Consider the following 72,089-nt stretch of genomic DNA (forward strand, 5'->3'; position numbering starts at 1 on the left):
TCAACTTAGCTTTCTCTAGGAACGCATCAAAATTCAAAGGAACGGTAGCACGGGCCATTGATCTACAATAACATAGACATGCAAAATAACTATCAGGACTAAGTTGATGATAAATTAAAGTTCAATTAATCATACTACTCAAGAACTCACACTTAGACAGACATCCCTCTAGTCATCTAAATGATCACGTGATCCAAATCAACTAAACCATGTCCGATCATCACGTGAGATGGAGTAGTTTTCAATGGTGAACATCACTATGTTGATCATATCTACTATATGATTCACGTTCGACCTTTCGGTCTCAGTGTTCCGAGGCCATATCTACATATGCTAGGCTCGTCAAGTTTAACCGGAGTATTCTGCGTGCGCAAAACTGGCTTGCACCCGTTGTATGTGAATGTAGAGCTTATCACACCCGATCATCATGTGGTGTCTCGGCACAACGAACTGTAGCAACGGTGCATACTCAGGGAGAACACTTATACCTTGAAATTTAGTAAGGGATCATCTTATAATGATACCGCCATACTAGGCAAAATAAGATGCATAAAATATAAACATCACATGCAATCAAAATATGTGACATGATATGGCCATCATCATCTTGCGCTCATGATCTCCATCACCGAAGCATCATCATGATCTCCATCATCACCGGCGCGACACCTTGATCTCCATTGTAGCATTGTTGTCGTCTCGCCAACTATTGTTACTACGACTATCGCTACCACTTAATGATAAAGTAAAACAATTACATGGCGGTTGCATTTCATACAATAAAGCGACAACCATATGGCTCCTGCCAGTTGCCGATAACTTTGTTACAAAACATGATCATCTCATACAACAATCTATATCACATCATGCCTTGACCATATCATATCACAGCAAGCCCTGCAAAAACAAGTTAGACGTCCTCTACTTTGTTGTTGCAAGTTTTGCATGGCTGCTACGGGCTTCTAGCAAGAACCGTTCTTACCTACGCATCAAAACCACAACGATTTTTTGTCAAGTGCGTTGTTTTAACCTTCAACAAGGACCGGCCGTAGTTAAACTTGATTCAACTAAAGTTGGAGAAACAGACACCCGCCAGCCACCTATGTGCATAAGCACGTCGGTAGAACCAGTCTCATGAACGCGGTCATGTAATGTTGGTCCGAACCGCTTCATCCAACAATACCGCCGAATCAAAGTAAGACGTTGGTGGTAAGCAGTATGACTATTATCGCCCACAACTCTTTGTGTTCTACTCGTGCATATAACATCTATGCACAGACTTGGCTCGGATGCCACTGTTGGGGAACATGGTAATTTCAAAAAAAATCCTATGATCACGCAAGATCTATCTAGGTGATGTATAGCAATGAGAGGGGAGAGTGTGTCCATGTACCCTCGTAGACCGAAAGTGGAAGCGTTAAGTAACGCAGTTGATGTAGTCAAACGTCTTCACGATCCAACCGATCAAGTACCGAACGCACGACACCTACGCGATCTACACATGTTTAGCTCGGTGACGTCCCTCGAACTCTAGATCCAGATGAGGCCGAGGGAGAGTTCCCTCAGCACGATAGCATGGTGACGGTGATGATGAGGTTACCGGCGCAGGGCTTCGCCTAAGCACTACGACGATATGACTGATACGTCTCCAACGTATCTATAATTTTTTATTATTCCATGCTATTATATTACCTCTTTTGGATGTTTATGGGCTTTATTTTACACATTTATATCATTTTTGGGACTAACCTACTAACCGGAGGCCCAACCCATATTGTTGTTGGTTTTGCCTATTTCAGTATTTCAAAGAAAAGGAATATCAAATGGAGTCCAAATGGAATGAAACCTTCGGGACCGTGATTTTTTGGAACGAACGTGATCCGGAGAGTTTGGAGTGCAAGTCAAGAAGCAGCCGAGGCCCCCATGAGATAGGAGCCCCCCTGTAGGGCACGCTCCCCAGTCTCGTGGGCCCCTTGGGCAGCCACCGACGTACTTCTTCCTCCTATATATACCTACGTACCCCAAAAACATCCAGGAGCACCACGAAACACAATTTCCACCACCGTAACCTTCTGTATCCACGAGATCTCATCTTGTAGCCTTCGCCGGCACTCTGCCGGAGGGGGAATCGACCACGGAGGGCTTCTACATCAACATCCTTGCCCCTCCGATGAGTTGTGAGTAGTTTACCACAGACCTACGGGTCCATAGTTATTAGCTAGATGGCTTCTTCTCTCTTTTTGGATCTCAATACAATGTTCTCCCCCTCTCTTGTGGACATATATTCGATGTAAACTCTTTTTGCGGTGTGTTTGTCGAGATCCAATGAATTGTGGGTTTATGATCAAGTTTATCTATGAATAATATTTGAACTTTCTCTGAATTATTTTATGTATGATTGAGTTATCTTTGCAAGTCTCTTCGAATTATCAGTTTGGTTTGGCCTACTAGATTGATCTTTCTTGCCATGGGAGAAGTGCTTAGCTTTGGGTTCAATCTTGCGGTGTCCTTACCCAGTGACAGAAAGGGTTACAAGGCACGTATTGTATTGTTGCCATAGAGGATAACAAGATGGGGTTTATATCATATTGCATGAGTTTATCCCTCTATGTCATGTCATCTTGCTTAATGTGTTACTCTGTTCTTATGAACTTAATACTCTAGATGCAGGCAGGAGTCGGTCGATGTGTGGAGTAATAGTAGTAGATGCAGGCAGGAGTCGGTCTACTTGTTATGGACGTGATGCCTATATACATGATCATGCCTAGATAATCTCATAACTATGCGCTTTTCTATCAATTGCTCGATAGTAATTCTTTCACCCACCGTAATACTTATGCTATCTTGAGAGAAGCCTCTAGTGAAACCTATGGCCCCCGGGTCTATCTCTTATCATATTTGCTTTCAATCTACTTTTATTTGCATCTTTACTTTTTGCATCTATCTTATAAAATACCAAAAATATATTTATCTTATCTTACTATCTTTATTAGATCTACCTTTCGCAAGTGGCCATGAAGGGATTGACAACCCCTTTATTGCGTTGGTTGCGAGTTCTCAGTTTGTTTGTGTAGGTGCGTGGGACTTTTGAGGAGCCTCCTACTGGATTGATACCTTGGTTCTCAAAACTGAGGGAAATACTTATGCTACACTTGCTGCATCACCCTCTCCTCTTCGGGGAAAACCAGCGCAAGCTCAAGACATAGAAAGAAGGATTTCTGGCGCCATTGTCGGGGAGGTCTTCGCTCAAGTCAAGACATACCAAGTACCCATCACAAACCCATCTCCCTCGCATTTACATTATTTGCCATTTGCCTCTCGTTTTCCTCTCCCCCACTTCACCCTTGCCGTTTTATTCGCCCTCTTTTTCCCAATCTCCTCCTCTCTTTCCGCTTGCCTTTTTCTGTGTGCTTGTGTGCTTGTTTGACCTTATGGCTTTACCTAAGGGTCCTGACCACCTTCTCAGAAGGATGGATGAGATTGAATCAAATATTAGAAGCTTTATGAATTTGCAATTGTGCATAATAATTTCCTTAGAAAAGAGCTTAAGGAACAAAAAGGTTTTTGGGGTTTATGAACAAAGCGCTTGATGATATGAATAAATAATTTTATGGTGTTAATGCTCAAATTACCCATCTTGAAAATGATATAGCCAAAATTTCTGATAAGCAAGCCACCTTAGTCAATAAGATGGCCGCTAAACCAGAAAAGTTACATGAAAATAATGATGAAGATCTTAAAGTTATTGATGCGTCTCCTATTAGATCTATGTTTTGCAATATGAATTTTTATGATTATGGGATTGATGATGAATCAACTTTGCCTAGAAGGCATCCCAAGAATTCGGAGTCTTTAGATCTTGATGCTAAATTTGGTAAATGTGAGATTGGAAAGGTCACAACTTCAAATAACATTGAACCTACTATCTCGGATTTCAAGGAATTTGATTATGATAATTGTTCTTTAAAAGGTTGTATTTCCTTGTTGCAATTCGTTGTTAATTCTCCTCATGCTTATAGTCAAAACAAAGCTTTTACCAAACATATTGTTGATGCCTTGATGCAATATTTTGATGAAAAACTTAATTTGGAAGTTTATATACCTAGAAAACTTAATGATGAGTGGGAACCTACTATAAAGATTAGAATTAAAGATTATGAATGTTTTGCTTTGTGTGATTTGGGTGTTAGTGTTTCCACGATTCCGAAAACTTTATGCGATATTCTAGGTTTCCATGATCTTGACGATTGCTCTTTAAATTTGTACCTTGCGGATTCCACCATTAAAAAGCCTATGGGAAGGATCAATGATGTTCTTATTGTTGCAAATAGAAATTTGGTGCCCGTAGATTTTATCGTTCTTAATATAGATTGCAATCTTTCTTGCCCTATTATTCTTGGTAGACCTTTCCTTAGAACGATTGGTGCGATTATTGATATGAAGGAAGGGAATATTAGATTTCAATTTCCATTAAAGAAAGGCATGGAGCACTTTCCTGGAAAGAAAGTCAAATTACCTTATGAATCTATCATGCGGACTACTTATGAATCTAGTGCCAAAGATGGCACTCGTTAGATCTATCTTTGCTTTTATGCCTAGCTAGGGGTGTTAAACGATAGCGCTAGTTGAGAGGCAACCCAATTTTTCTTTATGTTTTTTGTTTTTGCTCCTGTTTAGTAATAAATCTTGCATCTACCTTCTGTTTAGATGTGTTTTTATCTTTTAATTAGTGTTTGTGCCAAGTAGAACCAATAGGATAACCTACGATGATAGTTGATTTGATTCTGCTGAAAAACAGAAACTTTGCACGCACGAATATAATTTTGTTATATCACAGGAATGTGCTTTTGCGTTGATTCTTTTTGCTGCTGTTCAATAGATAAATTGTCCAGGACTTCCTATTTTGGTAGGATTTTTAGAGTTCCAGAAGTTTGCGTTAGTTACAGATTGCTACAGACTTTTCTGTTTTTGACAGATTCTGTTTTTCGTGTGTTGTTTGCTTATTCCAATGCATCTATGGCTAGTAAAATAGTTTATAAACTATAAGGAAGTTGGAATACAGTAGGTTTAACACCAAAATAAATAAAGAATGAGTTCATTGCAGTACCTTATGTGGTGGTTTTGTTTTCTTTCACTAACGGAGCTTATAAGATTTCCTGTTGAGTTTTATGTTATGATGTTTTCAAGTTTTGGGTAAAGCCTTTATGGACTATGGAATAAAAGGTGGCAAGAGCCTAAGCTTGGGGATGCCCAAGGCACCCCAAGATATTCAAGAATAGCCAAAAGCCTAAGCTCGGGGATGCCCCGGGAAGGCATCCCCTCTTTCGTCTTTGTTCATTGGTAACTTTACTTGGAGCTATATTTTTATTCGCCACATGATATGTGTTTTGCTTGGAGCATCGTGTATTATATTAGCCTTTGTTTTTTAGCTTACCACAATCATCCTTGCTGTACACACCTTTTGGGAGAAGCCTATTTGATTAGAATTTGCTAGAATACTCTATGTGCTTCACTTATATCTTTTGAGTTTGATAGTTTTTGCTCTAGTACTTCACTTATATCTTTTAGAGCACGGTGGTGTCTTAATTTTGAAGAAATTACTAGTCTATCATGCTTCACTTATATTATTTTGAGAGTCTTTTAGAACAGCATGGTATTTGCTATGGTCATAAAGTTGGTCCTAGAATGATGAGCATCCAAGTTGGGTATAATAAAAACTATCATAGGAAGTGAATTGGATGCTATGATCAATTTGATACTTGATAATTGTTTTGAGATATGGAGGTAGTGATATTAAAGTCATGCTAGTTGGGTGATTATCAATTTAAAGAATGCTTGTGTTGAAGTTAGCAAATCCCGTAGCATGCACGTATGGTTAAAGTTGTGTAACAAATTTGAAACATGAAGTGTACCTGGCTTGTGCATCCTTATGAGTGGCGGTCGGGGACGAGCGATGGTCTTTTCCTACCAATCTATCCCCCTAGGAGCATGCATGTAGTACTTGATTTTTGATGACTTCTAAATTTTTGCAATAAGTATATGAGTTCTTTTGACTAATGTTGAGTCCATGGATTATACGCACTTTTACCTTTTCGCCTTTGCTAGCCTCTTCGGTACCATGCATTGCCCTTTCTCGCCTTGAGAGGTGGTGCAAACTTTGCCGGTGCATCCAAACCCCGTGATACGATACGCTCTATCACACATAAACCTCCTTATATCTTCCTCAAAACAGCCACCATACCTACCTATTATGGCATTTCCATAGCCATTCCGAGATATATTGCCATGCAACTTTCCACCGTTCCGTTCATCATCATCATGACATACATTACTTTTGTCATATTGCCATTGCATCATCATGTAGTTGACATCGTATTTGTGGAAAAGCCACCATGCATTATTTTTCATACATGTCACTCTTGATTCATTGCACCATCCCGGTACACCGCCGGAGGCATTCATATATAGTCATATCTTGTTCTAGTTTCGAGTTGTAATTTATATGTTGTGATCAATAGAAGTGTGATGATCATCATTATTAGAACACTGGCCAAAGAAAAAAAAGAAAAAAAGGAAAAAAAAAGAAGAAAGGCCAAAAGAAAAAAAAAGAAAGGCCCAAAAAAATATTAAAAAGAAGAAAAAGAAGAAAAAGAAAATAAAAAGGGCAATGTTACTATCTCTTTTTCCACACTTGTGCTTCAAAGTAGCACCTTGTTCTTCATGTAGTGAGTCTCATATATTGTGCTTCAAAGTAGCACCATGTTTTTCATATAGTGAGTCTCATAAGTTGTCTTTTTCATACTAGTGGGAATTTTTCATTATAGAACTTGGCTTGTATATTCCTACGATGGGCTTCCTCAAATGCCCTAGGTCTTCGTGAGCAAGCAAGTTGGATGCACACCCACTAGTTTTCTCTTGTTGAGCATTCATTTATAGCTCTAGTGCATCCATTGCATGGAAATCCCTACTCCTCATGTTGACATCAATTGATGGGCATCTCCATAGCCCGTTGATTATCCTTATCAATGTGAGACTTTCTCCTTTTTGTCTTCTCCACACAATCCCCATCATCATATTCTATTCCACCCATAGTGCTATATCCATGGCTCACGCTCATGTATTGCGTGAAGGTTGAAAAAGTTTGAGATTATTTAAGTATGAAACAATTGCTTGGCTTATCATCGGGGGTATAGAAGTTGGGAACATCTTTGTGTGACGAAAATGAAGCATAGCCTAACTATATGATTATGTAGGGATGAACTTTCTTTTGCCATGCTATTTTGAGAAGACATGATTACTTTGATTAGTATGCTTGAAGTGTTACTATTTCTTTTATCAATATGAACTTTTATTTTGAATCATTTGGATCTGAACATTCATGCCACAATAAAGAAAATTACATTGAGAATTATGTTAGGTAGCATTCCACATCAAAAATTTCTTTTTTATCATTTACCTACTCGAGGACGAGCAGGAATTAAGCTTGGGGATGCTTGATACGTCTCCAACGTATCTATAATTTTTTATTGTTCCATGCTATTATATTACCTCTTTTGGATGTTTATGGGCTTTATTTTACACCTTTATGTCATTTTGGGACTAACCTACTAACCAGAGGCCCAGCCCATATTGCTGTTTTTTTGCCTATTTCAGTATTTCGAAGAAAAGGAATATCAAACAGAGTCCAAATGGAATGAAACCTTCAGGAGCGTGATTTTTGGAACGAACGTGATCCGGAGAGCTTGGAGTGCAAGTCAAGAAGCAGACGAGGCCCCCACGAGATAGGAGGCCCCCCCTTGTAGGGCGCGCCCCCCTGTCTCGTGGGCCCCTCGGGTGGCCACCGGCGTACTTCTTCCTCCTATATATACCTACGTACCCCGAAAACATCCAGGAGCACCACAAAACACAATTTCCACCGCCGTAACCTTCTGTATCCGCGCGATCTCATCTTGGAGCCTTCGTCGGCACTCTGCCGGAGGGGGAATCGACCACGGAAGGCTTCTGCATCAACATCCTTGCCCCTCCGATGAGTTGTGAGTAGTTTACCACAGACCTACGGGTCCATAGTTATTAGCTAGATGGCTTCTTCTCTATTTTTGGATCTCAATACAATGTTCTCCCCCTCTCTTGTGGACATCTATTCGATGTAAACTCTTTTTGCGGTGTGTTTGTCGAGATATGATGAATTGTGGGTTTATGATCAAGTTTGTCTATGAATAATGTTTGAATCTTCCCTGAATTCTTTTATGTATTATTGAGTTATCTTTGCAAGTCTCTTCGAATTATGAGTTTCGTTTGTCCTACTAGATTGATCTTTCTTGCCATGGGAGAAGTGCTTAGCTTTGGGTTCAATCTTGCGGTGTCCTTACCCAGTGACAGAAAGGGTTGCAAGACACGTATTGTATTGTTGCCATCAAGGATAACAAGATGGGGTTTATATCATATTGCATGAGTTTATCCCTCTACATCATGTCATCTTGCTTAATGCGTTACTCTCTTCTTATGAACTTAATACTCTAGATGCAGGCAAGAGTCGGTCGATGTGTGGAGTAATAGTAGTAGATGCAGGCAGGAGTCGGTCTACTTGTTATGGACGTGATGCCTATATACATGATCATGCCTATATAGTCTCATAACTATGTGCTTTTCTATCAATTGCTCGACAGTAATTTGTTCACCATCGTAATACTTATGCTATCTTGAGAGAAGCCTCTAGTGAAACCTATGGCCCCCGGGTCTATCTATTATCATATTTGCTTTCAATCTACTTTTATTTGCATCTTTACTTTTTGCATCTATCTTATAAAATACCAAAAATATATTTATCTTATCTTACTATCTTTATTAGATCTCACTTTCGCAAGTGGCCGTGAAGGGATTGACAACCCCTTTATTGCGTTGGTTGCGAGTTCTCAGTTTGTTTGTGTAGGTGCGTGGGACTTTTGAGGAACCTCCTACTGGATTGATACCTTGGTTCTCAAAACTGAGGGAAATACTTACGCTACACTTGCTGCATCACCCTCTCCTCTTCGGGGAAAACCAACGCAAGCTCAAGACGTAGCAATGACCGAGGTGGAAAACTGTGGAGGGGGGCACCGCACACGGCTAAAGATCAACTTGTGTGTCTTTGGGCTGCCCCCCTCCCCCGTATGTAAAGGAGGGATGGAGGAGGAGGCCGGCCAGGGGAGGAGGCGCGCCATGCGGGGTCAATCGTACTCCAAGTAGGATTCGCCCCCCCCCCTTCCTATTCCAACAAGGAGAAGGGGGAGGAGGGGGAGGAGAGAAGGAAAGGGGGGCCGGGCCCCCTAGTCCAATTTGGTTTGGGCTAGGGGGGGCACGCGCCACACCTTGGCATGCCTCCTCTCTTCCACAACTTGTCCCTTGAGGCCCATTAACCCCCTGGGGGTTCCGGTAACCCCCCGGTACTCCCCAAAATACCTGATACACCTCGGAACTATTCCGGTGTCCGAATATAGTCTTCCAATATATCAATATTTCTGTCTCGGCCATTTAGAGACTCCTCGTCATGTCTGTGATCTCATCTGGGACTCCGAACAACCTTCGATACATCAAATGACATAAACTCATAATACCAATCGTCATCGAATGTTAAGCGTGCGACCCTACGGGTTCGAGAACTATGTAGGCATGACTGAGACACATCTCCGGTCAATAACCAATAGCGGAACCTAGATGCTCATATTGGTTCCTACATATTCTACGAAGATCTTTGTTAGTCAAACTGCATAACAACATACGTTGTTCCCTTTATCATCGGTATGTTACTTGCCCGAGATTCGATCGTCGGTATCATCATACCTAGTTCAATCTCGTTACTGGCAAGTCTCTTTACTCGTTCCATAATACTTCATCCCATAACTAACTCATTAGTCACAATGCTTGCAAGGCTTATAGTGATGAGTATTACTGAGAGGGCCCGGAGATACCTCTCCGAAACACGGAGTGACAAATCCTAATCTCGATTTTTGCCAACCCAACAAACACCTTCGGAGACACCTGTAGAGCATCTTTATAATCACCCATTTATGTTGTGACATTGGATAGCACACAAAGTGTTCCTCTGATATTCGGGAGTTGCATAATCTCATAGTCTGAGGAACTTGTATAAGTCATGAAGAAAGCAGTAGCAATGAAACTATAACGATCATAATGCTAAGCTAACGGATGGGTCATGTCCATCACATCATTATCCTAATGATGTGATCCCGTTCATCAAATGACAACACATGTCTATGGTTAGGAAACATAACCATCTTTGATTAACGAGCTAGTCAAGTAGAGGCATACTAGGGACAATATGTTTTGTCTATGTATTCACACATGTACTAAGTTTCTAGTTAATACAATTCTAGCAAGAATAATAAACATTTATCATGAAATGAGGAAATAAATAATAACTTTATTATTGCCTCTAGGGCATATTTCCTTCAGTAGAAAATTCCGTCCATCACCTGCATCCTGAAGATACCATGTTGGCGATGTTCTACTTCGTCGGGGACGTCAACTCCGCCAAAGATGCACTTGAGCCTGGCCACCATATCATTGGGATCGAGCTTGACACGGCCGCCGCCGGCAAAGATAAAGTCATAGGTTGGATGGCTCATATCTGAATCGCAGAAGTCCTCTGCCCATTCCTGGAGGGGCATCAGGATCTTGATGAGCACCGGTGATGGCGGCTCTTCGGGTAGGTCGTCGATCATGCCGCCTAGCAGCTTTGGATCTTTTGCACGGTGGATGGCAAACTGCTCATCACACTTCCTCTGCAATATGTCCATTGTGCGCCCAAGGAACGACACGGCTATATCGCCGCCGATGGGCCATGGTGCCTGCACCGGCCGATGAAGCTCTTGCTCCTCGACCTGCTCCGGCTCATTCTCCTCACCGAAGATGTAATGCGGGAAGGAGTCGATGTTGAAGCTTTGGTCCTTGCCTAGCATGCTTGGAATAACTAATGGTAGACGGATGTGGACTAGATCTGCGCATAGTGTCGCTACGGTGCGTTGATGCCTGGGTCATATGGAGCAAGCCACTAGTTGGTGGCGGGAAACCGATGAGGGAAGAGGCAGGAAGCATTCGCTTGGATTGCGGTACACATGTATAACGTCATTAATTTCTGCATTGGGCGTCTGTGTTGGTATAGGTACTACCTCCGTCGTGGTTTATTTTTCCCCTTCGTATTTTGTAGTACCAAAATTTGACCTTAGTTTTAACTAAGAATATATTAATGCATGTCATCAAAAATAATATTGTTGGATGGCTATTCCCTGCTATGTTCAACTACTATATGCAATAATTATGCATGCGCTTGCTTGCCGTTTAGGCGGCCGCGGCGCGCTCTACTCGCCGTTTAGGTGCTGGCGTGCCCTCTGGCCGCGTCACTCCGTGTGCTCTGCTCGTCGTTTAGGCACCAAGGTGCACTCGGGTCGCGTCCTTTCGCGCGCGCTCTGCCAGCTATTGGGCCCGGCGCACGATCACGTTGGGGAAGCTTTAGTTATTTGATCTCAGATTATGTTAATTAGTTATACCTTCATAGTCAGAGTCATACGACTCTGGAGATATAATTAATTAACCGAAACTATGATCTCCGATGCCCGTTCCCATCACACAACTCCATCCTGTCGTCGGCCGTTGGGGGTATGTTGGTATGTGTGGGTAACTAGCTAGCAAGTGGATCAGCAGCGAGTCACCGCCGGCGACCATTGTTGTGGTTATTTATACCTAGCAACTGGCTAGGGGGTTGGGGATTTTACATTTCACCCCTGTGGAGCGTGGGAAGCCTTCGCTGGAGCGTGGGAAGACTAAGTGGTGGAGCACACAACCCGACAACCATATGCGGTGTCACGTGTTAACACAAGGAAACGTATGTGTAACTTACTAATCATCAAAAGCAACCAGTTTGCATTTTTCAAAGTTTTTCTACACACAGGATCGCACAAGTAATAACTGTAGTAACCGTCTGTGTTATATTTTCTCATTGCAAACAGTTCATCCGAGTGGGCTATTTGTCGCATATCACACACATCTTGTTTATACAAATCATTTGTGTTCTGTTGGTTCATCAAAAACAGTTCATCTATGTGAACTGTATGCCGCATATCACACACATCTTGTTAAGTTGAACCGTTTATGCTGTGTTGCCTAATCGAAAACAGTTCATCCGAGAAAACTGTATGTCGTATATCGCACACACCTTGATCTTGCTAACCGTTTCTATTGTGTTCCCTAATCGCAAACAGTACATCGGAATGAACTGTATGACATATATCACACACACCTTGATATGGCTGCCCGTTTCTATTGTTCTGGATCATCGCAAACAGTTCATATGGATTAACTGTATGCCACGCATCACACACACAACTATAATCTGAATCGTGTTTGATGTCTCAGCCATTGCAAAAGTTTTGTATCATTTTATGGTTATTTTACAGCACCATTTGCGATTAATGCATCGCACACAGTTTCATCGAAGGGTCTCTGATTGTACTGTCACGTTTGGACGATCCTGCAATAGTGTAGATTGATTTATCTTGCAATGGGAGAGGTGCTTTGTAATGGGTTCGATCTTGCGGTGCTCAATCCTAGTGACCGAAGGGGACATGACATGTATTGTATCGTTGTTATTACGGAAAAAACATGGTGTTTATTTAGGCGTGAGTTTACTTTGTCTACATCATGTCATCTTGTTTAAGGTGTTAATCCATTCTTTATGAACTTAATACTCTAGATGCATGCTAGATACCGGTCGATGTGTGGAGCAATAGTAGTAGTGCAGAATCGTTTCGGTCTACTTGTCTCGGACGTGATGCCTATATACATGATCATTGCCTAGGATATTGTCATGATTATTTGCTTTTCTATCAATTGCCCAATAGTAATTTGTTTACCCCCACCGTATGATATTTTCAAGAGAGAAGCCTCTAGTGAAAACTATGGCCCCCAGGTCTACCTTTATAATATATTAAAAATCCTTAAAATACCTTGCTGCAATTTTAATTTATATATTTTATTTTGTATTTGTTCGATCTATCTATCTATCACCATACAATTTAATCTTGCAATTAACCGCCAAGGGATTGACAACCCCTTGTTTGCGTTGGGTGCAAGGATTTGTTATTTTGTGTGCAGGTCTTGTTAAAGAGTTGTTGCGTGATTCTCCTACTGGATTGATAACCTTCGTTTCATAACTGGAGGAAATACTTATCTCTATTGTACTGCATCATCCCCTCCTCTTCTGGAAAATCCCAACACAGCTCACAAGTAGCAGCCACGTGCACTACATGATGCCGGGGACTGCGCCACCACCGTGGTGTAGCCTCCCAGCTGGAGCTGTCCTCTGATGAAGGCGGAGTGGTTGAGCGACGACGACGGACCGGTGCCATTGGAGATTGTGGGAGAAGCAGACGAGATAAGCTACAGGGAGGGAGGGGGAAATGCGACGCAGGACTCGCCGGCCATGAGGGTTTATATAGCAGGCCGATAAGCATTGGGATTTGGGGGGATTTCACCGAGTCGAGCGGGAAGCTTGCACGGCTATGCGCGGGAACCTGCGCAGTTGCGTGGGAACGGGCTCATCGACGATTCATTAGCGCCACTTCGAGCCACCATTTGGCCAAAAGAACGCATGTGTGGTGCTCAAGCTTACGCTCGAAGCCATCTGCGGTAGCGGGGTGACAAGACGTGCGAGAGGAGGATAAAACGACACGTACACATACAGTTAATAAAAAAGTTTGTAATGTAATTACCTACTACCTCCGTCCTGGTTTATAAGTCCTCTTTGTATTTTTTGCCAAATTTTGGCTAGAGATTTAACTAATAAAATATGAATGCATGTCACCAAACATTATATCGTTGTATTCGTATTTGAACATATTTTTCAATTATATTATTTCATATAACATGCATTAACATTTTGTTAGTTAAATTTAAGGTCAAAATTAGGCACAGAATATAAAGGGCACTAATAAACCAGGATGGAGGTAGTAGCACACAGCCGCTCTCTACGCAGCATCGCGAACGATTGTTCTACCACCGTGTAATGTGGAACGCGATGTAGTTTCACATCATGCCGCGCTCACAACTTGTCACGCCCAATATGTGATACTATCCTAAAGAGACTAGAAGGTCCCACCAAGGATAGAACCGCATATTGAAACGCTTTTGCAAGGTGGATATCATTACATCAACATCACATAATAGATAGGGATACATACAAGAGGCATACAATGCCACACGAATACAACAATACATCATACATAAGATCATCATCCGACTACGGATGAAACACAAACAGAAACTCAAATGACATCCACCCTACTAGCCCAGGCTGCCGACCTGGAACCTATCCCCTGATCGAAGAAGAAGCAGAAGAAGAACTCCAAGACAAGCAAACATCACTCTCGCGTCATGATCATCGCATAACCTGCACCTGCAACTGTTGTTGTAGTAATCTGTGAGCCACGAAGACTCAGCAATCCATTACCATGGGTATCAAGACTAGCAAAGCTTAAAGGGAAAGGAAGGGGTAAAGTGGTGAGGCTGCAGCAGCGACTAAGCATATACGGTGGCTAACATACGCAAATAAGAGCGAGAAGAGAGCAAAGGAACGGTCGCGAAGCTAGCAATGATCAAGAAGTGATCCTGAACTCCTACTTACGTCAAGCATAACCCAAAACCGTGTTCACTTCCCGGACTCCGACGAAAAGAGATCATCACGGCTACACACGCGGTTGATGCGTTTTAATTTGGATCTGGTGTCAAGTTATCTACAACCGGACATTAACAAATTCCCATCTGCCGCATAACCGCGGGCACGGCTTTCGAAAGTTTAATACCCTGCAGGGGTGTCCCGACTTAGCCCATGATAAGCTCTCGCGATCAACGAAGGATATACCTTCTCCTAGGAAGACCTGATCAGACTCGGAATCCCGGTTTACAAGACATTTCGACAATGGTAAAACCAGACCGGCAAAGCCGCCCGAATGTGCCGACAAATCCTGATAGGAGCTGCACATATCTCGTTCTCAGGGCACATCGGATTGTCCAAACTTCCGGTAGGCCAGCCCAGAGTTGCCCTTGGTGACCACCGGCGGCTGACAGGTTGGACCAATACTCACGACGAGCACTGGCCCGGGGGGGATAAATAAAGATGACCCTCGGGCTCCGGAAACCCAAGGGAAAAAGGGCTAGGTGAGGCAAATGGTAAAACCAAGGTTGGGCCTTGCTGGAGGAGTTTTATTCAAAGCGAACTGTCAAGGGGGTCCCATAAATCACCCAACCGCGTAAGGAACGCAAAATCCGGGAACATAACACCGGTATGACGGAAACTAGGGCGGCAAGAGTGGAACAAAACACCAGGCATAAGTCTGAGTCTTCCACCCTTAAGTATATAGATGCATTAATTAAATAAGAGATATTGTGATATCCCAACACAATCTTGTCCACCATGGAGCAATCCTCAACCTCACCTGCAACTAACAACGCTATAAGAGGGCTAAGCAAAAGCGGTAACATAGCCAAGCAACGGTTTGCTAGGAAGGGTGTCAAAGGTTAGAGGTTCATGGCAATTTGGAAGGCTTGAAGAGTAAATGATAGGTAGCACAACATAGCGATAGAACGAAGCAACTAGCATAGCAATGATAGTAGTGAGATCTAGGGTAGCGGTCATCTTGCCTGAAATCCCGCTAGGAAGAAAAATGAGTCCATGAAGAAGATGAAGCCACGAAGATGAATCAAGCGTAGACGAACGAATCCTCACGATCGCAACGAAACGGGAACTATCAAGAAGAAGCACACGACATAGTAAACACACCACACATGAACAAGGCATGATGCTCAACCAATAATGATGCATGACAAAGCTACATGAAGCTACTCATGGCAAGAGATGATGCAAACAAGAGCAACACATCAAGGCAAGTATAAATGAGGCCGGAAACAACATATAACAATTCCGGTCAGTCCTCATATGCAAATTTCGAAATTGGTCCAGATCTGAATAACTCTTATGTTCAAGTTGTTAAACAGCAAGTTAAGATGCACCAAGATGATCGACACGAGATTCTAGTCAAGTTACATATAAAGTTCATTTAGTTTGGTGCTACGGCCTAGAAGATATGAGCAAAACAAGATAAACATGGCATTGATGCAAAATGCATACAAACATCAAGCAAACACCTCAAAACAAATATGCAACATGATAATATGAAACTAGATGCAAAATCAAGCAAGTTTCATATAGAGCACACTCAAAACGGAGCAACGGTTCAACACACACACATGAAACAAGTTTAAAGGACAAGCTGTCCAAAACAGCAACTAGGCATCTTGCAAGCATCAAAACAATATGTTACAGCATCTCAACATGAAAGAAAAAGACATGGAGATGATGTACAGGTAAAGCATGACAAAACATGAACACTGAGCTATCTCCAGAAATCACTAGAACATGCTCAAACACACATGGCAAGATTGCAAATAATAACAGTTTCAGACTTTGCAGAAATAACATCAGGTTGCAATGTTTAGAGCTATCAAACAACGTGCTACAGGAACTTATCATGGCAAACAAAGGCATGGAATGCTGCTACTAAATGCATAGAACAAAAGTCCTTTACTGACCATGAGCCAAAAAGGATCAGAAGATATGATGGCACCCATGTAAACATGGAAAGTTATATGACAGATTCATACATGGCAGGAACAACGATAAGTAGGCATGTTGGTGAGCTTGAACCACTCACCACAGAGCAATACATGGCATGGCAAGGCAACCAACAGTAAGAAGACATGTTTATGAAGCTAAGCATGGCAAGATCAAGTTCATAGGGTGCATGTATCACTAGCAAAGCTCATGGCAAAACTGCACTTAATGTTAACAGGCTGACAGCAACATTATTTAGCAACTTTGGAGCAAGATTACAACAAGCTACAGAAGGCTATAAATGCAACCAGGGGCATGGATGGATAGGGCATGACATGTATAACAAAACATCCTTAGTGAACATCTCCAGATTATGCATAGAATGACTTGTAGAAGCAGGTTTACATAGCATCTCAAAATAACAAATTCAGCCTAGCAAAACAGTAACAGCAAGTACACTACTTCACGAGCTCGATTCACTCAACACAAGTCATTTCATGACAAGATAAGCATAGCATCAGCAAGAAGACATGTTTATGAAACTAACCAGGCAAGAACAAGTTCATAGCATGCAAGGACCAACTACAACAACCTTGGCAAAATTGAATAACATGTAAACAATCTGCCAGGAAACATTTTATAGCAAAAGTAGAGCAAGAAAATGACATGCTAGACTACATGCAAACAGAGGCATGTATGGATATAGAATAACCATATGTTCAAATCATCCTTACTGAAGTATCTCAAAATATGCTTGGATCTCTCTTTAGCATCAAGTTTACATGGCATAAAAATAACAGCAGAACAGGGACTGAAATCAGCAACATCACGAAGCCTAGTTTGCATGCTTGTTCTAGTCACCACATTGATCAAAAAAATACATGGCATACACCCCTGTAAATATGGCATGATGTAGCACAAAACACATGTAGACATCAACCTCATAGGATGCACACATCAAACATGGCAAAAATGACAAATGAACATGTTCTGTTAACAGACAGCAGACAACATCATATAGCACTCTTGCAACGATGATTCGGGCATCTAGATGATCTCAAACAAGCATGTCACCATGGAACAAAATGTAGAGCATCTCACAACGAACATTTTTACATATTACACGCACAAAACGGAGCTAAATGCACAAAGTTATGACATGTTGAACAGGGCATGAAAATACTGCAGATATGGGGACTTTGCCATTTTTCTGAAAAAAAACAGTCGGGCGCCAGATTACTAGGGTGTGCTCAGGGCGGGATTTAGGCGGGTTGCTCACCTAGTGGGCTCGGCCCAGTCGGTGGAGAAGGCGGCTTGGCAGGGCGACTGGGCTGGGCCGCGGGGCCCACTCGCGCACGAGGCCAGCCCGAACGCGCTCGTCCTCCTCCTCCCGCTTGAGCAGGAGGGAGGCGGCCATGGCAAGGCGGCAGCGGCGCCGGTCAGCAGGGAGGCCAGGAGGGGCCCGGCGCAGGGAAAATGAACGGATCCGGCCGGCTTCTTGCCGGATCCGGTGGGGGCGGGGGACGGCGAAGCTTCCAGGGCAGCGGCGGCGGATCCTGGAGAGAGAGAGAGAGAGGGATCTGAGAGAGAGAGAAGAAGAGGAAGGAGGAGGGGCGGGGCGGCACTGGCCTGGGCGGAGAGCTCGCCGGCGGCGGGGCTCCGGTGGCCGGCGAAGTAGGCAGAGGCGTAGAGGAGCTCGGACGAGCGAGGCAGGGAGCTCGGGGCTGCGGGCTCACGCGCGGGGAGCGGCGGCGTGGGATTCGGGCCTGCGTGGGCCGGATCCAGGCTTCGATGGGCCCGTGGCGGTGGAGAGGCTTGGGGCAACGCGTGGAGGGCGCGGGTTGGAGGAGGCAGGTGGCTACGGCGGCGCTGACCGCTCAGGCGGCGCCAAGTGGCGATGGCTGGCTGGGCGGGCACGGATTCCGAGGAGGGGGCGGCGGCTGCAGGTAGAGGAAGGGCTAGGAGGTAGGTGGAGGCTAGGAAATGCCCAAAAATGGACTAGGGGTTGTTTATATAGGGTAGGTGGCTAGGGTTTGGGGGGTTTTGCTCCGATTCGGACCCTCCGATCACGATCGGATGACTCCGGACAGAGGGGGAACTAGGTAGGCTGCAGGTGGGGTTAGTGGGTTGTGTAGAGGGCCTCGGGCTGAGAAGAGAGGGGAAGAAGTGCGGCCCGCATGATTTTTGGAGACCGAAAACATCCGACGAATGTACCGGCAACGGTATCGCTACGTGTTTAACGGTTGGGCTATCAAACGAGCTTCGAATGCGACGAAACTTGACAGGCGCTCTGTCTATACTATAATAAGACCGCATGCCAAGTTTCAACCCATTCCGAGAACATTTTTATGCCACTTATAAAATAATATTTCGGAGGTGCCGCGGGCGAGTGCGAGTGTGTCCGGACTCGGAACGGACAACGGAGAGAACCGGGAGAACCCGAACGGATGCAAGTTTTGAAAAACATGCAAATGAAATGCAGATGATGACATGGCAAAATGCAACACGCAAGCAAACGACATGGCAACGACGGCGAATAACTGACAGACACCTGGCGCATCGAATCCGGGGCGTTACACAACTGTCAGCCGGCTTGTAGACGACCATTTCTTGCATGTTCGACTGCTCTATGTGTGTGGTTGCTCGCGGTTGAGGCGGCCACGGCGCGCTCCGCTCGCGTCCTGCCATGCGCGCTCTACTCTCGCGTCCCTATGCACGTGCTGCCAGCGTTTGGGCCCAACGCACGATCCCGTATGTTCATACTGACATCATGCATGCAATTGCATCGCTCACAGCACCACGATGCAGTTACCCGCTGCAAAAACTGACATGCGGACGTGCCGAGAATCCAGGCCGCCCAGCCCCCATTTATTAACACGGCCATTTACCTTAATCTCTCGTGCCCCATGACACAATAAGCACACCCACGATGAAACATATAGAGAGGATATCCAGCGGCTCCAATGGCGCTCCCAGTGGCTCCAATGGCGCTCCCAGTGGCTAACGATGACAAAGGGCAACAGTTCACCATGCCACACATAGTGGACACCCACGTGAGGGGGGAGGACCTATCGGTGGTGTACACGAATGAGCCGGTATCGATGGAGAGCTCCATCCAAACTATGGAGCAGTTGCTTGCTGAGGACAAATACCAAGTGGCTGGCTTCGACCTCGAGTTCACCGGCAGTCGTGTCGGGCATGATCAGAAGGTTGTCGTCGCCCAGTTGTGTGTGCGCCACATGTTTATCAACGGCCTCGATTATAGTTTCGCTACAGTGGACACCACCAACGCTCTAAAGGCGCTCGAGATTTCGGGCTTGGCCTGCCGGAATCTTGTGAACATCCGTGACCACTACAGGGTCTGGGGCAGCATGAAAAACAATCAGGACTCCCTAGTTGACCTCGCCTCAACCATCATCGACCCCTACTACATGAAGATGAAGGATGAGAGCAAGAAGGACAAGATTGGCTAGCATAGTGCCTGGGAGCAGAGACTGGATGAAGAATACTTCAAGTATGTGACCAAGGACGCGTACACAAGCTATGAGATGTACAGGTGGATCGTTAACATGAGGAAGTGCCTTCGTCCTGACCCAGACGAGGGATCGAGCCACAGAGCAGTGGCGGCAGCGTCACAAGAAGTAGATGATTAGATGATCGTTTCTCCTAGTTTAGAATGCATATAATTGTTTATTGAGGTGTGTGCGGATGATTGTATAGTTACTTATGTAATTGGATGTTTATTTTGGTTATATATGTTGTTCTTCTATAGACAGAGCAAATCACATCGCACATGGAGTAAACTATGGAACCCATCGGCGATGATTTCATCAATCGCTGACAATTGTATACCAGCAAGCGTTTGCCCACAACACACATGACTTATTAGCAGTAATCGTCTGTATTATTATCGGTCTTCGCACACATTTCTGATTACGGGCCTGTTTGCCGCGTATCACACACATCTTGTTCGGTTGAATCATTCATGTTGTCTTGGCTCATCCCAAACAGTTCATCCGAGTGAACTGTATGCCATATATCGCACACACCTTGATATGGCTGACCGTTTCTGTTGTGTTGCCTAATCACAAACAGTTCATCTGAGTGAACTGTATGTCATATATCGCACACACACCCATCTGGCTGACCATTTTTGTTGTTGTGCTCATCGCAAACAGTCTGTATGAACCACCCATATGCCACATATCACACACGCAACTCTGATCTGAATCATGTTTGATGTTTGTGCCATCGCAAACAGTTCGTATCATTTTTTACGGTTTTCCTACACCATCGTTTGCGATTAATGCATCGCCACAGTTTCGTCGAAGGGTCTCTGATTGTACTGTCGCGTTTGGACCATCCTACAGTAGTGAAAGCTCTCTCACAAATCTGAGCTATCACTTCACTAACCCTAACTAGAGGGAGGAGGTGGTCTATATATAGTCTAGGTGAAGTGGAGGGAGGGAGAGAGAGAGAGAGAGAGAGAGAGAGAGAGGTTACATGGCCTCTTGCCTGTGGTTGCGTTGCAGGAGCTGGATGTTCGGGGTCATGCCGAATGTCCAGCCCGACTTGGGGCATCGGATGTCCGGTTGGGTGGTGGCCCGAGTCAGCCTCTTCTCTGGACTCCTTTGTCCGGATATCCGGGGAGGCGCCCAATGTTCGGGGGTTGTCCGTATGTTCGATCACTGAAGCTCTTATGTTCCTCTTCTGCACAGGCGCCGGATGTCCGGCCCTGATCCGAATGTTCGGTCGTTGTAACTTCAGCATCTCCGTCTTCTTCTGTCGTCGCTTCCATGCTTCCTTCGCGGACGGTGTAGTTGTTTCTCGGTGCTTGCACTCCTCCTCGTCATCAGTGATTCTTCGATAACACCTATGCATGCACATGAGAGGAGTGTCATGTACTATACCATCCTCGAAGGGGTCAAGTGAGCACGGGTAAAGGAGTTGATTCACTATGTATGTGAAGTAGATGATGAACGTGTCACTTGCCGAACAGACTCTTGACATCATGATGTTCATAGGATGCTCTGCATCATGGTACCTCAGGCGGGCGGGGGAGCAAACGAAATTTATCCTAGGAAGTGCATCTGATCGAGTATATTTGAGAGAGTTGGGCTGCCTTTTTGGGATAACTCCTTAATATTTGCTCCTCTAAACGTATAAGGGTTCGGCTAGATGCGGTTAGTTGATTATTTTGCTCCACCAAAACATTTTAAGGGGTGGGCTAGAGATGCCCTAAGACATTCAATTTGCAGATTTAGTGGGCCGAAGCACACCTTAGAATTAGGTGATCCACTGGTTTTAGGGTTTTTTTGCGAAAATGATTCAGATCTATTATCAAAGTTCACCGGAATATAAAACATCTCAAACACAATAAAAATTACATCGAGATTCCGAGACCACCGAACGACCACTACCTTCAGAAGGACGAGCCGTTGAAGCGCCGATGTCGTCGTCCCCCTATTGATGACGGTTTGACCTTGTCGATAATAGCCGGGAAGTCTTCATGGACGTGCTCCTAAGAACCAGCGACATGGACCCGCAATCGCCGTCGTTGACTCCTTGAATAAATTTGAAGCATCTAACACTAAATCTCGTCACACGATGAGAAACATTAACCTCACGGCTCCAAGGAGATGCCGGGAATATACACTGGAGCTCCGTCGACTATGTCCGGATGGACAAACTCGGATCGAAGCCCGAAAGACAAACTTGAAAAAGAAGTGTCGACATCTACCCGCGAAAAGATAAAGTCTAATGACAGACACGGGTAATTCTCTCACTGGGCCAACCACTAGAATTAGTCAATGAAAAAGCATGCGCAAGTGTAGAGGGGAATTTTGCAAGCTAGGAGGAATAGAAAATCCTAACTAAGAGTGGCCCACCTGCGATGACTAAAACCCTAACCTAAATTACTAACTGAATCGAATGCACCAGGATTCCCCTTCCGTCACCGGCTGCCGGAGCAACGTGCAAAGGGGAGGCGAATCTATGGGCTCACCGACGAAGCATGGACGGGAGAGTTTTCCCTAACCGCCGCCAAGGTATAGGGGTGAGAAACAGAAACCCTAACGATGAGCATACACATTGAGGGCATCCACCGATTTAGTTGCCACGCACAAATCACAGAAGGAGTGATAAATGTTCCTCCGGTTCTTCTTGACCATGTATACCCTCACATTCAGCCGACCTCAACATGCAAGCCAAGAAATACTCTCCATTTTTTGGGAATGATGGTAGCCCAAAAAATCCAAAGAACAATCTATTTAAATCTATAAAAAATGTAACAGATGTTTGCTGAGATGGTACCCACTACTTTAAGGCGTCCCGAGGACACGCACATGGTCATGCTCGATGATCGTAGAAGGAGCGTTCTCCGTTGTCGCTCTCGCAACTCTTTTTTTGTAAAATAAAATGTTTTCCTTGAGCCTTGGGGATGTCCTATATCTGGGTTGGATGGAAAACCAAAGCAGGTGCTACGCCACCGAACTTTTAGCGGCGCAGAAGAAATAGACTAGATGGAGGGAAGTAGTTTGTTTTATGGAGAAATAAGGCGGTTTAAAATTAGAAATGCCAGAGCATCCCCATCCCCAGGCAATAATTGAGCAAGCAAAGCCTTTAATCACTCCCTGTAAACGTGTATCTATATATTAGGAGCCCACAGCAATTAACCCAAGGAAAGGGTACTGCTAATATAGAGGAGGTGGACAGGCCAGCCCCCCTCTGGCCTTGTTCTCTCCCCCCACATGCCCTGCCCAAGGTGATCATTCTTCCTTCAACCATCCATCAATCCATGGATGCTTTTAAGATTCAGCATGTGAATTGATTACTTGTCTGTTCATCATTCTCCTCCGATTTGGTTGGTTTTCTGCTTGTGAATTGATTCTGTCTCTCCTGGTTTTGCATTTGGTTCTTGATGAGATTCTTGGGTAGATGTTGTTTTTGGAGCCTGGAAAGAACGATGTGCATCCCTCCCGTCATTCGATTCGATGACAAAAACAAAAAAAAGGCAATCTCATGTGGTTAGCTAGCTTGTATTCTACGTGTGGAGAACATGAATCCATCAAAAGTTGGTGCTGCATTGGCTTCCGATTCTTCAGATTCTTGGCCATTCCTGATGTCGAGCTCTAATCTTCCCCTTCCTGATTCATTCATCAGTGCCAAATCCAAGAATTAGAGCTGCTCCATTGACGGGGGAGAGATCGACAGCAATGGGGGAGCTGGTGGTCGCCCGGAGGTACTGGTGCCACATGTGCGCCGCGGCGGTCAGCCCCGTGGCCGCGGACGCCGGGGTGGAGATCAAGTGCCCGTATTGCGGCAGCGGCTTCCTCGAGGAGATGGAGACCGCCCGCAGCAGCGTCGCCGCCGGCACCGCCCACGCCCACGCCAGCGGCACCTACCCTAGCGCCGACAACGCCATCTCCATCTGGGCCCCCATCATCGACAGCATGGTCGGCGACCCCGTCCGGCGCCGTCGCAGCAACCGCCGTACTGTGGACGCCGTGGCCGCCGCAGAGGACGAGCTGGACAACGTCGACTTCTCGCGACGCCGGCGGCGCGCCACCGCGTTCCTGCGGCTCCTGCAGGCGATCCGGGAGCGCCAGCTGCAGCGCCTTGAGTCCGCGGCCGCCCTCGGCAACGGTGGCGGCCTCGAGACAGAGCACTACAGCCCATTCGGGCGGAGCATCTTCGCGGCCGCCCCCCTCGGGGAGCACGGCATGGCGCTGGGGGACTACTTTCTTGGGCCCGGGCTGGACGCCCTGATGCAGCAGCTGGCCGAGAGCGACGCGGGACGGCAGGGCACGCCGCCGGCAAAGAAGGACGCCGTGGAGGCGCTGCCGACGGTGGAGGTGGTGGGTGGGTGCAACGAGGAGGACGCGGCCAGCTGCGCGGTGTGCCTGGAGGACTACGCGTCCGGCGAGCGCGCCCGGGAGCTGCCCTGCAGGCACAGGTTCCACTCGCAGTGCATTGTGCCGTGGCTGGAGATGCACAGCTCCTGCCCGGTCTGCCGGTTCCAGCTGCCGGCGGACGACGACCCAAAGAGCTCATGCGGCAGCGGCAGTGGGAGTAGCAGCAGCACCACCACCACCTACGTCACCTATGTCAGTGCTGAGGTGAACGACAATGTGGATGGTCATGGCAACGAGAGTGGAGTTGAGGCAGCGGGCAATGTGGCCGTGGAGCGCGAAGACGGCGATGTGGATGGTGAAGGAAACGTGAGCCGGCTGCCGGCGTCCATACAGTGGCTCAATAGCCTCTTCTCCCCGCAGGCTACATCACCATCGTCCACTTCCACTTCCGGCGGCAGCTCGCGGCACTTTGAGGACTAAATCTGCTCTGCTCCGTTTGGATTTCCGCCATTGCCATACCTACCACGCACGCAAGGGTTTGCTGCTGCGCTAAAACTTGGAGCTTTTCTCTCCGTCTCTTCTTCGTGTGAATCGGTCATTTGGGTGTAATTTAAAAAGAAAAAACAAGGGTTGTACAGTTTAAATTTGATACATTTTGTCAAATATATGACTGATGTTCATCAGTTTTCAAACTCTACACGACGGCAATCAATCCATCCTGTGTCACAAGTCACAAGTCTGGGCCCAATCGCTTATGTTAGAAATAAACAAACGCCTTTGTATCATCATCCTCGACCATTTTGAGATGAACTAGCAAGTAGCAAATGCAAGAAATATAACGCAAACAACAGGCAAACAGATGAAGTGAAGCAACTATCAGGTAGTTCAATCGTTGCATATAAGTAAGTTATAGTAGTAGTAGCAAAACAAGCTGCTGCGATAATAGTTTTGGTGGCTAAACCCTCTCATAAAGAGTAAACAGCCACAACTTGATAACACAAAGTTTTAACCAGGTTGCACTGCCGCAATCTTGGCAGCAAAAAACTGTGGGTATGCGTAGCCTCGCAAAAAGAAAGAAGGGAAAATCCCCGGGCAAAATGGTGTTGCATTGTCGCTTCGCTGCCACTAGCTTACACGGTCAAGAGCTTGATGACAGATGCATTCCCGATGCGGTGAAGGGCCACAATGGAGTCACCAGCGTTGCAAAGGCCCATCTCCTTGGCGTTCTTCATGGCAAACCTCAGTGCCTCTTCCGTGGCTTCGCTGTCAAACGCCTTGGCAGTGCCAGCACTGAGCATAGGGATCACGCCCCTCACGATGAGGCTTTGCCTGGCAGGCCCCTCGTCGCTGCAGATCCAGTCAAACTCGACCGTCTTGAGCTCAGGAACCACCACAGACAGTATCGGCATGGATGGCCTGTACTTGGCTACAAGCCTTGCAGTTGTTCCTCCCCTGGTCAGTACCAAGATAAGCGTCGCCTTGGCTGAGTTGGCTGTGCGGACAGCTGATGAGGCAAGGCTCTCCAATGGGCTCATGGGAATCGGGGCTGATGACATGATTGATTTAAAAACAGCAGAATAGTCCACGCATGACTCGGCCTGCAAGCAGATCTTGGCCATAGTTTGCACTGCCAGTTCTGGATAAGCCCCAGCCGCTGTCTCACCACTGAGCATCACACAGTCAGTGCCATCAAGAACTGCGTTGGCCACATCAGTTGCTTCCGCTCGAGTAGGCCGAGGAGACTTGATCATAGACTCCAACATCTGGGTTGCAGTCACAACTGGCTTGCCCTGAATGTTGCACTTGAAAATCATCACCTTCTGTGCATAAAAGATCTTCTCTACAGGAATTTCCATCCCCAAATCACCTCTTGCCACCATAAAAGCATCAGACTGTGCCAGGATATCGTCAAAGTTAGCTACTCCTTCCTGGTTCTCAACCTGCACATTCAAGTTAACTCTTAATGATCTGCTAGGTGGAAGTGCACGAGTGTAATACCCACAAAAAAAAGAGAGAGAATGGCGTACCTTTGACATCAGCATTATTGACTTGGCATGCTCCCCAAGTACCTTCCTGACCTCCACAAGATCTGAACCTTTGCGGACAAACGACAAAGCAATCATGTCAATCTTGTTCGGGACGCCCCATTGAAGGATATCCTCCCTGTCCTTTTCAGTGAGTGTTGGCAGATCAACAACGACCCCTGGAAGATTGACATTCTTCCTCTCACCAAGCATAGCAGTGTTCTCACAACAGCAGCGAACGAGACCTTGCTCTTTGTCACAATGAAGCACTGTAAGAGTGATGGTACCATCAGCGCATAATATGACACTGCCTGGCTTCAGATCAACTGCTAGCTTCTTATAGCTCATCGATATCATCTTGCCGTCCCCCTTTATGCTATAATCTGTGGAGATCACAATTTCTTGGCCCTTCCTCAACTGGATAGGCTTCCCATCTTTCAAAAATCCAGTACGGATCTCTGGACCCTGCCATGTCGAAAACCAACGAATATCTGATCAATAAGCTTTCTCAAGCAAACAAGTGTGCACAAAATGAGGTAAATGGTTCTCCATATGACACGTAAGAGATAAACAATCATTTCATCACTGACACACATCCAGGCCCATACACCACAAACAAGATCACTAGTACTCCCTCCGTAAAGAAATATAAGAGTGTTTAGATCACTATCTTGTATTTCTTTACAGAGGGAGAATTTAATTTCTGTGACCATCAAGCTGATCATGGAGACAGAAATTTGACATCCAGGTCTGTCATAGTTTGCTCTCAACACATGTGAGAATTTCAGACATATTGCAACTTTCTTCATCCAAACAAGGATTCCAAATGTTGCTACGATGATGCTAAGATTTTTTTCCAAATACATTACCCACCTTGATCAAAAACAGTAATGTGAACCAAGTGTGTGCCACAACAAACAGTTGAGCCTCATGTTATGTTGCTGGAATTCCATTACAATATGCTTTTCTTAGACAAAGAAACATATATACCAGAAAGCCGCTACAAATGTGAATGCGTTATGATATTGTTGAGAATATGGTTCAACTAATCCCAGTTCCCAGGTAATGTTTGTTCCAGATTATGTGTGTGCCAGTTAGGTTTAATCACTTTGTGGTCCAAATTTGCATTCACATTTGCTCCTAACTCTGTCTCTGCAGACAACTTCACCAATTGGGTATTTAAAATAAAATTCATAATAGATAGTTAGCTGATCACGCAAGAGAAGAAAATCTAGACTGTAATCACAGAATTCATAAACTTTGTTACATAGATACTACTTGGACATCTTTGTGTGCGTGATACACAAGAGAAGAAAATCTAGACTGTATTCACACAATTCATAAACTTCGTTGCAGCAGCAGCAGCAGCACAACAATTATCGGTAGATCAGAAACTTGATCGCGATAACCAAAAAAATACTGCTCTAAAAGCGTGGGCCATTACTAAAACATTACAAGGCCAAAACAAACAAGAGGAATAAAAGGAACTGCATATTACACGTTGGCTTCTTTTAACTGAGATATAGGTTAAAGTTTGACAAAATGATACTATAAACATTTTGGCAATTCAAACATATTAAGTTGGTAGCACAATATGAAAAAGCAATCGATTATCCATTGGCACTGTGACAAAAAAGAACAGAACAAAACATAACACACTAATATAGGCAGAAACTCTCTAGCATGAGGACCACAAGCCGACAAACTCGACAACAGCAAATTAGCGAATAAAAATCCAGCTAGGCTAGTATTGCTCCATCGAGCAAAATCCACGTGCAAATCTTGCTATATGTCAATGCAGCCATTTAATGGCTAGATTGTCTCATACCAGAAATATGTTCTGCCATCTGTCGCTTTAATTGCTGGCAAATTTACCATACTAGTAAAACAGCACTAACATGCACAAGCAGCGAAAAAGAAAGGGGATCACAGAAAATGTTCAAGAGTTTTCGCAAAAAATAAAATTCAAAAGAGCAAAGAAATAAATCAGAGATCACATCCAATAATAATAAGATAAAAGAACACAGTAATGACCACTGAAAGTTGCTAAGGACCTGAAGTAAGTCTGTGATGTCTTAAGATTTGTTTCAGATCATAGGTTCTGCCAGTACGGTTTAATCATTTCACCAACCAAATATGCTCATATTTGCTCCTAAAAAGTAGTTTACTGTGCTACTTCTGCAGACAACTCCTGCACCAGGACATTCTATCAAATAAAATGGATATCAGATGTTAAGTGATCATGCAAAGTAAATTACCCTCAGATGCGATAATTAGATACTATTTGGACATCTTTGCGTGGGTGACATAGAAGAGAAAAAGAATCTAAGGATTCTGATCACGTAATTCATAAAATTTGTTGCAACAGCAACATAATACTCCCTCCGTTCCTAAATAATTGTCTTTCTAGCCATCTCAAATGGACTACAACATACGGATGTATGTAGACATGTTTTAGAGTGTAGATTCACTCATTTTGCTCCGTATGAGTCACTTGTTGAAATCTCTAGAAAGACAATTATTTAGGAACGGAGGGAGTAGTTGTCAGTAGAATCACAAGAGCTGTAACCTGAAAAAAAAATACTGTTTCAGAAGCGTGAGCCGTTACTAAACCATTGCTAGGTCCAAACAAGAAGAAAAAAGGAGCTACATATATTACACTTTGGCTTCTTGTGTTAACTGAGCTGAAGGTTAAAGTACTCAAGATTATACTAGCATTTTGGCAGTTCATCCATATTTCAGTTGGTTGCCCGAGGTGAGAATAATACTAGCATTCTCCATTGGCAGCGTAGTCACAAACATTCCACAACAAACAAAACACAATAACGCATGAGGAACTTTGGTTGCACCCTGAGGACGACAGCCGACAAGGAGATGAAATCGACAGCGGCAAGCTAGCGAATCGAAATTCAGGGATACTGGTAGAGAGTATTAGTACTACATTGGCCCAATCGATAGCAAAGTTCGCATGCAAATCAAGCTAGATGACCAATGAAGGCAATTGATTGCTAGATCTTGGGATATCGAAAACATCGTGTACAATCTGTCTCTTTAATTGCCTGCAAATTTACCATGGTCGTAACAAAAGGTACTAACATGCAGAAGCAGCAGTCGAAAAAAAAATACCAAGGGAGCAAAAGAAATCAGAGATCGCGTCCACAAAGAAGATCAAGAAACACGAATGAGCAATGAATCCTGAAAATGGCTAAAAATAGCCAAATCGGCGGCATAAAAAAAGTAGTGTGTCCATCTACAAATTCCAATGAGAAAAACAAATTTTAATCGTTGGCATAAAAAGTATAGTACTAGAGAAAACACCCAACCAAGCCCACCCAGAGAGAAGAGCAGCAGCCTGGCTATTGCAAGTTCATCTACAAATTATAATCCGGGAAAAAATGATTTAACGGTGAACCAAAACCTAGACCAAGCATGAGCAGGCAAGAAAAGGAAACAAGCAAAAAAAAAAGGCGGGCACAGATCGGATCGGCGAAAGAAGGGGAGGGACCTTGGTGTCGAGCATGACGGCGCAGAGGATCCCGGTGCGGTCCATGGCGGCGTGCAGGTTGTCGAGCGTCTCCTGGTGGTAGTCGTGGGAGCCGTGGGAGAAGTTGAAGCGGGCGACGCACATGCCGGCGCGCAGCAGCTTCTCGATCATGTCGACGGAGCGGGAGGCCGGGCCGAGCGTGCAGACGATCTTGGTCTTGGGCCGGCGGCGCATGACGGCGAGGCCGTACTCCCCCGCCTGCGGCTGCGACAGCTCCCCGTTGGACACCATGGCTTGTTGTCGGTCGCCGGATCTGTGTGCGGCCGGGGAGGGGAGGGGAGGGGAGGGATGGGGATTCTTTGGGGACGCGAGGTGGTGGCGTGCTTCTTGCTCTCCAAGAATGGGACGGCTCGGTTAAATAAACGGAGCAGTCGGCGGATTGATTGAGGGGAATGGAATGGAAAGGAGGGAAAGTGTTTGCTTTGCTTTGCTGTGCTCTTCTTCTTGCTCTCCAAGCCCAAGCACGGGCGCGGGGTGACTAATAATGCGGCGGTGGTCTCCCTCCCTCTCTCTCCGCTCAAAAACCACTGCCAGCCAGGGCCCGCTGGCGGTTTTGTGCTGCTGAATCTGCGCCATCGAAACTATTGATGGTATAATAAATTACTCCCTCCGTCACGTTTTTCGACATCGGTGTAGTGTAAAAAAACGCCTTACATTATGAGACAGAGGGAGCATCATGGAAGCATCTGAGAATATATTCGGTTTTGGGCACCATATATAAACATCTTACTACTAGTAGGCCCTACATGAAATTGATTAGTGCTCGTATTTTTACCAAGAATTGAATAGAATAGAGAATGCCGAGCATGTTTTTTCTTAATTGGAAAAAATGCTGAAAGGCAAGCAAAATTTTGGCAACAAAACACAGCAAAGCTAACGCGGTCGTTTTCAAAATTTGGTGCAGCAACAGACATGTACGAAGAGCTTCAACCGAAACAGGTGAACGGACGAACGAGGAGGTGCAAAACCGAAACAGCACCTTGTCGGTTCATAACCGCCACGTAGCTACAAACATGTCCATAAAACAACGGCAGGTCAGGGGCTCCACCGTAACGGCGCTTGCCTTGCGACCTTCACCAAAAGCCAAACGCGAGATGGAATCAACTAAGCCACTCCACTCCCTCTGTGGTATGCATAATATATTGCACTATTTCGAGTCGGTGAGGGGAGAAAACTATCGAGTTTGTGACATAGTACACGATTTCTCTTGAAGCAATTACACTAGAGTCGCCGTATTGGTCTGCTCCTTATAATAACCTTCAGTATAGTAATTTTGAGCCAAATAATACTTCACCATAGTCGTCTTATGGTTGCGCACTGCCATAATTTATGGAGCTCGTAGCCTCCATAGTTTAAGGCTGCGGAGGTCAAGTATGGAGTTCCTCCAAAATCTAACCGCCAGCCTCGGAGGAATGTTTCTGCTTCTTTCCTCCTACGTGTGTTTTTGTGTCAAAGAGTGTTGAGAATGTTTGCAAACGGGTCAGCGCGTCCCAATTCCCGCAAACCGACACCAAACCTGAGGGAGGTTTACGGGTGTGGGGTCTGTGCCATGTACATGCCCGCTCGCTCGGCCGCACCCAAAGTCATCGTGGTGCCTCCCGCTCTAGAGCGATCGCCGCAATTCTTCATGCCAGTCCAGAGCGACGCAATTAGACGGCCTTGATGTCGGTCAGAGCGACGTGACCAAACGAGTGGGTGCGCTACTTTAATGCGAACACGACTACCGAGAAGCCTACTCCAGCCACTGCACCGCATTGAAGCGGCATCAATCATGAGCCCCCTCCCAGGGCCGGCCCTGGGGCATGGGCGGTGGGGCGGTGGCCCAGGGCCCAGGCGGGAGGGGGGCCCATGATGTAGTACATATACATACTAATGCCCAGCAAAAAAATGGTAAAAAAACGAGATGGGCTAGGGCGCGAGGCCCATGCGATCGATTACGAAGCGTTACGCTAGCGCCAGCCATCGGTATCGGCTGCTCATTTTCTTTTCCTTCGTCTGGAGTCTAGACGGTTGGTCTTTAATCTCTTCGTCCTACCTGCTTGTCGCTGTAGTAACTATGGGTATGTCAAGGAGTCTGGACGGTTAGTATTATTGTTGTCGATGGAGTCGGTTCGAATTTAGTTATTATTGTTGTCAATGGAGTCAGTTGAATTATTATAGTCAAATTTGGTTGAAATTTATATAGGGGCCCATGTCACCGAGTTCACCTAGGGACTTCCAAAACACAGGGCCGGCCCTGCCCCCTCCCGCGGTGCAACCGCGACGTCTGAATCGGACGCTGCATCAAGGAGGAGCTGGTTAGGCCGCACAGCACACTGAGCCGCTTCGATCGGCTAATGTCACCGCCATCTCGCTTATGGCGCGGCATGGAGAGACTCTCGTCATCACCGCCTCGTTGCTGCGAAGCAAGGGCCCTCCCCGGCGCTCGTGAACACGCGTGGGCGCCTCCTGCATTGCCTCTATCGCAACGACGTTACCACGTCGTCCAAGGAGGAGCGTCAGGAAACATTCACGACATTAGACGTCGCGCTAGACTGGTCCAGGATCAACATGGAGACGCCTACGTGGCATCGGCGGCGCCTCAGTGACCAGCTCGTTAAGATCGACTTGGCATGGCATGCATGCGTACGAAATATCTGGTACCTCGCGTAGTTCTTTTAGTTTTCTTTAATTGAATTTGTCTTTAAAATATGTGAATTTTTGTCTGATTTTGTTTAATTTACCTTTATAATGAGCACGGGCGTTTCGGATATGCGTTTAAATAAATGGATGACTTTCATATTCATGTTCAGAGACGCGTTGGACAGATAACGTGTCTGTCTTGCGGCACCACATTGGAGATGCCCTATCCGTAGCCCGTGCCACGTCTTCCTCTGTCAACGTCATCGTGAAGCCCAAGACAGGTGGCGCTCCTTGCCAGTTGTCACTACTCACAAGGCACCAGTTCTGTCTTGGCGGACACAGATAAGACAACTCTAGCAGACCCCGCATCCCGTCGGCCCGCAAAACGCGTTTGCAGTTCGGGGGGAACCGCTTTTGCGGGCTGGCTCGGACCGGTGCAGATGCAGACCCCCCCAAAGGACCCATATAAAAGGATATTCACGGAATATACTTTTTTACGGGTCGACTTTTGTGGGGTCTGTTCGAACACCGCCCCGTCGACTCGGAAACAGAAAACACCCAATTCTCGCATTTGACATAAGTTCCCACAAATAAGTTCAAATTCAAACAACATAACACAGTTTTACGCGCAAATAAAAGCCAAGTTCAGTACGAGAAACGCAAAAGAGGGTCTTGCAAAAGTTACGGCCATGTCTGGCATCATCTTGGTCGATCTTCACTCTCGTCATCGAGTCCACCTTGAAGTTCATCAGCACCACCGAATCCACCTCCGGCGCTTGTCCCAACTCCCGCACCGAAATCATCAACACTGGCACCATATGGAGCAGAGAAAACATCTCCGGAACTGTAACACGGACCGGTTGACGCGACCATTCTCCTCTTCAAGATTTCTCTCCTTACCATATCATGCCATGTTTTTGTGAGGTCGTCCATGTCATCGCGGTTCATTGACATGATCTTGTTCTCTTCGGCGAGCAACAAAGACAGGGATTTGTTTTCAATGGCGCGTGCTCTTCTCTCCTTAATGGCAGCTTTGCGGAGCCCCTCTTCTTTGAGCAATTGCCACTTTTCTTGCTTCTCTTTTGCCTTCTTCTCGGCCAACTCTTTCTTGATCTCCAATGACTTCAACAACATCAACTCGTTTGATTGCACCATGGCATCAATCTTCTCCCTCAAGCTCGATGCTTCTTGCTCTCTCTTCATCTTCTCCGTAGTCTTCTTGTCGCCATCGGGCTTTTCAAATTTCTTGGGCCATCATCATCCTCATCTTCATCCATGTTTATAAGCAAGCCTCTCTTCGGTGGAGATTCTTTGTCGATCAACTTCCACTGCTCGCACTTTTGGAGCAACTCCCAACGATACTCTAGTTTGAAGAATTCGCCTTCTGAAGCTTCCATGTCTTTGTATCTATGTTGGGCAATCTTGTCCTACACAATGTGAAGAACAAAGTGATGTAATCAATTCTCATGATGCAAATATGATTATGCACAACTTGTACAAAGGCAAAACAAACTCACATAGTCGGATTCCACGGTACCACTTGGAGGCGCATTGCGTACTTGCTCCAAGCAAGCTGCCCAACGGCTGCACATAGGCTTGATGTTCTCCCAACGGCCTTGAAACGACCGAAATGTGCGTGGAGTCCTATTGGGATACTTTGCCATGATGCGGAAGTACTGATCTTCGATCATTTGCCAATATCTCTTGGCGGTTTGAGAAGTACTTGTGCATGCATCAAGAGACACCGCACTCCATGCTTGGATCAAAGCTTGATCTTTCAAGATCGTGTAGTTCTTCGATTTTTGGCTTTTCCCGGTTTTTGATTGCGATTGCTCAAACGCTTCCGCTTCGATCTCGGCCAATTCGTCCTCACAGCCATGATCATCCACGCCGCCCTCCGATTCATTGTACTCGAATGCGAACGGGGCTTGATCAATGTCAACGGCATTGGTGTCCAACAAGTTCACAAACTCGGCAGTTCCATTATTTGAACCACCTCTATATTGAACGATAACAAGTCACGAGCTAGCAACAAATGGCGAAAACGAAAGGAAAGCACCATGACCGAAGACGCATACCTTCCGGCCATTTCGTCGAACACCTCGCTTGCGGGGGGAGCAGCGTCTTTGGACGGCATCGGCGGGGCACTTCTTTCTGGGATGGAGTTCGAGGATGAAGGAGGCGCCTTGTTTGTAGCCGGATTCCTCTTCCTCTTTGCCGGCCACGGCCTTGGTCACCTTCTCCGCCGTTGGCCGAGATCACGCAGCAGAGTTGGCGCCGGGAGCGCGAGCCTTGGTGGCGGGGGCTACCGGATTCCCGCCCTGCACGACCACATTGCCCTGCCGCTTGCGGGCAGGCGCGGCGCTAGCTTGAGCGACGGCGGGGCCAACATGGTCGGCGACGAGATCCGCCGGAGGGGAAGGGGCATGTGCGACCTCGACGGTGATGGGGGGCAGCTAAGAGTCGTCCATGGCGGCGAGGGACGACCGCGGAGGATGCACCGGAGCGTGCGGCGGCGGGGCGATGGTGGCGGAGGTGGGGGAGCGGGGAAGGGCGTGCGGAAATGTCCCTCCCGCCAAATCTCGCTGCGGATAGGGATTGAGCTCGGGTCGGCCTCCCAGCCCGTGAAAATAGAGGTTGGGGCAGGATGCGGGTTATAGTAACATAATGATGCTTCGATCTCGCTGCGGTATCTATCTATGTTACTATAACCCTCCCTATCTTCTTTAATTCTCTGCCACATCATTATGTTTGCTATTCCTAAGTGCATGACACCGGTTATGGTACTCCCACTATCTCCAGCCTAATGCGTCGCGATCGACCCAGAAACCGCGTTAATCTTAGATCGGCAGCACTAGCACACCGCAGTTTACATGTTCCGAGTCTCCCAGCGTACAACAATATGAACGGGCCCAAAAGGTTCTAGAGACCGTGCTCGATTCAGCGCGAGTTAAAAGCGAAAGACCATCATATTTATGGCTAGGTTTACAGAAACCCACTTGATCATTAACGTAATTTTAAAAACCATCACGTTAGTAACCTTTGCATAAAACATTGATCGGGTGGTGATTTGACCCGTTTGATCCAAGTGGGGCCAGAATGTAAGGAGTTGGCTTAGCAAAAAAAATACCCCTAGATCTAAAAATGCAATCAAACCCTCCCGCCATGTGGACAACCTCAAGCAGTCCAAATTCCCCGACGCCCTTGACCGCCGGCGCGCCGCTCCTCCCCCATCAGATACACCCCGATCGTCGCCAAACACCATTGCCAGCGTCGTCTTCATCGAGGGAGATGACGTGCACCTCGCCCCTGCCTAGCCGAGTTGCTGCCAACCACCTGGTCCTCCTCGAGCGCACGCCACAGCGTGGATCCAGGCAAACGGCGGCAGGGCACGACGGCTATCTCATCTGCTCCACTGGATCCATGACAAGGAGGGATAAAGCCGGGGACGACGAGGAAGCAGTGGCAGGGGGAGCGCCTCCTTACTCGCGGCCGAGGGGGCGTTCTCCAGCAGGATGCCTCTCCACCAGCGCCAACCTCACGGCAGCACGCGGGGTGGTGCTATAAAAACTGGGAGGAACCGTATGCTTCAAGCAGGGGCGTGTGCGTGTATATATATTGAGCACGGGTTACAAGGTTTGGTAGAATTTCCTAACTTGATCTCCACGTTAGGAATTAGGGGCAATCCGGCCTAATTACAGCAACCCAAACAACTCACGCACAGATGTTACTATTAAGTTTAAAACCCTCCCTCAATCACAACTTATCTAAGTTGAGATTGCGTCTGAATGCCTCCAGTTGTTGAACATAAAGTGGTTTGTGAACCATGCGCGACTTGATCACTGGTCGGTATAAATCTGATATTTAATAGCTTGTTAGCTACCCTATCACGAACAAAATGATAGTCTACCTCAATATGTTTTGTCCTAAAATGAAAAACTGGACTAACACATAAATAGGTAGCACAAAGATTGTCACACCATAGCGAAGCAGCCTTTGGATGACTTATCCCAAGTTCTGTTAATCATAAATCAGCAGCACAAGCACACCGCAGTTTACAACATGACGCGTCCATGGCGACATGTTCCGAGTTTTCCAGCATACAACCATATGAGCGGGCCCCAAAAAGTTCTAGAGGCCGAACCCACTTCAACGCAAGCTAAAAGCAAAAAAACATCACATTTACGGCTAGGTTTACAAAAAACCATTTGATCGTTAACATAATTTTAGAAGTCATCGTGTTTTTAGTAACTTTTAACAAAAAGCACTGGTCATATGATTTGGCCCATTTGATCACTTTTTGACAAGTGAGGCCAAAATGTAAGGAGTTGGCTTAGCAAAAAATTAACACACACCCCTAGTGAAAGTGCATTATATTGACTAGAGGGGGGTGAATAGGCGATTTTTTTGAATTCCTCACTGAGGAATTTGCTGGTGAGGAAATTCCTAAATGAAGAACTACTAGCAGCGGAATAAGTACTCAGAAGTAAACATAACATAATACAAGCATAGTTATCATGGCGAGATGAAGACAAACACAGAGTACAGAAAGCGTAAACATAGGATAACACAAGAAAGAAGACGGACAGACTGAAGAAATTGAACTGAGGAAATTGAGAAAGTCTTCAGCCAAAGTCTTCAAACAGATATGAACAGGCACACAACAACAGACATGAGGAAATGAAAGAGTTGAGGAAATAGAACCAGGAGGCTTGGTGAAGACAATGATTTGGTAGACCAGTTCCAATTGTTGTCTCAGTTGTACATCTGGTTGGAGCGGCTGAGTATTTAAACTCGAGGACACCCAGTCCCGGACACACAGTCCTCACCGTATTCTCCTTAAGCTAAGGTCACACAGACCTCGCCCAATAACTTGTGGTAAGTCTTCAGGTGACTTCCGAACCTTCACAAACTTGGTCACTCGGCGATCCACAATTCCTCTTGGATGCTCTAGACCTTGACGCCTAACCATCTGGAAGAAGCACAGTCTTCAAAGGAAACAAGCATCGGATCCACGCAGGATCAATCTCTTCAGTGATGCTCAATCACTTTGGGTTTGTAGGTGTTGGGTTTGGGTTTTCCTCACTTGATGATTTTCGCTCAAAGTCCTCGGAGGATGGGATGCTCTCAATTGACAAGTGTCAGTTTCTTTCGGAGCAGCCAACCAACTAGTGGTTGAAGGGGGCGGCTATTTATAGCCTAGGGAGCAGCCCAACATGATAAGACATAAATGCCCTTGTCTGATATGACCATTAGGTGGGTAGATATTTTGGAACCGCTGGCGCATAGCACAGCAACGGTCGGAATTTTGACTATCAAAATCCTCAGGGCTATCATGTTCCTCACTGTGTAGGCAATTCACACTGGTGAATTCCTAACTCCTCAGTCAGAACAAATTCCTCAGAGACCAGAAGAACTTCATCTCTGTCACTGAAGAATATGACTGAACTGTATGAGATTTCCAATGGCTTCACTCGAAGGGATTGGTAGGTGTAGGATTTTGAGTTGAGCATCACATGGAAATTTTTCCTTAGTATTTCTTCGACCCCCTTTAACAGTACGGTGTTTCCTATGACTCAAGAAATAGAAAATGAAACTACGAAAACAAAAGTCTTCACGCTTCATATTCCTCGAATGAATACCAAGTCTTCAAGGTCACTCCAATTTCTTCACTTTCAAAGTCTTCAGAAAGTCTTCGGATATCAAAAGTCTTCAGACGAAGAACTTCATTTTAGGGGTCGACTTTCTCTGTAAATATCAAACTCCTCATAGACTTATAGACCTGTGTACACTCACAAACGCATCAGTCCCTTAACCTATAAGTCTTCAATACACCAAAATCACTAAGGGGCACTAGATGCACTTACAATCTCCCCCTTTTTGGTGATTGATGACAATATAGGTTAAGTTTTCAACGGGGATAAACATATGAAGTGCAAATACTGATATTGAGGGATTTGATTGCAAGATATAGAAGAACTCCCCCTGAAGATGTGCATAGTGAGGAATTTGCTTTTGAAGCGATGCACAATTGAAGAGTATAATCATGGAGATCTCCCCCTATGTCTTGTAATTCATACACGCATTTGATATGAAGAATTTGAAATGTATGATGAAATATGGTGACTAATGTAATTCAGCATTAATGAGGAATAAGCATGCAGAAGAACACAGCAAAAGTATCAGGTCACCATAGAGTTTAAGATTACAACTCGATCCAACAAAGTCATCAGAAGAACGAGAGTTGTAACTTAGCAAAAAAAACGCCCATATAATGAACACTAACTCAAATTTCTCCCCCTTTGTCATCGAATGACCAAAAGGGTTGAAACTGAGGACTAACGCCCCTGAAGAATATCATGAAGATGGAGTAGCGCCATCGTTGTCAGGGTCTTGAGTCGATGTGGGGCCTGCTGCAGTGTCGTCCAAGTCTTCATGCTCGTCCGTGGCGCGTGATGAAGAATATGAGCTGGCCACCACGGAGGGAACCTTGACCCTCTTGAATTTCTTCGGTGGAGGTGCAGACCAGTCAAAGTCTTCCTTGAAGCCCATTTGCTTCAGATCTTCTTCACCATATAGATGTGACAGAATAGCCCAGGTGCGATCAAACACTTCATGGAGGTAGTAGTGGTTTTTCTTCACTGCATTATTTGTGGAAGTCATGTTGTGAAGAATAGAACCAAACTGACGCTTAACCCATTGTGGTTGCGATCCACCTTCTGGTGAAGACTTATCAGTAGTTCACGATCAGTCAGCACGCAGTAGCTTGAGGACTTGTCTTGGTAGCATTGGCAGCAGTACCATGAGTGGCAGAGTCATCATTGGTGGAGTAAGATGCAGCTTTGCGGAACTGACCATCCAATGGACGAATGCCTTCATCGATCACGGCTGGGGACTTTCCCTTCTCATCAGATGAGGAAATTTGTCGCTTGAGGACTTCGATAGGGGGCAAGTAGCTGAGGTGATTCTGAAAATCAGCCTTGTAGTTGAGTGAAGACCTTGTTCTGAGGAATCTCATGATCCACGGTGCGTAAGGCTTCATCTCAAATGGAGAGAGTGCAATATTTGCCAGAGTCCTCATGAAGAAGTCATGATAATTTATGGGGATGCCATGCATGATGTTGAAAAGCATGTTCTTCATCATTTCGATAATTTCTTCATCGAAAGAGTCATGGCCTTTGATGGGACTCGTGGTCTTCGTCAGAATGAGATAGATTATCCTCGGCACATAGAGCAATTCGTTCATGAGGAATTCGGTTCTTGGAGCTTGTCCTGGCTTCAGCGGCTTCATGAGCACTTGCATGTAGTGATTAGTGAGTTTAGGCTCATCATACAGACAACGAGCACTGTCAAGTGGAGGACTGATTGGCAGGGCACGAAGCAATTCAGTGGCTGGTGCCTTGTAATGCGTGTTTTCAGTCATCCAGTCCAACACCCATGAGTTGACGTCAACAGCATCGCCTATGATGTGCAAAGTTGTGTAGAACTGAAGAATAAGCTCTTCGTTCCAATCAACAATGTCAGAGCATAAATTTAGCAAGCCAGCGTCATGAATCATGCTGAGGACTTGAGAGAAGCACGGCATGGATTCCATGTCCACATGAGGAATATGCTCATGATCGAAGACTTTGTCCTTGTTGAAGAGCACTGAGGAATAGAAGTTGGCCTGGCTGGCAGTCCAGAAACGCTTCCTTCTAAGACGAGCATTGTCATAGGGGTTGAAGTCAGTGAAGAACACGTGCTCGTCGAAGAAATCATCAGCCCTGAATTTTTGCTTCTTAGAGAATGGATCCTTTGGCTTGGGCTGAGGAGTGTCAGTCAATTGCAGCACCACCTCAGGAATCGCAATCTCAGGTTCCTCAGGCTGAGGAATTTCAGGCTCTTCAGCAACTTCTGCCTAGGTTGCCAATTCTTCGTTGACAATTTCTTCAGCACTAGTGGCTGAAATTTCTTCATGAACACTTGGGGTTGCATGAGGTTCTTCAGATCCATTTGCACTTCAGTGATAGCAGGTGACTGAGGAATAGCTTGGAGGGCAGTGAACATTGGGGAGTTGGGATGTTGACTGTCCCAAAATTCATCATTAAGGACCGGAGTGGTACAGCCAATGTCCACATCCTCCTCTTCAATTTCTTCAACACCTGCCTCTTCAGCAGTAAACTGAGGCAAAGGTGAGGAAATGATTGGGGTTGAAGGGATCTCATCCACTTCAATTTCTTCGTCCAACTGCTCTGAAGAAGCAGCAAAAGGAGTTTCTTCATCAGATTCATCAGGAATCATATAGTCTTCACCAAAAGGAACAAGGTCCTTTGATGGCATTGAAGAAACTGGAAACGGCATCAATTGGATTGTCAATTGAACTGATCAGAGTCTTCATCTTCTTCGGAGCTGAAGAATTTGATGAAGCTGATGCCTTCCTTTTCTTCACAGCTGCACGTTCTACAGCCTTGGTCTTCTTCGCATCTGATGCAGATGGAAGGATTGGAGTTGGTGTAGGCGCAGGAGGTGCGGAGGACATTGGTTCATTTTCCTCAGGCGCAACTGATGCAGTTGCCCTGACTTGTTCACTTTCCTCAGGTGCACCACTAGTGGATGCCCTAGCAATATCTTCAGCGGCTGGAATGGAGTCATCAGCTCTGGCACTCTCATTTTCTTCAGCAGCCTGATTGTTATCAGCGGTGCTGGCATTTTCTTCAGTAGGCTGAGCAGATGCCTCAGCCTGAGTAACTTCAACGTGCACAGGTGGAGCAGCACTTGAAGTGAATCTCTTCGTCAGACTGATGAAACGCACCTTGGCGCCCTTCCAGTCAGCATAATAGCGATCAAATTCATCGCTCAGTTGCTTGATTTCAGCTTGTAGAGCAATGAGCTGATCTGGGGTGAGAGTGAGGACATTGTCCTTGAGGTAGCGTTGTTTCCTGTACTGCGCTTTCTTCAGACTTCTGCCTTGATCAAATTTCCATTTCTCTTCTTCAATGAAGGCAGTGAGGACATGGATTTGACCAAGAGTGAGTTTCAACTCCGGCAAAGGCGTGTTGGGGTCCTTATGCCATAAGTCAATGAAGTCAAGGATCAGCTTGGGATCCAGCATCAGTGGCACATTCCTGCCTTTGGCTCTAGCGGCCCTAGCTTGCCTGTTTCTGATGATTTCGGCAAGTTCTTCATCATCAGCCTCACCATCATCAGAAGGTACATGGAAGGCTACCTGCTTCTTGTGAGGACTTGGGCGAGTGCCTCGTCCAGCAGTGGCCTTTTTCTTCAGCAGAGAGGGACCAGCTGGGGAATTTCGAGCAACAGAGGAGCTTGTAGATGCTCCTGAGGCAATAGAGAAGCCTTGAGTCCTTTGGCACATGGCGAGATGCACAGGTGCCGAGGATTTTGTGGGAGCAGCTGAAGACTTTGTTGGAGGAGCTGAGGACTTTGACGGAGGAGGCTGAGGAGTTTGCCGTGGGGGCCTTGAGGAATCTGGCCTTGATGGCATAGCAGAGGTGCTTGGTCGTGAGGGCATTGAAGGTGAAGCACTGGACTTGTGTGCAAGCTTCTTGGGCATAGCCTTCTTGTCCTGACTGGCAGAGGCCTCAGTTGAGGCAACAGCAGCAGCAGAGTCAGCATTGAATTTCCTCACCGCTTCCTTTGCTTGCTTGGCCAGTTTGGCTTGGCGCTTCGCCCATTCATTAGGATAATCCTCACCGCGCTTGAGGCTGGTGGGATCTGCCAACTGGCCTGGAGCCAATGGAGGTCTTGGGCATGGAGGGTTGAGTGCGAATTTCTTCATGTACTTGGGAGTTACATACCTGTACTCCCTCCATTCCGGTGCCCATCTTCTTTCAATCCTCTGTATGCGCACCTTGCGCTGATTTTTGTTCTCCTTGCCAAACTTGGCTTCATCAGGTGTGCAATAGCCTGCGTAAATGTCCTTAGGGATCTCAAACGCAGTCATGAGCTCAGGCTTCTTTCCTCCCTTCTGTGGCTTCTTACAATCGAATTCTCTGAACAAGTATGCAACTTTTCTTCGAGGAACGCTGCAAATGAGTTAAGTTGATGAGAACCTAGTGATTCAGCAGCGGACATTTGTACCTGTGAACAGAGTGTAGTTGCGAGGAATTTGGAGAGGTCATATGCGTTCTCAGAGGGTTTTTCAAAAAGAACAAGTTTGAGGAATTTGACCAGAAGCGTCTTGAGGAATTTCACTAAGCGTTCTTTGTCTTAGGTTCCAGAGTTGTATAGATTGAAAATCCACACAATTGAGGAATCTTGAAGAAAATCATAGCTTAGAGAAACGAATCAAGAACAGATGATGTGTGAGGTGTTCATGTGTGTGAAGAATTGAAGAATAAACACCTTTGAAGATTTTCAGAAAAACTTGAGAATCAAAGCGAGCAGTTAAAAGTAACTTTTAATTACCTGAAGTGAAGAACGCCAAGAACTGGGAAGAACAGATGTGAATTTCGTCAGTTCAGATCTTCCACGCCCTAACTTGGTGGAGGAAGACGGCTACGGCGGCGGCGGAGGGAAGATTTCTGTGGCCGGCGCGAGTACGACGGCGACGAGGTCGAGGCAGTGAAGCTCTTCCTCACTGGCGATGATGGAGTAGCGACGGTGCTAGGGTTTGAGAAGCTCGAGCGGGAGAGAGGTCGAGCGGAGTAAAGGAAGTGAGGAAGGGGTGGGGGGAGGGGGTATTTATAGTCGCAGTGAAAAACTGTTCGCCCGGAGATTTAGGATGAACGTGCCCCTGACCCTTCTCATTCGCATGACATGTGTCACCCATGACATGTGCCCCTGACCCTTTTCATTTGTTGCACTACAATGAACCTGAGCTTACAAATCATTACATGCAAGTGCTGATGAAGCCTTTGAAGCCAGGGTAGGCTCCACGAACCAAATTCCTTGTCAAGGAATTGCTGTATGTGCCACGGACTGTCTATCGCATTCTGACGAAGACAATGAGTCCTATCAAAGGCCACGACTCAAATGATGAAGAATTCATTGGCATCATGAAGAATATGCTTTTCAATATCATTCATGGCGTTCCCGTCAACTTCCATGATTTCTTCATGAGGACTCTGGCAAATATTGCTATGTCACCATTTGAGCTGAAGTTTTATGCACCATGGATTATGAAATTCATCAGGACAAGGTCTTCACTCAATTGCAAGGCTGATACTCTGAACCATGGCAGCTACTTGCCTCCAATTGAAGTCCTCAAACGGACATTTTCCTCAGCTGATGACAAAGGCAAGGCAATTGCTGTGATAGATGAAGGCATTCGTCCATTGGATGGTCAATTTCGCAAGGCTGTATCTTGTTGGGTAACGTAGCAGAAATTCAAAATTTTCCTACGTGTCACCAAGATCTATCTATGGAGAGACCAGCAACGAGTAGAAAGAGAGTGCATCTACATACCCTTGTAGATCGCTTAGCGGAAGCGTTCAAGTGAACGGGGTTGATGGAGTCGTACTCGTCGTGATTCAAATCACCGATGATCAAGTGCCGAACGCACGGCACCTCCGCGTTCAACACACATACAACCCGGTGACGTCTCCCAAGCCTTGATCCAGCAAGGAGAGAGGGAGAGGTTGAGGAAGACTCCATCCAGCAGCAGCACAACGGCGTGGTGGTGGTGGAGGAGCGTGGCAATCCTGCAGGGCTTCGCCAAGCACCGCGGGAGAGGAGGAGTACTTGTGAGAGGGGGAGGGCTGCGCCAGAACTTCGTGTATAGCTCCCATGCGCCTCCCCACTATATATAGGGGTGGAGGGGCTGGTTTCTTGCCCTCCAAGTCCATTGGGGCGTTGGCCAAGGTGGGAGGAAAGAAATCTCATTATTTCCTTCCCCACCGATTGTTATCCCCCCTTTTTAGGGATCTTGATCTTATCCCTTCGGGATATGATCTTATTCCTTCTAAGGGGGGATCTTGGTGCGCCTTGACCAGGGGTGTGGGGCCTTGCCCCCACTACCCACGTCCATGTGGGTCCCCCCATGCAGGTGGGCCCCACTCCGGAACCTTCTAGAACCTTCCCGGTACAATACCGAAAAATCCCGAACATTTTCCGGTGGCCAAAATAGGACTTCCCATATATAAATCTTTACCTACGGACCATTCCGGAACTCCTCGTGACGTCCGGGATCTCATCCGGGACTCCGAACAACATTCGGTAACCACATACAAACTTCCTTTATAACCCTAGCGTCATCGAACCTTAAGTGTGTAGACCCTACGGGTTCGGGAGACATGTAGACATGACCGAGACGTTCTCCGGTCAATAACCAACAGCGGGATCTGGATACCCATGATGGCTCCCACATGTTCCACGATGATCTCATCGGATGAACCACGATGTCAAGGACTTAATCAATCCCGTATTCAATTCCCTTTGTCTATCGGTATGTTACTTGCTCGAGATTCGATCGTCGGTATCCAATACCTTGTTCAATCTCGTTACCGGCAAGTCACTTTACTCGTTTCGTAACACATCATCCCGTGATCAACTCCTTGGTCACATTGCGCATATGATGATGTCCTACCGAGTGGGCCCAGAGATACCTCTCCGTTTACACGGAGTGACAAATCCCAGTCTCGATCCGCATAAAACAATAGATACTTTCGGAGATACCTGTAGTGCACCTTTATAGTCACCCAGTTACGTTGTGACGTTTGATACACCCAAAGCACTCCTACGGTATCCAGGAGTTACACGCTCTCATGGTCGAAGGAAGAGATACTTGACATTGGCAAAGCTCTAGCAAATGAACTACACGATCTTTTGTGCTAGGCTTAGGATTGGGTCTTGTCCATCACATCATTCTCCTAATGATGTGATCCCGTTATCAACGACATCCAATGTCCATAGCCAGGAAACCATGACTATCTGTTGATCACAACGAGCTAGTCAACTAGAGGCTCACTAGGGACATATTGTGGTCTATGTATTCACACGTGTATTACGATTTCCGGATAATACAATTATAGCATGAATAAAAGACAATTATCATGAACAAGGAAATATAATAATAATACTTTTATTATTGCCTCTAGGGCATATTTCCAACAGTCTCCCACTTGCACTAGAGTCAATAATCTAGTTCACATCGCCATGTGATTAACACTCACAGGTCACATCGCCATGTGACTAATACCCAAGAGTTTACTAGAGTCAGTAGTCTAGTTCACATCACTATGTGATTAACACTCAATGAGTTTTATGTTTGATCATGTTGCTTGTGAGAGAGGTTTTAGTCAATGGGTCTGAACCTTTCAGATCCGTGTGTGCTTTACAAATCTCTATGTCATCTCCTAGATGCAGCTACCACGCTCTATTTGGAGCTATTCCAAACAACTGTTCTACTTGGAGCTATTCTAAATTATTGCTCCATTATATGTATCCGGTCTCTCTACTCAGAGCTATCCGGATAGGTGTCAAGCTTGCATCGTCGTAACCTTTACGACGAACTCTTTTACCACCTCCATAATCGAGAAAATTCCTTAGTCCACTAGTTACTAAGGATAACTTTGACCGCTGTCCTGTGAGCCATTCTTGGATCACTCTTGTACCCCTTGACTGACTCATGGCAAGGCACACTTCAGGTGCGGTACACAGCATAGCATACTGAAGAGCCTACGTCTTAAGCATAGGGGACGACCTTCGTCCTTTCTCTCTATTCTGCCGTGGTCGAGCTTTAAGTCTTAACTTCGTACGTTACAACTCAGGCAAGAACTCCTTCTTTGACTGGTCCATCTTGAACACCTTCAAGATCATGTCAAGGTATGTGCTCATTTGAAAGTATTATTAAGCATTTTGATCTATCCTTATAGATCTTGATGCTCAATGTTCAAGTAGCTTAATCCAGGCTTTCCATTGAAAAACACTTTCAAAATAACCCTATATGCTTTCTAGAAATTCTACGTCATTTCTGATCAACAATATGTCAACAACATATACTCATCAGAAATTCTATAGTGCTCCCACTCACTTCTTTGGAAATACAAGTTTCTCATAAACTTTGTACAAACCCAAAATTTTTGATCATCATCAAAGCATACATTCCAACTCCGAGATGCTCACTCCAGTCCTTAGAAGGATTGCTGGAGCTTTGCATACTTATTAGCATCTTTCGGGATTGACAAAACCTTCCGGTTGTATCACATACAACCTTTCCTCATTAAAATCGTCGAGGAAACAATGTTTTGACATCCTATCTGCAAGATTTCATAAATAATGCAGTAATCGCTAATATAATTCCAACAGACTCTTAGCATCGCTACGAGTGAGAAAATCTCATCGTAGTCAACTCCTTGAACTTGTCGGAAAACATCTTAACGACAAGTCGAGCTTTCTTAATGGTGACATTTACCATCATTGTCTGTCTTCCTTTTGAAATCCATCTGTACTCATTAGCCTTACGACCATCGAGCCGTTCTGCCAAAGTCTACACTTTGTTTTCATACATGGACCCTCTCTCAGATTTTATGGCCTCAAGCCATTTATCGGAATCCGGGCCCACCATCGCTTCTCCATAGCTCGTAGGCTCATTGTTGTCTAGCAACATGACTTCCAAGACAGGATTACGTACCACTCTCAAGTAGTACGCATCCTTGTCATCCTACGAGGTTTGGGAGTGACTTGATCTGAAGTTTCATGATCACTATCATAAGCTTCCACTTCAATTGGTGTAGGTGCCACGGGAACAACTTCCTGTGCCCTGCTACACACTGGTTGAAGTGATGGTTCAATAACCTCATCAAGTCTCCACCATCCTGCCACTCAATTCTTTCGAGAGAAACCTTTCCTCGAGAAAGGACCTGATTCAAGAAACAATCCTTTATGGCTTTTGGATCTGAGACAGGAGGTATACCCAACTGTTTTGGGTGTCCTATGAAGATGCATTTATCCGCTTTGGGTTCTAGCTTATCAGTCTGAAACTTTTTCACATAAGCGTCGTAGCCCCAAACTTTTAAGAAACGACAACTTAGGTTTCTCTAAACCATAATTCATACGGTGTCATCTCAACGGAATTACGTGGTGCCCTATTTAAAGTGAATGTGGTTGTCTCTAATGCCTAACCCATGAACGATAGTGGTAATTCGATAAGAGGCATCATGGTATGCATCATATCCAATAGGGTGCAGTTATGATGTTCGGACACACCATCACACTATGGTGTTCCAGGCGGTATTAATTGCGAAACAATTTCCACAATGTCTTAATTGTGTGCCAAAACTCGTAACTCAGATACTCATCTTTATGATCTTATCATAGACATTTTATCCTCTTGTCACGATGATCTTCAACTTTACTCTGAAATTACTTGAACCATTCAATAATTCAGACTTGTGTTTCATCAAGTAAATATATTCAACATCTACTCGAATCATCTGTGAAGTAAGAACATAATGATATTCACTGCATGCCTCAGCACTCATTGGACTACACACATCAAAATGTGTTACTTCCAACAAGTTGCTATCTTGTTCCATCTTACTGAAACCGAGGCTTTTCAGTCATCTTGCCCATGTGGTATGATTTGCATATCTCAAGTGATTCAAAATCAAGTGAGTTCAAACGGTCCATTTGCATGGAGTTTCTTCATGCATATATACCAATAGACATGGTTCGCATGTCTCAAACTTTTCAAAAATGAGTGAGTCCAAAGATCCATCAACATGGAGCTTCTTCATGCATTTTATACCGATATGACTTACGTGGCAGTGCCACAAATAGGTGGTACTATCATTACTATCTTTTGGCATGAACATGTGTATCACTACGATCGAGATTTCAATGAACCATTCATTTTAGGTGCAAGACCATTGAAGGTATTATTCAAATAAATAGAGTAACCATTATTCTCTTTAAATGAATAACCGTATTGCGATAAACATAATCCAATCATGTCTATGCTCAACGCAAACACCAAATCTCGATGGTAGAGGGAGCGTGCGATGCTTGATCATATCAACATTGGAAACACTTCCAACACATATCGTCAGCTCACCTTTAGCTAGTCTCCGTTTATGCCGTAGCTTTTATTTCGAGTTACTAACACTTAGCAACCGAACCGGTATCTTATACCCTGGTGCTACTAGGAGTACTAGTAAAGTACACATTAACATAATGTATATCCAATATACTTCCATCGACCTTGCCAGCCTTCTCATCTACCAAGTATCTAGGGTAATTCTGCTCTAGTGACTGTTCCCCTTATTACAGAAGCACTTAGTCTCGGGTTTGGGTTCAACCTTGGGTTTCTTCACTGGAGCAGCAGCTGATTTGCCGTTTCATGAAGTATCCCTTCTTGCCCTTGCCCTTCTTGAAACTAGTGGTTTCACCAACCATCAACAATTGATGCTCCTTCTTGATTTCTACTTTCGCGGTGTCAAACATCGTGAATACCTCAAGGATCATCTTATTTATCCCTGATATGTTATAGTTCATCACGAAGCTCTAGCAGCTCGGTGGCAATGACTTTGGAGAAACATCACTATCTCATTTGGAAGATCAACTCCCACTCATTTCAAGTGATTGTTGCACTCAGACAATCTGAGCACAAGCTCAACGATTGAGATTTTCTCCCTTAGTTTGCAGGCTAAGAGAATCGTCGGAGGTCTTATACCTCTTGACGTGAGCACGAGCCTGAAATCCCAATTTCAGCCCTCGAAACATCTCATATGTTCCGCGATGTTTCGAAAACGTCTTTGGTGCCTCTACTTAAACCATTTAACTGAACTATCACGTAGTTATCAAAACGTGTATGTTCGATGTTCGAAACATCCACAAATGACGTTTGGGGTTCAGCACACTGAGCAGTGCATTAAGGACATAAGCTTTCTACTGTTCGCATAATCGCTACTATCAACTTTCAACTATATTTTCTCTAGGAACATATCTAAAACAGTAGAACTAAAGCGCGAGCTACGACATAATTTGCAAAAGGTCTTTTGACTATGTTCAGGATAATTAAGTTCATCTTATGAACTCCCACTCAGATAGACATCCCTGTGGTCATCTAAGTGATTACATGATCCGAGTCAACTAGGCCGTGTCCGATCATCATGTGAGACGCACTAGTCATCATCGGTGAACATCTTCATGTTGATCGTATCTACTATACGACTCATGCTCGACCTTTCGGTCTCCGTGTTCCGAGGCCATGTCTGTACATGCTAGGCTCGTCAAGTTAACCCTAAGTGTTTTCGCTGTGTAAAACTGTCTTACACCCGTTGTATGTGAACGTAAGAATCCATCACACCCGATCGTGGTGCTTAGAAGCGACGAACTGTAGCAACGGTGCACAGTTAGGGGAGAACACTTCTTGAAATTGTTGTAAGGGATCATCTTATTTACTACCGTCGTTCTAAGCAAACAAGATGCATAAACATGATAAACATCACATGCAATCAAATAGAGTAGTGACATGATATGGCCAATATCATATAGCTCCTTTGATCTTCATCTTCGGGGCTCCATGATCATCATGATCATCTTGTCACCGGCATGACACCATGATCTCCATCATCGTGTCTTCATGAAGTTGTCACGCCAACGACTACTTCTACTTCTATGACTAACGCGTTTAGCAATAAAGTAAAGTAGTTTACATGGCGTTCTTCAATGACACGCAGGTCATACAATAAATAAAGACAACTCCTATGGCTCCTGCCGGTTGTCATACTCATCGACATGCAAGTCGTGAATCCTATTACAAGAACATGATCAATCTCATACATCACATATATCATTCATCACATCCTTTTGGCCATATCACATCACATAGCATACCCTGCACAAACAAGTTAGACGTCCTCTAATTGTTGTTTGCATGTTTTACGTGGCTGCTATGGGTTTCTAGCAAGAACGTTTCTTACCTACGCAAAACCACAACGTGATATGCCAATTGCTATTTACCCTTCATAAGGACCCTTTTCATCGAATCCGTTCCGACTAAAGTGGGAGAGACTGGCACCCGCTAGCCACCTTATGCACCAAGTGCATGTCAATCGGTGGAACCTGTCTCACGTAAGAGTACGTGTAAGGTCGGTCCGGGCCGCTTCATCCCACAATACCGTCGAAACAAGATTGGACTAGTAACGGTAAGCATATTGAACAACATCAACGCCCACAACTATTTGTGTTCTACTCGTGCAAAGAATCTACGCAATAGACCTAGCTCTGATACCACTGTTGGGTAACGTAGCAGAAATTCAAAATTTTCCTACGTGTCACCAAGATCTATCTATGGAGAGACCAGCAACGAGTAGAAAGAGAGTGCATATACATACCCTTGTAGATCGCTAAGCGGAAGCGTTCAAGTGAACGGGGTTGATGGAGTCGTACTCGTCGTGATTCAAATCACCAATGATCAAGTGCCGAACGCACGACACCTCCGCGTTCAACACACATACAGCCCGGTGACGTCTCCCAAGCCTTGATCCAGCAAGGAGAGAGGGAGAGGTTGAGGAAGACTCCATCCAGCAGCAGCACAACGGCGTGGTGGTGGTGGAGGAGTGTGGCAATCCTGCAGGGCTTCGCCAAGCACCGCGGGAGAGGAGGAGTACTTGTGAGAGGGGGAGGGCTGCGCCAGAACTTCGTGTATAGCTCCCATGCGCCTCCCCACTATATATAGGGGTGGAGGGGCTGGTTTCTTGCCCTCCAAGTCCATTGGGGCGTTGGCCAAGGTGGGAGGAAAGAAATCTCATTATTTCCTTCCCCACCGATTGTTATCCCCCCTTTTTAGGGATCTTGATCTTATCCCTTCGGGATATGATCTTATTCCTTCTAAGGGGGGATCTTGGTGCGCCTTGACCAGGGGTGTGGGGCCTTTCCCCCACTACTCGCGTCCATGTGGGTCCCCCCATGCAGGTGGGCCCCACTCCGGAACCTTCTAGAACCTTCCCGGTACAATACCGAAAATCCCGAACATTTTCCGGTGGCCAAAATAGGACTTCCCATATATAAATCTTTACCTCCGGACCATTCCGGAACTCCTCGTGACGTCCGGGATCTCATCCGGGACTCCGAACAACATTCGGTAACCACATACAAACTTCCTATATAACCCTAGCGTCATCGAACCTTAAGTGTGTAGACCCTACGGGTTCGGGAGACATGTAGACATGACCGAGACGTTCTCCGGTCAATAACCAACAGCGGGATCTGGATACCCATGATGGCTCCCGCATGTTCCACGATGATCTCATCGGATGAACCACGATGTCAAGGACTTAATCAATCCCGTATTCAATTCCCTTTGTCTATCGGTATGTTACTTGCCCGAGATTCGATCGTCGGTATCCAATACCTTGTTCAATCTCGTTACCGGCAAGTCACTTTACTCGTTCCGTAACACATCATCCCGTGATCAACTCCTTGGTCACATTGCGCATATGATGATGTCCTACCGAGTGGGCCCAGAGATACCTCTCCGTTTACACGGAGTGACAAATCCCAGTCTCGATCCGCATAAAACAGTAGATACTTTCGGAGATACCTGTAGTGCACCTTTATAGTCACCCAGTTACCTTGTGACGTTTGATACACCCAAAGCACTCCTTCGGTATCCAGGAGTTACACGCTCTCATGGTCGAAGGAAGAGATACTTGACATTGGCAAAGCTCTAGCAAATGAACTACACGATCTTTTGTGCTAGGCTTAGGATTGGGTCTTGTCCATCACATCATTCTCCTAATGATGTGCTCCCGTTATCAACGACATCCAATGTCCATAGCCAGGAAACCATGACTATTTGTTGATCACAACGAGCTAGTCAACTAGAGGCTCACTAGGGACATATTGTGGTCTATGTATTCACACGTGTATTACGATTTCCGGATAATACAGTTATAGCATGAATAAAAGACAATTATCATGAACAAGGAAATATAATTATAATATTTTATTATTGCCTCTAGGGCATATTTCCAACATATCTTACTCCACCAATGATGACTCTGCCACACATGATTCTGCCGCCAACACCTCTGCCAAGCAAATTCCTCAAGCCACAGCACCCAGGGTGATGACTGATCGTGAGTTACTCCTCAGTCTTCATCAGAAAGTTGATCGCAATCATAAATGGGTCAAGCGTTAGTTTGGTTCAATTCTTCACAACATGACCTCAACCCACAATGCAGTGAAGAAAAACCAATGCTACCTCCATGAAACCTTCAACTGTACCTAGGTTGTTCTATCTCATATCTACAGCGCAGAAGATCTGAAGAGCATGGGTCTCAAGAAAGAATTTGACTGGTCTGCACCTCCACCGAAGAAATTCAAGAAGGTCAAGGTTCCTTCTTTGGAGGCCAGCTCCTATTCTTCATCGCGCGACACTGATGAAAATGAAGACTTGGATGACACTGCGGCAGGCCCTACTACGACAAACAACCCCGACAACGCTGGCGCTCCTCCATCAACTTGATATTTTTCAGGGGCGTTAGTCCTCAGATTCGATCCTTTTGGTCATTCGATGACAAAGGGGGAGAAATCTGAGTTAGTCTTCAAGCGGGTCTATTATATGGGCATTTTTTTGTTAAGTTACAACTCTCGCTCTTCTGAAACTTTTATTGGATCGAGTTGTAATCTTAAACCCGATGGTGCTCTGATAATTTAGATGCACTATGCTCTGATTCTGCATGCTTATTCCTCGTTAATATTATTGCTCGCATGCTGAATCTCTTCAGGCACCATATTTCATCATGCATTTCAAATTCTTCATATTATATGTCAAATGCATGTATGAATTACAAGATATAGGGGGAGATCTCCATGATTCAACTCTTGAAGTGTGCATTGCTTCAAAAGCAAATTCCTCACTATGCACATCTTCAGGGGGAGTTCTTCTATATCTTGCAATCAAATTCCTCAATATCAGTACTTACACTTCATATGTTTATCCCCGTTGAAAACTTAACCTATATTGTCAACAATCACCGAAAAGGGGGAGCTTGTAAGTGCATCTAGTGCCCCTTAGTGATTTTGGTGTATTGAAGACTTATAGGTTAAGGGACTAATGTGTTTATGAGTGTACACAGGTCTATAAGTCTATGAGGAGTTTGATATTTATAGAGAAAGTCGACCCCTAAAAACGAATATCTTCGACTGAAGATTTTGGTATTTCTGAAGACTTTCATGAAGACTTTGAAAGTGAAGAAATTGGTGTGTCCGTGAAGACTTGATATTCATTCAAGGAATATGAAGCTTGAAGACTTTCGTTTTCATTGTTTTGTTTTTCTCTTTCTTGAGTCATAGGAAACACCGTATTGTTAACGGGGGTCGAGGAAATACTAAGGAAAAATTTCCATGTGATGCTCAACTTAAAATCCTACACCTACCAATCCCTTCGAGTGAAGTCATTGGAAATCTCATACAGTTCAGTCAATTTCTTCAGTGATAGAGACGAAGTTCTTCCCGTCGCTGAGGAATTTGTTCTGACTGAGGAGTTAGGAATTCGGCAGTACGGATTGCCTACACAGTGAGGAACATGATAGCCCTGAGGAATTTGAGAGTCAAATTTCCGACCGTTGTTGTGCTACGCGCCAGCTATCCCAAATATCTTATCCACCTAACGGTCATATCATTGGAGGGCATTTATGTCTTATCATGTTGGGCTGCTCCCTAGGCTATAAATAGCCGCCCCCTACAACCACTAGCTGGTTGGCTGCTCCGAGAGAAACTGACACTTGTCATTTGAGAGCAACCCATCCTCCGAGGACTTTGAGCCAAAATCATCGAGTGAGGAAAATCCAAACCCAAACACCCACAAACCCAAAGTGATTGAGCATCACTGAAGAGATTGATCCTGCGTGGATCCGACGCTTGTTACCTTTGAAGATTGTGCTTCTTCCAGACGGTTAGGCGTCATGGTCTAGAGCATCCAAGAGGAATTGTGGATCACCGAGTGACCGAAGTCTGTGAAGGTTTGGAAGTCGCCTGAAGACTTACCACGAGTGATTGGACGAGGTCTGTGTGACCTTAGTTCAAGGAGAATACGGTGAGGACTTGGTGTCCTGAGCTGCGTGCTCAGCGACTGGGTGTCCGGGACTGTGTGTCCTCGAGTTTAAATACTCAGCCGCTCCAACCAGACGTACAACTGAGACAGCAGTTGGAACTGGTCTACCAAATCATTGTCTTCACCAACCTTACTGGTTCTATTTCCTCAACTCTTTCATTTCCTCATTACTGTGTTGAGTGATTGTTCATATCTGTGTTTGAAGACTTTGACTGAAGACTTTCTCAATTTCCTCAGTTCAATTTCTTCAGTCTGTTTGTCTTTATCATGTGTTATCCTGTGTTTACGCTTTCTGTACTCTGTGATTGTCTTCATTTCATCATGATGAATATGTGTGTATTCTGTTATGCTTACTTCTGAGTACTTATTCCGCTGCTAGTAGTTCTTCGCTAAGGAATTTCCTCACCGGCAAATTCCTCAGTGAAGAATTCATAAAAATCGCCTATTCACCCCCCCTCTAGTCGATATAACGCACTTTCAATTGGTATCAGAGCAAGATACTCCCTTGTTCTGTGTGATTTTGGTTTAACCGCCTGGAGTTTTAGTTATATCGACTGCAGGTATGCTCAAGGTCTCTGCTGGGTGTCCTACCTTCGATGGCACGGACTACGCCTATTGGAAGAATAAGATGCGAATGCATCTTGAAGCAATTGACAACGATCTCTGGTACGTTGTGGAAAATGGTGTTCCCTCAATCACACCTTCCCTGAATGCTGCTGATGTGAAGAGATTCAAGCAACTCGACTCTCAAGCGAAGAATATCATATGTGGCCATCTGAGTAAAGGGCGGTATGGTAGAGTGAGTGCTTTGGAAACTGCTAAGCTTATCTGGGATAGGCTCTCCAAAGTAAATGAAGCAGTCTCAACTCAACGTGACTCTCGTGTTGACGTTCTTCGCAATCTCTTCAACCGCTTCAAAAGACTCAACAATGAAAATGTTCAGCAAACCTTCGATCGCCTCACTAATATCTCAAATGACCTTCAAGCGCTCGGTGCCACTGACATCACCGACCATGAGGTAGTGAAGAAATTGCTGAGATCACTCGATTCGTCATTTGACACTCTGGCACTGATGATTCAAGAGCGTGCTGATTACAAGTCATTAGATCCCACTGATATCCTTGAGAGGCTAAATACTCATGAGTTCCAGCTTGCTGAAAAGAGAGATCTCTATGGTTCAAGCTATGGCAAAACACGTGCCCTGAAGGCCAAGGCAGTGTCTGATTCTGAATGTGAAGATTCTGGTAGTAGCCTTGGTGATCCTGAAGAATTGAGCTAGGAGCTAGCACTGCTCGTGAAGAAGTTCCAGAAATTCTCAAGACGTGGTCGCTTCCGAAAATCTTCAAGGAGCAGTGATTCCTCATCAAGTGACTATAAGAGAAGGCTATGCCACAAATGCAAGAAGCCTGGTCACTACGTTCAAGATTGTCCTCAGTGGGACAAGGAACTAAAGAAGAAGAAATACAAGGATTACAGTTCTGATGATGCCAAGAAGAAGAAGAAATCTTCAAAGTCTTCATCATCAAAATCCTCAAAGTCTTCATCCCACAAGAAGAGCAGCTCCAAGAAGGCTCGGGCATTCATTGGCAAGGAAATGGATTCCGAGGCTGAATCTGAGGATAATGAGGAAGAAGAGGAATCCGAGGAGTCTGAGTCAGGTGTGGCGAGTCTAGCTCTTGCTACCGCATTTGTCAGCAAGTCTATCTTCAACTCCGAAGAAAATGGCAACACCAACAACGCTGATGAAGGCAATGATGACTATGCTCCCACCTATTGCTTCATGGCAAAGGCTGCTAAGGTAACTAAATACCCCTCCTCTGAATCAAGTGAGGATGAATCTGATGAAAATCTCAAGCCTAGCTACTCTAAACTAGCTAAGATTGCTGTGAAACAACAAAAGGCTATTTTAAAACTTCAAAACATGCTAGACAAAAGTGCTGATATGTTGGGTGATGAAATGGACCGCACTAAAGACTTAACTGAAAATCTTCAGAGACTTCAGTCTAAGTTTGACAACCTTCAAAGTCATCATAAAACTCTCTTAACTGATCATGAGAAGCTTTCTTATGAATTTCTTCAAAGAAAGCAAGATCTTGAGAAACTAAGAGTGAGTTATGAAGATCTTCAGAAGGAGCGCGATTCATTACTTGCTCAACAAATCAGCGCCACTCAGGAAGAATTTGATCCTCCATGTTTAAAGTGCATTGAACGTGAATCTGCTAATTCTTCACCTGAATGTTCAAATGCTTCAAATGTTACAAATTCTTCACCTGCCTCTGCTATCACTAATTCCTCATCTGAGGACATTGCTAGTATCACTGACAATGCAGGGCTGAAGGAATTGTATATGACAGGCATGTACAAAAGCCTCAAAGGGCATCAGACTCTTTGTGATGTGCTTAAAAAGCAGATCCTCAACAGAAACCCTAGGAAAGAGGGTATTGCCTTTGAGAGGAAACTCAATGCTGATGGAACAGATTGGAAGCCTGAGCAGTACCCCAAAACCTCATGGGTTGCTGCAAAGGGACCTCCAGTTGATCCATCTAACTTATCTGGCTTTACATGTGAATCTCCTCATTCTTCTGATGAGTCATTTGACTCCAACTATAAACTATTCAAAAATCAGAATGGTGAAGTATTTGCTAGATATGTTGGCACTAACTGCAGGAACGGTTCCCCTATAAAGAAAATCTGGGTTCCCAAAAGTTATGTTGAAAGTCTTCAGGTGAATGTCCTCATGACACCACCAGTGAAGAATAGGAACCCCAGATCAAACTCTTCATATGGACCAAATTCTTCATATGGATCCAAGTCCTCATACAGACTAAATTCTTCACATGGATCAAATTCCTCAAAAGGATCAAAGTTCTCATATGATCATCATCGTGCTAACAACTCTGTTTCGCAGGGTAGACCTAAGGGCTATGAATATGTGCATTATTCTTCAAATCATTATGTTCATAAGTCCTCAAAGAATTTCTCTGCTTATTCATATGCTTACCTACCCCTCTTATGTGAAATGAAATGGCTTGGCATCTTTGCCACCTTTCTCATATGGTGCTCGCAGAGTGATGAATTCTTTGCCACCCCTCCAGATGTGGGTGGTGAAGAAAAAGAACTAATCTCTTATGCAGGGTCAGGTCTCCAGACGTGCTTTAACGTCTGAAGAATTTGCTGGGGGCCTGACAGAATGCCTGAAAGGACGCAGGCGAATCATGATGAAATGAACTTTCATTTCACACGTCCTCACACTGCTTATCTGTGCGATTGTTTGATGAAATTGAACTGATGATACTGATGTCATATTCTTCACTAATGAAGTATATGAGTTTGTAAGCTGCACTAATTCATCTGCAGGATGATCAACCCGAAGCAAACGAGTGGGTCCTCGATAGTGGATGTACAAATCACATGACCGGTGACAAGAATCTATTGATGGATGCTCCCTTAACTCCATCACATCTGAAACATATCATCTTCGCTGACAAAGGCAAAAGTCAGGTATTGGGTCTAGGTAAAGTTGTGATCTCTAAGGATCGACACATGGACAAAGTCATGCTTGTCAAGTCCTTAGGATACAACCTCATGTCTGTCTCAATGCTTTGTGATCTTGATATGGTTGTTCTCTTTGGCAAGTATCGTTGTGTTGTGATCATGGAAGCTGACAATTCCAAAGTCTTCGAAGGCTTTAGGAGACGAGACTTGTACATTGTTGATTTCTCTACAGGACCACAACCTGCCGTGTGCTTACTTGCAAAAGCTTCAGAAGGCTGGCTATGGCATCGACGACTTGGTCACGCAGGCATGAGGAATTTGCACACGCTTGCGAAGAAGAAGCATGTCATTGGCATTGAGAATGTCAAATTCCTCAAGGATCACCTGTGTGGTGCCTATGAAGCTGGAAAAATGACCAAGGCCAAGCATCCAGCGAAGACTATCATGACTACTACTCGTCCATTTGAATTGCTTCACATGGATCTCTTCGGTCCTAATCATTATTCTGCTATGACTAATGATGCATCTCTATATGGCTTTGTTATTGTTGATGATTACACTCGTTACACATGGGTACACATTGTTACTTACAAACATGAAGTGCAGGAAGTCTTCAAACGATTTTCCTCGAGGGCTTCAACCAACTTTGGTGTGAAGATCAAGCACATCATGAGTGACAATGGAACTGAGTTCAAGAATTCCGGTATTAATGACTATCTTGATGAACTTGGTATTACTCATGAGTTATCTGCTCCTTATACTCCTCAACAAAATGGCGTCATGGAGCGCAAGAACAGAACTCTTGTTGAGATGCCGCGCACTATGCTTGATGAATACAAAACGCCTCATCGTTTTTGGATTGATGCAATTGATACCGCGTGCAACATCATCAACAGAGTATATCTTCACAAATTCTTGAAGAAGACTGCCTATGAACTCCTCACTGATAAGAAACCCAATGTGAGTTATTTCAAAGTCTTCGGTGCTAAATGTTGGATTAGAGATCCTAATCACAATGCTAAATTTGCACCGAAAGCACATGAAGGTTTTATGCTCGGTTACGGAAAGGACTCGCACACCTACAGAGTCTTCAACATCGCTCTGCACAAGATTGTTGAAACTGTAGATGTGCGGTTCGATGAAACTAATGGCTCGCAAAGAGAGCACCTACCTTCTCTGATAGATGAACCAGCACCTGAAGATTCTATCAAGTTCAAGGCTACTAAGGATGTCATTCGTACCGAAGAATCTACTGAAGAATTCATTCCAAAACGTGAAGATCGTCAAGCTAATGTACCTGAGGAAAATGCTGAAGAAAATGGTGCTGAAGAAAATGCTGATCAAATTCCTTGACGACAACCATTTCATCCTCGCGTTGCAAAAGAAGTGCAAGTTGAAAAGATCATTGATGACATTGAAGCACCAGGTCCTCTCACCCGCTCAAAAGCTTCACATTTATCTAACTCTTGTGGGAACTATGCTTTTGTCTCTATCACAGAGCCCACTAAGGTAGATGAAGAATTTCTGGAGCCTGAGTGGATCCAGGCCATGCAAGAAGAATTTCATCAATTCGAGCTCAACAATGTCTGGGAACTGGTCAAGTGTCCAGATCCTCGCAAGCATAATATCATCGGCACAAAGTGGATCTACCGCAACAAGCAAGATGAAAATGGCCTTGTGGTGAGGAATAAGGCACGACTTGTAGCTCAAGGCTACACACAGGTTGAAGGAATTGATTTCGATGAAACTTTTGCACCTGTTGCTAGACTTGAGGCTATTCGCATATTACTTGCTTATGCTAACCATCATAATATCACTTTATATCAAATGGATGTGAAAAGTGCATTCCTCAATGGTAAGCTTGAGGAAGAAGTATATGTTGCTCAACCCCCAGGTTTTGAAGATCCAAAGAATCCTGACAAAGTCTTCAGACTCAACAAGGCCCTCTATGGCCTCAAGCAGGGCCCTCGGGCGTGGTATGATACTTTGAAGGAATTCTTTGTGAAGAATGGCTTCACACCCGGTTCACTCGACCCTACTCTCTTTACTAAATCTTATGATGGTGAACTGTTTGTGTGCCAAATATACATTGATGATATTATCTTTGGCTGTACTGACCAACGTTATAGTGATGAATTTGCCTATATGATGAGTGAAGAATATCAAATGTCTATGATGGGAGAGTTGAAATTCTTTTTAGGTCTTCAAATTCGTCAACAGCACAATGTCATATTCATATCTCAGGAGAAATACCTCAAGGATGTTCTGAGGAAATTCGGCATGCAAGATTGCAAAGGAGTCAAAATTCCTATGCCCACAAATGGCCATCTATGCACTGATGAAAATGGTATTGACTTCGATCACAAGGTATACCGCTCCATGATTGGTTCTTTATTGTACTTATGTGCATCTAGGCCAGATATAATGCTTAGTGTTTGCATGTGTGCCCGATTTCAAGCAACACCGAAGGAATCACACCATAAGGCTGTGAAGCATATTCTTCGATATGTAGCTCACACACCAACACTAGGACTATGGTACCCCAAGGGCTCTACCTTTGATCTCATGGGATATTCTGACTCTGACTATGCTGGTGATCGTGTGGACCGCAAGTCAACATCTGGCACTTGTCATTTCCTCGGACGATCCTTGGTCTGTTGGTCCTCGAAGAAACAGAACTGCGTATCACTGTCTACTGCTGAAGCTGAGTATATTGCTGCTGGTTCTTGCTGTGCTCAATTGCTGTGGATGAAGCAAACTCTCAAGGACTACGACATCAACATGAAGAATGTGCCTCCTACTGTGACAATGAGAGTGCCATCAATATTGCTCACAACCCAGTTCAGCACTCGAAGACAAAGCACATTCAAATTCGTCGTCATTTTCTTCGTGATCATGTGTTGAAGGGCGACATTGCTATTGAACATGTGAAGACTGAAGAACAGCTAGCCGATATCTTCACAAAGCCCTTGGATGAGAAGACATTTAGCAAGTTGCGGTGTGAGCTAAATATCTTAGAGTCTTCGAATGTTCTTTGAAAAGGACACACATCCTAACACTTATGCAAAATTGATGACTTAGATGTGCAACACATGAAGAAACGTTTTTCTTCACTCAATGAAGAACAACACTCTAAGTGTGAAGAAATTAATGAAGAATTTGATTCTCAGAACCCTACGACAATTGTACGCGGTGTCTGAAATCAGCATTCTTATGCGGTGGGTCACGCCACCACCAAAGTTGAAAATCTTCAATTTGAGTTTTTCCTCGTTTTTAAAATTCTTCAGTTTTTCAAATTCTTCAACTTTGCAAAATCTTCACTGTTTCCGTCGTCTTTCTTCATTAGCTATATATATATATATATATATGGGTTTATGTCCTCTACAACATTCACTTATGGCTATTTCTTCATGTTGCATTTTTTTTGCTAAGTGAATGTGATCGGACCCTTCCCCCTCTATGCTATACTCAACCCAATCTATTCACAAATTCTTCATGTGCGTTCTATTTGAAACTCGTTCGAAATCTTCACTGTGTCCTGTCAGCTGAAGAAATTGCGAACGGAACTTTAAAACTAATCTTATCCAAATTTTCGGTTTGCCGCTCAAACCGTCCTGTATCCCACGATAGACTTATCTATGCACCCACGATCTAACACGATCTCCACTATTCAGTATGTGGGTGACACATGTCAAGTGAATGAGAAGGGCCAGGGGCACGTTCGTCCTAAATCTTCGGGTGAACAGTTTTTCACTGCGACTATAAATACCCCCTCACCCTTCCTCACTTCCTTTACTCCGCTCGACCGCTCTCTCTCTCGCTCGAGCTTCTCAAACCCTAGCGCCGCCGCTACTCCATCGTTGCCGATGAGGAAGAGCTTCACTGCCTCGACCTCGTCGTCGTCATACTCACGCCGACCGCGAAAATCTTCACTCTGCCGTCGCCATAGCTATCTTCCTCCGCCAAGTTAGGGCGTGGAAGATCTGAACTGACAAGCTTCAAATCTACTCTTCTCAGTTCGTCGTGTTATTCGACCAGGGTAATTAAAAGTTACTTTTACTGCCCTCTTTGATTCAAATTTTCACTACACAATCTTCAAAGGTGTTTTATTCTTCACATCCTCACACACAAAACACCTCACAAGTCATCTGTTCTTGATTCGTTTCCCTAAGCATCATTTTCTTCAAGATTTCTCAATTGTGTGGATCGTCGATCTATACAACTCTGGAACCTCACACAAAGTACGCTTAGTAAAATTCTTCAAGACTCATCTGGTCAAATTCCTCAAACTTGTTCATTTTGAAAACCTTCTGAGAACGCATATGACCTCTTCAAATTCCTCGCAACTATACTCTGTTCACAGGTACTCATGTCCGCTGCTGAATCACTAGGTTCTCATCATCTTAACTCATTTGCAGCGTTCCTTGAAGAAAAATTGCATACTTCTTCAGAAAATTTGATTGTTCAAATTCCTCATCTGAAGAATATGGCAGAAGGTAAGAAACCACAGAAAGGAGGAAACAAGCCTGAGGTCATGACTACTTTTGAGATCCCTGATGACATTTATAAGGACTATTGCACACCTGATGAGGCCAAGTTCGGCAAAGAGAACAAAAATCAGCGCAAGGTGCGCATACAGAGGATTGAAAGGAGATGGGCAAGAGAATGGAGGGAGTACAGATATGTGACTCCAAAGTATATGAAGAAATTCGCTCTAAATCCTCCATGCCCAAGAGCTCCATTGGCACCTGGTCAAGAAGCTAATCTCACCAGCATCAAGCGCGGTGAGGATTTTCCTGAAGAATGGGCCAAGCGCCAAGCCAAGTTGGCTAGACAAGCCAAAGAAGCAGTGAGGAAATTTAATGAAGACTCTGCTGCTGCTGCTGCCACAAAGGCCTCTGACAAGCCTAGGAAATCTATGGCAAAGAAGCCCGCTCATAAGCCAAGTGCTTCATCAACTGTGCCCTCACGGCCAAGTTCCTCAGCAATGCCCTCACGGCCAGAATCCTTTAAGCCCTCACGGCCAATTTCTTCAAAGCCCTCACGACCAATTCCTCAAGCTGCTCCTGCTCCTCCAAAGTCCTTAGTTGCTCCAGCAAAGTCCTCAACACCTGTACACCTGGCCACATGCCAAAGGACTGCAAGCATCTCTATTGCCTCTGGTGTCTCAGCAAGTTCCTCAGTTGCACCAAATTCTTCATCAGGCCCCACTCTTCTGAAGACAAAGGCCACTGCTGGACGAGGTCCTCGGCCTAGTCCGAAGAAGAAACAAGTTGCCTTCCATGTGCCATCTGACGATGAAGCTGATGATGATGAACTTGCAGAAATCATCAGAGATAGGCAAGAAAGGGCCGCTAGAGCTGAAGGCACAAATGTGCCACTGCTTTTGGATCCAAAGGTGATCCTCGACTACATTGATCTCTGGCACAAGGACTCCAAACACTCCTATGCCTGATTTTCATTTGACTCCTGGACAAAGTCATGTGCTGCCCATTTCATCAATGAGGAAAAATGGAAATTTGAGAAGGCCAGGAAAATCAAGAAGGCTCAGTTCAGGAAAGAAAAGTCCCTGAAGAACAACGTTGTCAAAATGACACCTGATGAACTCCTCAAGATCCAGTCTGAAATCAAAACCCTCAGCGATAATTTCAATTCTTATTATGCTGATTGGCAAGGAGCCAAAGTCAGGTTCGTTAAAATGACCGAGAAGTTCACCAATGTTGCAGCCCCATCGCAACAAGAAATTCCTCAAGCTGAAGCCTCTGCTCAGCAAACTGAAAAACATGCCAGCACGCTGATGATTTTTAGCCTGCTGAAGAAAATGCTAGTTCCAGGGCTGATGACTCCATTCCAGATGCTGAAGAAACTGCCAGGGCATCCACTAGTGATGCGCCTGAAGAAAATGAAGAAGTCAGGCCAACTGCATCAATTGAGCCTGAGGAAATACAAACAGATTCCTTAGCTCCTCCTGCGCCTACCCCAACTCGTACCCTTCCATCTACATCAGATGTGAGGAAGACCAAGGCTGCAGAGAAAGCTGCAATGAAGAAAAGGAAAGCATCATCTGCTTCAGATTCTTCAGCTCCGAAGAAAATGAAGACTATGACCAGCTCACTTGAGAATCCAATCGATGCTGTTCCGATTTCCACCTGCCATCTAAGGAGCTTGTTCCTTATGATGAAGAATATGTGATCCCTAGCGGATCTGATGAAGAAAATCATTCTGCTGCTTTGTCAGAGCAGATTGATGAAAAAATTAAAGTGGATGCGATCCCTTCAACACCTGCTGCTTCCTCGCCCATGCCTCAGTTCACAGCTGAAGAGGCTGGCGTTGAAGAACTTGAAGATGAAGACGTGGATATTGGATGCACCACGCCTGTGATGAATGATGACTTTTGGGAAAGTCAGCATCCCAATTCTCCAGACTTCACCCTACTACAACAAATACCTCAGTCCCCTGCACCAACTATTCAAATGGACTCCGAAGAAACTCAACCCAACTCATCTGTGCATGAAGAAATTCCAGCCACTAGTGCTGAAGAAACTGCTGCTGCTGATACCTTGAACATGCAGATTGCCACTGAAGAGGAACCAGAAATTCCTCAGCCTGAAGAACCTGAGATTGTGATTCCTGAGGTTGTGATGCAACTCACTAACACTCCTGTGCCCAAGCCAAAGGATCCATTCTCAAGGAAGCAAAAGTTCAAGGCTGCTGATTTCTTCGACGAGCATGTGTTCTTCACTGACTATAATCCCTATGACTCCGCTCGCATAAGGAAGAGGCGTTTCTGGACTGCTAGTCAAGCAAACTTTTATTCCTCTATGCTTTTCGACAAAGACAAAGTCTTCGATCATGCACACATTCCTCACGTGGACATGGAATCTCTGCCGTGCTTCGAGCCAGTTCTCAGTGTTCTTCACGATGTTGGATTACTGAATTTCTGCACTGATATCTGTGATTGGAATGAAGAACTCATTCTTCAATTCTATGCGACGCTGCACATCACAGGAAATTCTGAAGATGTGAACACTTGGGTGCTGGACTGGATGTCAGAAAATACTCACTACAAGGCACCAACAACTGAATTGCTTCGTGTCCTCCCACTCAGTCCTCCCCTTGATGGTGCTCGTTGCATCTACAATGAACCTGAGCTTACAAATCATTATATGCAAGTGCTGATGAAGCCTTTGAAGCCAGGGCAGGCCCCACGAACCAAATTCCTCGTCAAGGAGTTGCTGTATGTGCTACGGACTTGTTGGGGAACGTAGTAATTTCCGCACACGCAAGATCATGGTGATGCATAGCAACGAGAGGGGAGACTGTTGTCCACGTACCCTCGTAGACCGTAAGCGGAAGCGTTATGACAACGCGGTTGATGTAGTCATACGTCTTCACGATCCGACCGATCCAAGTACCGAACGTACGACACCTCCGAGTTCTGCACATGTTCAGCTCGATGACGATCCCCGGACTCCGATCCAGCAGGGTGTCGGGGATGAGTTCCGTCAGCACGACGGCATGGTGATGATGATGATGTTCTACCGACGTAGGGCTTCGCCTAAGCACCGCAATGATATGACCGAGGTGGAATATGGTGGAGGGGGGCTTCGCCTAAGCACCACAATGATATGACCGAGGTGAAATATGGTGGAGGGGGGCACCGCACACGGCTAAGGAACGATCACGATGATCAACTTGTGTGTCTATGGGGTGCCCCTGCCCCCGTATATAAAGGAGTGGAGGAGGGGGAGGGCCGGACCTCTCTATGGCGCGCCCTAGGGGAGTCCTACTCCCACCGGGAGTAGGATTCCCCCTTTCCTAGTAGAACTAGGAGCCCTTCCATGTAGTAGGAGTAGGAGAGAAGGAAAGGGAAGGGAAAAGGAGAAGGAAGGAAGGGGGCGCCCCCCTCCCTAGTCCAATTCGGACCAGACCAAGGGGAGGGGTGCGGCCACCCTTGAGGCCCTTTTTCTTCTTTCCCGTATGGCCCAATAAGGCCCAATACGTATTCCCGTAACTCTCCGGTACTCCGAAAAATACCCGAATCACTCGGAACCTTTCCGATGTCCAAATATAGTCGTCCAATATATCGATCTTTATGTCTCGACCATTTCGAGACTCCTCATCATGTCCCCGATCTCATACGGGACTCCGAACTTCTTCGGTACATCAAAACTCATAAACTCATAATAAAACTGTCATCGAAACCTTAAGCGTGCGGACCCTACGGGTTCGAGAACTATGTAGACAAGACCTAAAACTATTCTCGGTCAATAACCAATAGCGGAACCTGGATGCTCATATTGGCTCCTACATATTCTACGAAGATCTTTATCGGTCAAACCGCATAACAACATACGTTGTTCCCTTTGTCATCGGTATGTTACTTGCCCGAGATTCGATCATCGGTATCCAATACCTAGTTCAATCTTGTTACCGGAAAGTCTCTTTACTCGTTACGTAATGCATCATTCCGTAACTAACTCATTAGCTACATTGTTTGCAAGGCTTATAGTGATGTGCATTACCAAAAGGGCCTAGAGATACCTCTCCGACAATCGGAGTGACAAAACCTAATCTCGAAATACGCCAACCCAACATGTACCTTCGGAGACACCTGTAGAGCTCCTTTATAATCACCCAGTTACGTTGTGATGTTTGGTAGTCCACAAAGTGTTCCTCCAGTAAATGGGAGTTGCATAATCTCATAGTTACAAGAACATGTATAAGTCATGAAGAAAGCAACAACAACATACTAAACGATCAAGTGCTAGGCTAACGGAATGGGTCATGTCAATCACATCATTCTCCTAATGATGTGATCCCATTAATCAAATGACAATACATGTCTATGGTTAGGAAACATAACCATCTTTGATTAATGAGCTAGTCAAGTAGAGGCATACTAGTGACGTTATGTTTGTCTATGTATTCACACATGTATCATGTTTCCGGTTAATACAATTCTAGCATGAATAATAAACATTTATCATGAAATAAGGAAATAAATAATAACTTTATTATTGCCTCTAGGGCATATTTCCTTCAGTCTCCCACTTGCATTAGAGTCAATAATCTAGTTCACATCACCAAGTGATTTAACACCAATAGTTCACATCACCATGTGATTAACACCCATAGTTCACATCGTCATGTGATCAACACCCAAAGGGTTTACTAAAGTCAATAATCTAGTTCACATCGCTATGTGATTAACACCCAAAGAGTACTAAGGTATGATCATGTTTTGCTTGTGAGAGAAGTTTAGTCAACGGGTCTGTCATATTCAGAGCCGTATGTATTTTGCAAATATTCTATGTCTACAATGCTCTGCACGGAGCTACTCTAGCTAATTGCTCCCACTTTCAATATGTATCCAGATTAAGACTTAGAATCATCTGGATCAGTGCCAAAACTTGTATCGATGTAACCTTTTACGACGAACCTTTTTCACCTCCATAATCGAGAAACATATCCTTATTCCACTAAGGATAATTTTGACCAATGTCCAGTGATCTACTCCTAGATCACTATTGTACTCCCTTGCCAAACCAGGGCAGAGTATACAATAGGTCTGGTCCATAGGATGGCATACTTTTATAGAACCTATGACTGAAGCATAGGGAATGACTTTCATTCTCTTTCTATTTTCTGCCGAGGTCGGGATTTGAGTCTTACTCAATTTCATACCTTACAACACAGGCAAGAACTCTTTCTTTGACTGTTCCATTTTGAACTACTTCAAAATCTTGTCAAAGTATGTACTCATTGAAAATCTTATCAAGCGTCTTGATCTATCTCAATAGATCTCGATGCTCAATATGTAAGTAGCTTTACTGAGGTCTTTCTTTTAAAGAACTCCTTTCAAACACTCCTTTATGCTTTGCAGAATAATTCTACATTATTTCCGATCAACAATATGTCATTCACATATACTTATCAGAAATGCTGTAGCGCTCCCACTCACTTTCTTGAAAATACAGGCTTCACCGTAAGTCTGTACAAAACTATATGCTTTGATCAACTTATCAAAGCGTATATTCCAACTCTGAGATGCTTGCACCAGTCCATAGATGGATCGCTGGAGCTTGCATTTTGTTAGTACCTTTAGGATTGACAAAACCTTCTGGTTGCATCATATACAACTTTTCTTTAAGAAAACCATTAAGGAATGCAGTTTTGACATCCATTTGCCAGATTTCATAAAATGTGGCAATTGCTAACATGATTTGGACAGACTTTTAAGCATCGATACGAGTGAGAAAATCTCATTGTATTCAACATCTTGAACTTTGTCATAAACCTTTTTCGACAAGTCTAGCTTTGTAGATAGTAACACTACTATCAGTATCTGTCTTCCTCTTGAAGATCCATTTATTCTTAATGGCTTGCCGATCATCGGGTAAGTCAATCAAAGTCCATACTTTGTTCTCATACATGGATCCCATCTCAGATTTCATGGCTTCTAGCCATTTTGCGGAATCTGGGCTCATCATCACTTCCTCATAGTTCGTAGGTTCGCCATGGTCAAGTAACATGACTTCCAGAATAGTATTACCATACCACTCTGGTGCAGATCTTACTCTGGTAGACCTACGAGGTTCAGTAGAAACTTGATCTGAAGTTTCATGATCAATATCATTAGCTTCATCACTAATTGGTGTAGTTGTCACATGAATCGGTTCTTGTGATGGACTACTTTCCAATAAGGGAGAAGGTACAGTTACCTCATCAAGTTCTACTTTCCTCCCACTCACTTCTTTCGAGAGAAACTCCTTCTCTAGAAAGGATCCATTTTTAGCAACGAATATCTTGCCTTCGGATCTGTGATAGAAGGTGTACCCAACAGTTTCCTTTGGGTATTCTATGAAGACGCACTTCTCCGATTTGGGTTTGAGCTTATCAGGATGAAACTTTTTCACATAAGCATCGCAGCCCCAAACTTTAAGAAATGACAACTTGGGTTTCTTGCTAAACCACAGTTCATATGGTGTCGTCTCAACGGATTTTAGATCGTGCCCTTTTAAACGTCAATGCAGCTGTCTCTAATGCATAACCCCAAAACGATAGTGGTAAACCGATAAGAGACATCATAGATCGCACCATATCTAGTAAAGTGCGGTTATGACGTTTGGACACACCATAACGCTGTGGTGTTCCAGGTGGCGTGAGCTTGTGAAACTATTCCACATTGTTTTTAATTGAAGACCAAACTCGTAACTCAAATATTCGTCTCCACGATCAGATCGTAGAAACTTTATTTTTCTTGTTACGATGATTTTCCACTTCACTCTGAAATTCTTTGAACCTTTCAACTATTTCAGACTTATGTTTCATCAAGTAGATATACCCATATCTCCTCAAATCATCTTGTGAAGGTCAGAAAATAACGATACTTGCCTCGAGCATCAACACTCATTGGATCGTATACATCGGTATGTATTATTTCCAATAAGTCAGTAGCTCGTTCCATTGTTCCGGAGAACGGAGTTTTAGTCATCTTGCCCAAAAGGCACGGTTCGCAAGCATCAAATGATTCATAACCAAGTGATTCCAAAAATCCATCTTTATGGAGTTTCTTCATGCGCTTTGCACCGATATGACCCAAACGACAGTGCCACAAATAAGTTGCACTATCATTATTAACTTTTCATCTTTTGGCATCAATATTATGAATTGTATCACTACGATCGAGATCCAACAAACTATGTTCATTGGGTGTATGATCATCGAAGGTCTTATTCATGTAAATAGAATAACAATTTATTCTCTAACTTTAAATGAATAACCGTATCGCAATAAACATGATCAAATCATATTCATGCTCAACGCAAACGCCAAATAACATTTATTTAGGTTTAACACTAATCCCGAAAGTATAGGGAGTGTGCGATGATGATCATATCAATCTTGGAACTACTTCCAACACTCATCGTCACTTCACCCTCAACTAGTCTCTGTTTATTCTGTAACTCCTGTTTCGAGTTACTAATATTAGCAACCGAACAAGTATCAAATACTCAGGGGCTACTATAAACACTAGTAAGGCATACATCAATAACCTGTATATCAAATATACCCTTGTTCACTTTGCCATCCTTCTTATCCACCAAATATTCAGGGCATTTCCGCTTCCAGTGACCATTTCTTTTGTAGTGTAAGCACTCAGTTTCAGGCTTTGGTCCAGCTTTGGTCTTCTTCACGGGAGTGACAACTTGTTTGCCATTCTACTTGAAGTTTCCCTTTCTTTCCCTTTGCCCTTTTCTTGAAACTAGTGATCTTTGTCAATCATCAACACTTGATGCTCTTTCTTGATTTCTACCTTCGTCGATTTCAACATCACGAAGAGCTCGGGAATCGTTTACGTCATCCCTTGCATATTATAGTTCATCACGAAGTTTTAGTAACTTAGTTATGGTGACTAGAGAATTCTGTCAATCACTATCTTATCTGGAAGATTAACTCCCACTTGATTCAAGCGATTGTAGTACCCAGACAATCTGAGCACTTTGCTCACTAGTTGAGCGATTCTCCTCCATCCTTTAGCTATAGAACTTGTTGGAGACTTCATATCTCTCAACTCGGGTATTTGCTTGAAATATTAACTTTAATTCCTGGAACATCTCATATGGTCCATGATGTTCAAAACGTCTTTGAAGTCCCGATTCTAAGCTGTTAAGCATGGTGCACTAAACTATCAAGTAGTCATCATATTGAGCTAGCCAAACGTTCATAACGTCTGCATCTGCTCCTGCAATAGGTTTGTCACCTAGCGGTGCATCAAGGACATAATTCTTCTGCGCAGCAATGAGGATAAACCTAAGATCACGGATCCAATCCGCATCATTGCTACTAACATCTTTCAACATAGTTTTCTCTAGGAACATATCAAAATAAACATATGAAAGCAACAACGTGAGCTATTGATCTACAACATAATTTGCAAAATACTACCAGGACTAAGTTCATGATAAATTTAAGTTCAATTAATCATATTACTTAAGAACTCCCACTTAGACAGACATCTCTCTAGTCATCTAAGTGATCACGTGATCCAAATCAACTAAACCATGTCCGATCATCACGTGAGATGGAGTAGTTTTCAATGGTGAACATCACTATGTTGATCATATCTACTATATGATTCACGCTCGACCTTTCGGTCTCCGTGTTCCGAGGCCATATCTGTTATATGCTAGGCTCGTCAAGTTTAACCTGAGTATTCCACGTGTGCAACTGTTTTGCACCCGTTGTATTTGAACGTAGAGCCTATCACACCCGATCATCACGTGGTGTCTCAGCACGAAGAACTTTCGCAACAATGCATACTCAGGGAGAACACTTCTTGATAATTAGTGAGAGATCATCTTAAAATGCTACCGTCAAACTAAGCAAAATAAGATGTATAAAAGATAAACATCATATGCAATCAAAATATGTGACATGATATGGCCATGATCATCTTGTGCCTTTGATCTCCATCTCCAAAGTACTGTCATGATCTCTATCATCACCGGCACGACACCATGATCTTCATCATCTTGATCTATATCAATGTGTCGTCACATGGTCGTCTCGCCAACTATTGCTCTTGCAACTATTGCTATCGTATAGCGATAAAGTAAAGCAATTATTTGGCACTTGCATCTTATGCAACAAAGAGACAACCATAGGACTTTTGCCAGTTGCCGATAACTTCAACAAAACATGATCATCTCATACAACAACTTATATCTCATCACGTCTTGACCATATCACATCACAACATGCCCTGCAAAAACAAGTTAGACGTCCTGTACTTTGTTGTTGCAAGTTTTACGTGGCTGCTATGGGCTAAGCAAGAATCGTTCTTACCTACGCATCAAAACCACAATGATAGTTCGTCAAGTTG

The 72,089-nt window shown here is 44.7% G+C and overlaps 2 protein-coding genes across 3 annotated transcripts; one reads left to right on the plus strand and one right to left on the minus strand.

The window, feature by feature from the left end:
• The first annotated feature begins 23,156 nt into the window (after positions 1 to 23,156).
• On the plus strand, positions 23,157 to 25,213 carry LOC123069695 (E3 ubiquitin-protein ligase SIRP1). 2 transcript variants are annotated; one of them, XM_044492627.1, is made up of 2 exons: positions 23,157 to 23,426; positions 23,825 to 25,213. In XM_044492627.1, exon 2 carries the CDS (start codon positions 23,878 to 23,880, stop codon positions 24,994 to 24,996), a length of 1,119 nt encoding a protein of 372 aa, XP_044348562.1. In that variant the 5' UTR covers positions 23,157 to 23,426; positions 23,825 to 23,877; the 3' UTR covers positions 24,997 to 25,213. The 2 variants fall into 2 exon arrangements, with proteins under 2 accessions (XP_044348562.1, XP_044348560.1); XM_044492625.1 differs by lacking the exon at positions 23,157 to 23,426 and adding an exon at positions 23,433 to 23,735.
• A 163-nt stretch (positions 25,214 to 25,376) lies between these two features.
• On the minus strand, positions 25,377 to 30,542 carry LOC123069694 (pyruvate kinase, cytosolic isozyme). Its single transcript, XM_044492624.1, has 3 exons — positions 30,046 to 30,542; positions 26,544 to 27,005; positions 25,377 to 26,456 (listed from the first exon to the last, which is right to left on the minus strand). Exons 1-3 carry the CDS (start codon positions 30,313 to 30,315, stop codon positions 25,647 to 25,649), a joined length of 1,542 nt encoding a protein of 513 aa, XP_044348559.1. The 5' UTR covers positions 30,316 to 30,542; the 3' UTR covers positions 25,377 to 25,646.
• Positions 30,543 to 72,089: the final 41,547 nt, after the last annotated feature.

Source organism: Triticum aestivum, chromosome 3B, assembly GCF_018294505.1.
Source record: "Triticum aestivum cultivar Chinese Spring chromosome 3B, IWGSC CS RefSeq v2.1, whole genome shotgun sequence".
NCBI lineage: Eukaryota > Viridiplantae > Streptophyta > Magnoliopsida > Poales > Poaceae > Triticum > Triticum aestivum.

What these genes read in the sequence shown, in the direction of transcription:
- LOC123069695 (XM_044492625.1), top strand. Translation starts at nt 23,684, where the DNA reads ATGTGGTTAGCTAGCTTGTATTCTACGTGTGGAGAACATGAATCCATC. An exon ending in AGAACATGAATCCATCAAAA is followed by an intron (nt 23,736 to 23,824) that starts GTTGGTGCTGCA and finishes TTCATTCATCAG; the next exon opens with TGCCAAATCCAAGAATTAGA.
- LOC123069694 (XM_044492624.1), bottom strand. Translation starts at nt 30,315, where the DNA reads ATGGTGTCCAACGGGGAGCTGTCGCAGCCGCAGGCGGGGGAGTACGGC. An exon ending in CCGTCATGCTCGACACCAAG is followed by an intron (nt 27,006 to 30,045) that starts GTCCCTCCCCTT and finishes TCGACATGGCAG; the next exon opens with GGTCCAGAGATCCGTACTGG. An exon ending in CAATAATGCTGATGTCAAAG is followed by an intron (nt 26,457 to 26,543) that starts GTACGCCATTCT and finishes TTGAATGTGCAG; the next exon opens with GTTGAGAACCAGGAAGGAGT.